The 60,948-nt window shown below is 54.9% G+C and overlaps 3 protein-coding genes across 3 annotated transcripts; all 3 read left to right on the forward strand.

Moving 5' to 3' along the window:
• Positions 1–5,776: 5,776 nt before the first annotated feature.
• On the forward strand, positions 5,777–27,615 carry LOC131588707 (ubiquitin carboxyl-terminal hydrolase 42-like). Its single transcript, XM_058857632.1, has 14 exons — positions 5,777–5,919; positions 5,972–6,110; positions 9,580–9,661; positions 9,854–9,949; positions 23,845–23,997; positions 24,413–24,484; positions 24,579–24,702; positions 24,849–24,916; positions 25,075–25,145; positions 25,704–25,786; positions 26,035–26,146; positions 26,644–26,784; positions 27,005–27,105; positions 27,495–27,615. Exons 1-14 carry the CDS (start codon positions 5,777–5,779, stop codon positions 27,613–27,615), a joined length of 1,506 nt encoding a protein of 501 aa, XP_058713615.1.
• Positions 27,616–39,182: 11,567 nt separating this feature from the next.
• On the forward strand, positions 39,183–44,109 carry LOC131588708 (ubiquitin carboxyl-terminal hydrolase 17-like protein 6). Its single transcript, XM_058857633.1, has 12 exons — positions 39,183–39,207; positions 39,783–39,983; positions 40,408–40,479; positions 40,574–40,697; positions 40,844–40,911; positions 41,070–41,140; positions 41,699–41,781; positions 42,030–42,141; positions 42,520–42,660; positions 42,881–42,981; positions 43,363–43,501; positions 43,807–44,109. The coding sequence occupies exons 1-12, from the start codon at positions 39,183–39,185 to the stop codon at positions 44,107–44,109; spliced, it is 1,440 nt and encodes a 479-aa protein (XP_058713616.1).
• Positions 44,110–49,720: 5,611 nt separating this feature from the next.
• LOC131588709 (ubiquitin carboxyl-terminal hydrolase 42-like) lies at positions 49,721–54,647 on the forward strand. Its single transcript, XM_058857634.1, has 12 exons — positions 49,721–49,745; positions 50,321–50,521; positions 50,946–51,017; positions 51,112–51,235; positions 51,382–51,449; positions 51,608–51,678; positions 52,237–52,319; positions 52,568–52,679; positions 53,058–53,198; positions 53,419–53,519; positions 53,901–54,039; positions 54,345–54,647. The coding sequence occupies exons 1-12, from the start codon at positions 49,721–49,723 to the stop codon at positions 54,645–54,647; spliced, it is 1,440 nt and encodes a 479-aa protein (XP_058713617.1).
• The last annotated feature ends 6,301 nt before the right edge of the window (positions 54,648–60,948 follow it).

Here is a 60,948-nt window from a genome sequence, read left to right on the forward strand (position 1 = left end):
TCCCGTCAGGGGGCAGAGGGGCCCCTGGTTCCAGCTTGGGCAGGTTCCCCTCAGGGGACAGATGGAGCCCCTGGTTTCAGCCTGGGCATGTCGCTCTGAGGGGGCCAAAGGGCTTTGTGTCCAGCCTGGGTGGGTTCCCTTGATCGGGCAGAATGGCCGCCATGACAGCCTGGCCATGTGACCAAACCCCTGTTGATGGTGCAGTTCCAGGGCCCTTGAGCACCACCCTGAAGCAGGTTCCCATGCTTTGGGCTGGTCAAGAGCAACCCAAACCGAGGTGGAGAGAGCAGAGAAGATCTCCAGAGTAAAGCTGTGACCTCCATGGCCGCTCTGTGCAGTGTAGGTTCTCGTCAGGGGGCAGAGGGGCCCCATTGCCAGCCTGGGCAGGTTCCCCTCAGGGGGCAGAGGGCCCCCAGTTCCAGTCTGGGCAGGTTCCCCTCAGGGGGCAGAGGGGCCCCGGTGGCAGTCTGGGCAGGTTCCCCTGAGGTGGCCGAAAGGCTCTGGTGCCAGCCTGGGCAGGTTCCCCTGAGGGGGCATAAGGGGCCCCTTGTTTCAGCCAGGGCATGTCGCTCTGAGAGGGCCGAAGGTCTTTGTGTCCAGCCTGGGTGGGTTCCCTTTATCAGGCAGAGGGGGCCCCAGTGCCAGCCTGGGCAGGTTCCCCTGAGGGGGCAGATGGGCCCCTGGTTCCAGCTTGGTCAGGTTCCCCTCAGGGAGCAAGAGGGGCCTCTGGTTCCAGCCTGGGCAGGTTCCCTTCAGGGGGCAGAAGGAGCCCCTGGTTTCAGCCTGGGCATGTCGCTCTGAGGGGGCCGAAGGTCTTTGTGTCCAGCCGGGGTGGGTTCCCTTGATCGGGCAGAATGGCCCCCATGCCAGCCTGGCCATGTCCCGCTGAGGGGGCAGAGGGGCCCTGGTGCCAGTCTGAGCAGGTTCCCCTGAGGGGGCTGAAGAACACGGGTACCAGCGTGGGCAGGTTCCCCTCAGGGGACAGAGGGGCCCCGGTGTCAGCCTGGGCAGGTTCCCTTCGGGGGGCAGAAGGAGCCCCTGGTTTCAGCCTGGGCATGTCGCTCTGAGGGGGCCGAAGGTCTTTGTGTCCAGCTTGGTTGGGTTCCCTTGATCGGGCAGAATGGCCGCCATGACAACCTGGCCATGTGACCAAACCCCTGTTGATGGTGCAGTTCCAGGGCCCTCGAGCACCAGCCTGAAGCAGGTTCCCATGCTTTGGGCTGGTCAAGAGCAACCCGAACCGAGGTGGAGAGAGCAGAGAAGATCTCCAGAGTAAAGCTGTGACCTCCATGGCCGCTCTGTGCAGTGTAGGTTCCCCTCAGGGGGAAGGGGGGCCCCAGTGTCAGCCTGGGCAGGCTCCCCTCAGGGGGCAGAGGGGCCCCCAGTTCCAGCCTGGGCAGGTTCCCCTCAGGGGGCAGAGGGGCCCCAGTGCCAGCCTGGGCAGGTTCCCCTGAGGGGGCATAAGGGGCCCCTTGTTTCAGCCTGGGTTTGTCGCTCGGAGGAGGCAGAAGGGTGTGGAAGATCCTGGTCAGGAGCAGGCCCGGAGCGGATCCCCCTGTGGGGCAGGGAAGGCTGCAGCTGCTTTTATGGACACCACAGACTGTGATGATGCCACAGGGAGGAACACGGGCCCTCCAAGTTGTGGCCATGATCAGCATGTGGATGATGCACCTTCAGGGCCTTGCAACAGGAGCTTGGAGTCGGCCTGTGGACCTGGGGATGCTTGGCAGGAAACCCTGCTGAGGCCGCGAGAGATGAGCAGATCCGTGTGGAGCGGCTACAACCTCCACAGCCGCTTTGTGCAGCACACAGGCTACAACTCTTCAACAAGGAAGAGAAGGAGGCAGAAAACAAATTCTCCCTGTTGTGACCACAACTCCTGTTGATGGTGCAGTTCCAGGGCCCTCCAGCACCAGCCTGAAGCAGGTTCCCAGGCTTTGGGCTGGTCAAGATCAAACCCAACCATGGTGGAACGAGCAGAGAAGATCCCCAGAGCAGGGCTGTGACCTCCATGGCCGCTCTGTGCAGTGCACAGACAGGCAGCCCTCTCTGGGCAACAGGAGGAGAACAAATCCTCCAGGATGTGACAAAGCCCCAGTGGAAAATGCAGCTTCAGGGCCCTGAAAGCAGGTGTAGCTGCGTTTCCCGAGAGGGCTGAAGGGCCCCAGTGCCAGCCTGGGCACGTTCCCCTCAGGGGGCAGAGGGGCCCCTGGTTCCAGCCTGGGCAGGTTCCCCTGAGGGGGCAGAAGGGGCCCCTGGTTTCAGCCTGGGCATGTCGCTCTGAGGGGGCCGAAGGCCTTTGTGTCCAGCCTGGGTGGGCTCCCTTGATCAGGTAGAGGGGGCCCGGTGCCAGCCTGGGCAGGTTCCCCTCGGAGGAAGAGCGGCCCTGGTGCCAGTCTGGGCAGGTTCCCGTCAGGGGGCTGAAGGACACTGGTACCAGCATGGGCAGGTTCCCCTCAGGGGACAGAGGGGCCCCGGTGTCAGCCTGGGCAGGTTCCCCTGAGGGGGCTGAGGGACCCCTGGTTCCAGCTTGGGCAGGTTCCCCTCAGGGGGAAAGAAGGGGCCCCTGGTTTCAGCCTGGGCATGTCGCTCTGAGGGGGCCAAAGGGCTTTGTGTCCAGCCTGGGTGGGTTCCCTTGATCGGGCAGAATGGCCGCCGTGCTAACCTGGCCATGTGACCAAACCCCTGTTGATGGTGCAGTTCCAGGGCCCTCGAGCACCAGCCTGAAGCAGGTTCCCATGCTTTGGGCTGGTCAAGAGCAACCCGAACCGAGGTGGAGAGAGCAGAGAAGATCTCCAGAGTAAGGCTGTGACCTCCATGGCCGCTCTGTGCAGTGTAGGTTCTCGTCAGGGGGCAGAGGGGCCCCATTGCCAGCCTGGGCAGGTTCCCCTCAGGGGGCAGAGGGGCCCCGGTGGCAGTCTGGGCAGGTTCCCCTCAGGGGGCAGAGGGCCCCCAGTTCCAGCCTGGGCAGGTTCCCCTCAGGGGGCAGAGGGGCCCCGGTGGCAGTCTGGGCAGGTTCCCCTGAGGTGGCCGAAAGGCTCTGGTGCCAGCCTGGGCAGGTTCCCCTGAGGGGGCATAAGGGGCCCCTTGTTTCAGCCAGGGCATGTCGCTCTGAGAGGGCCGAAGGTCTTTGCGTCCAGCCTGGGTGGGTTCCCTTTATCAGGCAGAGGGGGCCCCAGTGCCAGCCTGGGCAGGTTCCCCTGAGGGGGCAGATGGGCCCCTGGTTCCAGCTTGGTCAGGTTCCCCTCAGGGAGCAAGAGGGGCCTCTGGTTCCAGCCTGGGCAGGTTCCCTTCAGGGGGCAGAAGGAGCCCCTGGTTTCAGCCTGGGCATGTCGCTCTGAGGGGGCCGAAGGTCTTTGTGTCCAGCCGGGGTGGGTTCCCTCGATCGGGCAGAATGGCCCCCATGCCAGCCTGGCCATGTCCCGCTGAGGGGGCAGAGGGGCCCTGGTGCCAGTCTGAGCAGGTTCCCCTGAGGGGGCTGAAGAACACGGGTACCAGCGTGGGCAGGTTCCCCTGAGGGGACAGAGGGGCCCCAGTGCCAGCCTGGGCAGGTTCTCCTTAGGGGGTAGATGGGCCCCTGGTTCCAGCTTGGCCAGGTTCCCCTCAGGGAGCAAGAGGGGCCTCTGGTTCCAGCCTGGGCAGGTTCCCCTCAGGGGACGGAGGGGCCCCGGTGTCAGCCTGGGCAGGTTCCCTTCGGGGGGCAGAAGGAGCCCCTGGTTTCAGCCTGGGCATGTCGCTCTGAGGGGGCCGAAGGTCTTTGTGTCCAGCTTGGTTGGGTTCCCTTGATCGGGCAGAATGGCCGCCATGACAACCTGGCCATGTGACCAAACCCCTGTTGATGGTGCAGTTCCAGGGCCCGCGAGCACCAGCCTGAAGCAGGTTCCCATGCTTTGGGCTGGTCAAGAGCAACCCAAACCGAGGTGGAGAGAGCAGAGAAGATCTCCAGAGTAAAGCTGTGACCTCCATGGCCGCTCTGTGCAGTGTAGGTTCCCCTCAGGGGGAAGGGGGGCCCCAGTGTCAGCCTGGGCAGGCTCCCCTCAGGGGGCAGAGGGGCCCCCAGTTCCAGCCTGGGCAGGTTCCCCTCAGGGGGCAGAGGGGCCCCAGTGCCAGCCTGGGCAGGTTCCCCTGAGGGGGCATAAGGGGCCCCTTGTTTCAGTCTGGGTTTGTCGCTCGGAGGAGGCAGAAGGGTGTGGAAGATCCTGGTCAGGAGCAGGCCCGGAGCGGATCCCCCTGTGGGGCAGGGAAGGCTGCAGCTGCTTTTATGGACACCACAGACTGTGATGATGCCACAGGGAGGAACACGGGCCCTCCAAGTTGTGGCCATGATCAGCATGTGGATGATGCACCTTCAGGGCCTTGCAACAGGAGCTTGGAGTCGGCCTGTGGACCTGGGGATGCTTGGCAGGAAACCCTGCTGAGGCCGCGAGAGATGAGCAGATCCGTGTGGAGCGGCTACAACCTCCACAGCCGCTTTGTGCAGCACACAGGCTACAACTCTTCAACAAGGAAGAGAAGGAGGCAGAAAACAAATTCTCCCTGTTGTGACCACAACTCCTGTTGATGGTGCAGTTCCAGGGCCCTCCAGCACCAGCCTGAAGCAGGTTCCCAGGCTTTGGGCTGGTCAAGATCAAACCCAACCATGGTGGAACGAGCAGAGAAGATCCCCAGAGCAGGGCTGTGACCTCCATGGCCGCTCTGTGCAGTGCACAGACAGGCAGCCCTCTCTGGGCAACAGGAGGAGAACAAATCCTCCAGGATGTGACAAAGCCCCAGTGGAAAATGCAGCTTCAGGGCCCTGAAAGCAGGTGTAGCTGCGTTTCCCGAGAGGGCTGAAGGGCCCCAGTGCCAGCCTGGGCACGTTCCCCTCAGGGGGCAGAGGGGCCCCTGGTTCCAGCCTGGGCAGGTTCCCCTGAAGGGGCAGAAGGGGCCCCTGGTTTCAGCCTGGGCATGTCGCTCTGAGGGGGCCGAAGGCCTTTGTGTCCAGCCTGGGTGGGCTCCCTTGATCAGGTAGAGGGGGCCCGGTGCCAGCCTGGGCAGGTTCCCCTCGGGGGAAGAGGGGCCCTGGTGCCAGTCTGGGCAGGTTCCCGTCAGGGGGCTGAAGGACACTGGTACCAGCATGGGCAGGTTCCCCTCAGGGGACAGAGGGGCCCCGGTGTCAGCCTGGGCAGGTTCCCCTGAGGGGGCAGAAGGGGCCCCTGGTTTCAGCCTGGGCATGTCGCTCTGAGGGGGCCGAAGGTCTCTGTGTCCAGCTTGGTTGGGTTCCCATGATCGGGCAGAATGGCCGCCGTGCTAACCTGGCCATGTGACCAAACCCCTGTTGATGGTGCAGTTCCAGGGCCCTCGAGTGTGGGTACGGAGGAGCCCGCTGGGCCCGAGATACTGGCCCTCCCCTGGAGAGGAGATACTTCTCTGTAAGAGCGACACAATGTTGCTCCCAGGGGTCTTTGAGTTAGTTATGTTAAACTGTTGTGTTTCATTGTTGTTCCCCCTGCTGTCCCATCCTGATACAGGTATCTTGGGCTTCCCCCCGCCCCTCTCCTTCCCCATAAATATCCCGGGTTTTCCTCTGTTCGGGAGACTCGCTGTTACCGGCACCCTTCGCCGAAGCTTTGCCTGAATAAAGGCTTGTGCCTCGGTGGAACGCTGGACCAGCTATCTCGTCCCTGCTTCCTGTGTTGCCTGCCGCCGCCGCTGCTGAGCTGAGCTGAGCTGAGCTGGAATCACTATACTATTACTGAGCTGAGCTGGAATCACTCGACTGCTCGAAGCTGCTCGCATGCGCTTCAGGCCAGCCTTTTTCAAGGCTGCTTCTGGAGAAGTCGCGGTGCTCCGGGCTTTCCGCCGCCGTGGCAAGTGGCGACCAACGTGGGGCTTTGAAGAAGCCCTGAAGAAGCGTCCGCCTGCACCTTCAGCTGTGAGGCGAGCCGCCGTTGGAGCCGCCACCCCTCGAGGAAGCTTGCTTGCGTTCTAGCAAGAAGCGATCCAAGAGGCTGCGACCGGGACCCTCGCTGACCATCTGGGGCAAGGGAAAGCCCCTGAGGACCGGTCGTCAGGTGACCACCCACCCAGCAGCTTTGTTTTCGCCCGCCGGCATCTGCCGAAGAGAAATTGTAAGTGTATCCCTTGAAAGGTTTTTTCTTCGGGCTTTTTTTCTTTTTTTTTTTTTTGCTGTTTTACTGCTGGGTGGGGAGTGAAAAAGGATGGGGAATGAGTCCTCTGTATTGAGGCTGACCCCACCTGAGAGGGACTTTTATATCCAAGTTGTGACTACCTTAAAAGCGGGAAATTTTAAGTTTTCTAAAGGGGATTTAAAAAGATTTATTCATTGGGTTTTTAAGCATTTTAAGATTAATTCAGACTCTGCTAAATCAGGAATTTTTTGGGATAATGTGGGGAGAAAGTTATATACAGTTCAAGCTAAAGGGGATTTTTCTGTTGCAAAGTTTTTTCCTGTGTTTCAAAATATTATTTTCTCATTGGAAAAAGAGGGAAAAAAAGAAGAGGGAGTTTTGGGTCCCCAGTTAAACACCCCAACCCCGTCAGCCCCTCCAGGTGTCCCTGAACCCCTTTCCCTGCCTGAGAGCCAGTCGGCGGATGGACATTGCCCCCGGGCACAGGGCTGCTGCCGTCTCCCTGACACCCTCCTACCGTCTCTCTACCCGCACCAGGGTGGCAGTGGCCATGCCGCTCTGGGTCTTTCCTCTACCCTCTCTCCTATGCCCTCACACCCGGTTGTGTCCCCCCCAGTTCCTAGCGTTAGCACAGATGGCGCCGGCAGCGTGGCCAGCCCCGCCATTTTGTCCCACTCCCACCCCGGTTTTCCCGCCCTCGATGCCCAAAATGGCCACTTTCCCGCCTTCACCCCTTCTCTTCCTGCCGCGTCCTGTTCTTCCTCCCCCCCCACTGCGTCGTTGGGTGTAACCGCGTCGGGCCCTCCCCCATCCATCGGGAAACCCCTCCCCGTCGCGGGCCCCGCTCCTGTCCCTTTGTGCCGGGGCCCCGTCCCCAGCGGCGCGCCTGCTCCAGGGTCCCAGTGCCCCGGAGGTCGGGACGGCTCCGGCCGGAGCGGGGCCACCCCCGCTTCCCCACGCAGCCACAAAAGGGCCAGCTCTAGACACCTGAGCCGGCCCCGCGCTGCCACCAAGCACCCCCCATCTCCACTAGGAGATGAGAGCAGTGAATCTTCTTATTCAGATTCTGAGTATGAAGATCACTGGGCTGAGGTGCAGAGGGAAGCCACACGGGCGGGGAACTCAGCTCTGTCCCAGAAAATACTTGCCTTTCCCGTAATAATGAGGAGAGACAGGACAGGGGCACAGGTTGCTGCATGGGAATCCCTTCACTATAGGGAACTGCAGGAACTTTGCAAAGCTGCCGAGGAACATGGCAGGAGTTCACATTTTTTTAAACACTTGTTGGAAGCCTCCTTCTCTGCCCACGTCATGGTTCCACATGACATCAAAAATATTATGAACTGCCTCCTCTCTCCAGCAGAATACATGTTGTGGGAGAGGCAGTGGAAAAAACATTTAAAGCAATTGGCAGATGTTTATGCAAGAGATGCTAACAGACCCAATTTTACTTTAGAGCAATTAGCAGGAGAAGGAGATTTCCAAAAGCCCCGAGATCAGGCCAGGGATCTGCCTGAAGCAGCCTTACAGGATATAGCTAATGCTGCCAAGATATCTCTTTTTACTACCCCTGATGATAAAGTGCCAACACAGTGCTTCACCAATATTAAGCAGGGGGCAACTGAGTCTTTTATTAAGTATATTGATAAGTTAAAAATAGCCATTGAAAAGCAGATAGAGAGCCCTCAGGCACAAAAGGAATTATTAGTAAAAATAGCAATGGCCAATGCTAATCAAGAGTGCAAAGCAGTTTTGCGAGCCCTCCCTCTGGACCCTGAACCAACCATAGATCAGATGGTTGAAGCCTGCACCAAACACTCCTCTGCCTCAAGTGAGAATACAGTGGCACTTGCAGTGGCTAAAGGAGTGGCAGAGGCGATATCTGGAGCTTATGCTGCAAACCCCAATGGAAATTGTTGTTTTAATTGTGGTGAGCCTGGACACTTTTTCAAAGACTGTCCGGAGAGACATTCTATACAACCGCCAGCCCACCAACGATTCCCCAGACAGAACTGGCATTCGGGAAACTTCAAGCAGAGCGCGGGACGGCCCCGCGCTTCGACATCAAATCAAATGCCGCACCGCTCCACCCCTCCTGCCAAACCCACCATCCTGCCTCCACGGGGGCCCCGATATTAAGCCCAGCAGGTGGAGCGCTTCAGATGGGAACCCGGCGTCAACTGGTAACTAGACTCTCTTTATATATGAAAGGTGACTGTGTTTACAAAGTCCCCACAGGGAAACATGGACCACCAGGCGGTCCCTCTAACATCTTAATACTTGGGGATCCAACTAAGTGTCCAGGACAAATTCAGACTGTTCCTGAAGTCCAGACTATATACCCTGGAGATGAAATTTCCATCTCTTTGGCCCGCATAGACCCTCCTTATTATTTAAAGGAACAGACTCCTGTGGCACAGGCCTTTTTACTTCCTAGTGACTACCCAGATCATGTTCCCCTCAACCCCAGTGCTATGTGGACACAGGTTGTGGGCTCCTGCAAACCCATTGTGGACTGTAGCCTGTTTTGTTATGGGGAAAGGATTCAGCGCCCAGGAATGATAGACACTGGAGCAGATGTTACCATCATCGCCCGCTCCGAGTGGCCAGACAATTGGGAATTACAACCTGTAGCAGGCATGATTTCAGGAATTGGAGGGATGACAGCCTCCATGAGGAGCAAACGGAATATTGTCATCGAAGGACCTGAGGGTCAAATGGCAACCATCAGGCCATTTGTGGTGAGAGCACCAATCACCCTCTGGGGACGGGATCTCCTGTCCCAATGGGGAGCTTCTCTGAGGATTCCCAGCAGGGATTTTTAGTGGGGGTCACTGAGAAGCGCGCCATGCCTACCACCCCCCAACTCACCTGGAAACAGCACCATCCAGTGTGGGTTGATCAGTGGCCCCTATCTGAGACCAAACTGTGCGCACTGGAAGCTCTCGTAAAAGAGCAGCTTGCCAAGGGCCACATTACAGAAACCAATAGCCCTTGGAACTCCCCTGTCTTTGTTCTGCGTAAACCAGGCAAAGACAGGTGGAGACTCCTTCAGGACCTCAGGAAAATCAATTATGTTATTGAAGACATGGGCCCCCTCCAGCCTGGCATGCCCTCCCCTTCAATGCTCCCCCGAGATTGGAAGCTGGCTGTCATTGACATAAAGGACTGTTTTTTCAACATACCCCTCCATCCTCAGGACGCCCCCAGATTTGCATTCTCGGTTCCCTCTCCAAACAGACAAGCACCTTTAAAAAGATACCATTGGCTAGTCCTTCCTCAGGGGATGAAAAATTCTCCTACCATCTGCCAATGGTACGTGGCCCGCATCCTGTCACCCGTGAGGACCCTGTTCCCAGATGCCATCATCCTCCACTACATGGATGACATCCTGGTTTGTGCTGCTGACGATGACTATCTGCACCGGACTTTACAAAAAACTATCCAGACAATCGAAGGCGCTGGATTTGAGATCCGTGAGGACAAGATCCAGCACACCTGCCCGTGGACCTACCTAGGACTCCAGATCCGTGAGCGGACCATCGTGCCCCAGCAGCTGAGCATCAAAGATGACCCCAAGACCCTGCGAGACTTGCATCAGCTCTGTGGGTCCATCAACTGGATACGCCCTCTGCTTGGAGTAACAACAGAAGTCCTTGCACCCCTCTTCAACCTGCTCCGTGGCAGTGAAGCCCTCGACTCACCACGCTCCCTCACGCCAGAGGCTCGAGAATCCATCACCAAGGTCCAGGAGGCCCTGTCTTCACGGCAAGCCCACCGGTATGAACCCAGCCTGCCCTTCCAGCTTGTTGTCCTGGGTAAGGCCCCGCGCTTACACGCGCTCATCTTTCAATGGGACACTGCATTGAAGGATCCTCTCCTTATCATTGAGTGGATCTTTACACATAACCAGCCCACTAAGACTATCACCACTCCACAGGAAATCATGGCTGAGCTCATTAAAAGAGCTAGAGTCCGTCTCCGCACTCTTGCAGCCTGTGAGTTCACCTGCATCTTCCTCCCATTGGCAACTGGAAGTTTGGAGCCTTTGCTCCAAACCAATGAGAGCCTTCAGTTTGCTCTCGATAGCTATTCAGGCCAAATTTCTATACACCCACCTGGCCACAGACTTTTCAAAACCACATTTAATTTGGTCCCCAAATCATTACAGAGCAAAACACCGCTCCAGGCCCTGACGGTTTTCACAGATGGATCAGGGAAATCCCACAAGTCAGTCATGACTTGGAAGGACCCCAGAACACAGAAATGGGAGTCTGATGTCCAAGTGATCGAGGGATCACCACAAATTGCTGAATTAGCAGCTGTTGTCAGAGCTTTTGAGAAATTCCAAGAACCTTTCAACCTGGTGACTGATTCGGCTTATGTGGCTGGAATAGCTATGAGAGCAGAACATGCATTTCTGAAAGAAGTCTCTAACCCAAATTTATACAAATTGCTTTCTGAATTAGTATATCTTATCTCTCACAGGAAGCAACCTTACTATGTCATGCATGTGAGGGCGCACACCGACCTCCCAGGTGCCATTGCCGAAAGAAACAGGAGGGCAGATGCCTTAGCCATGCCTGCTGGGGCAGCCAATGCCCCTGACATTTTCGCACAAGCGAAATTGTCCCACCAGTTCTTCCACCAAAATGTGCCTGCACTGATGAGAATGTTCAGACTACCCAGAGACCAGGCTAGGGCAATAGTTGCCACCTGTCCTAATTGCCAATCGTTCCAAATACCGGTTGTTAACTCCGGGGTTAACCCCCGAGGACTTAACAGCTGCCAGATATGGCAAACCGATGTCACTCACGTCCCATCCTTCGGGAGAGTCAAATACGTACATGTCTCCGTACATGCACCTTCTCTGGTGCAGTGTTTGCCTCAGCCCATGCAGGAGAAAATGCCAAGCACACCATCCGACATTTTCTCCTTGCTTTTGCTACCCTGGGAGTCCCAGAACAAATTAAAACAGACAATGGACCTGCTTACACCTCTCACAAATTAAGAGACTTTTTCAATGAGTGGGGGGTGAAACACACCACGGGCATTCCTCATTCCCCTACAAGGCAATCAATAGTAGAGAGAACCCACCAAAACCTAAAAAGAGTCCTTGATCACCAGCGGGGAGGAACAGAGATCATTCCTCCCATTGAGAGGCTCTGTAAGGCTCTATATGTCATGAACTTTCTAAATTGCTCACCTAAAGAGCCTGACCCCCCTGTAATACGGCACTTCTCTAACTCAACTCATGCCAAACTCACAGAGAAGCCACCAGTGCTGATCAAAGACCCTGAATCACAACGGACATCAGGACCCTTCCCGTTGATTACCTGGGGGAGAGGGTATGCGTGTGTGTCCACACCATCAGGACCTAAGTGGCTCCCAGGGAAAAATGTAAAACCTTACTTAGGCCCTACAAACCCTGCACCAGATTCAGAACTTTCGAAGTCTCCTGAGACCCACACAGGTCCAGAAAAACAGCAGCCCACTGCAGCCTGGAAACGGAGACGTCGTCGGAGTCCACAGAACCGACCTGCCACCAGACCAACAACCAGACAGAGGCCAAACCATCCTACCAGAGCTGCAACGAGACGACTGCCAACGTCACGCCTGACACCGTGACAGTACACAAGTCTTCTTAACTCCCTCCCCCTTCCCCTTCTTGCCCTCATTGCCTAGCCCAAATTGCCAGCTTACACCCAAGTGCACCTCTGCTGCTGCTGGTGTCGAGTCTTGTGTCCCCAATACACAGAACAACCTTGCTTATAATTGTTTAGTTTTTTGTTTTTGTTTTTTTTTAAAGAGGGGGGAGACGGGAGAGGAAAGGGAGAAAGAAAATAGCTCCCCCCCCTCCAAAAATGAGAGCTAATCTTCTATGTCCTGTTGTAGAAAATGGAGAGCAAAACCATCCTTGAGTTCCTGATGTCCCTGATTATCTGGATGCTCCTGAAAACATCAGCTGTGGATGCCTGGCTAGTAGCACAGCCCCAGGAGAACGTGTGGATCACCCTCGCAAAGACACTCCAACAAGACCACATGTGCTTGTCCATGGGCAGTGCCACCAACCCTCTAAACCCTTTGCTCCTGGCCCATGGACACGGCTGCGAGGAGTTTGACGGACTGTGCTGCTTTGACCTCTCCAGCCCCAGTGAAGGCATCCACGCCTGCATCCAGAGACTCCAACACACGGTCCAGGAACTCCAAACTGAAAAGGAGCCCCAGTGGCTTGAGGACCTTTTTGGGAACTAAGGGCTCAAAGGATGGGTTGCCTCCCTCCTCAAAAATTTTTTTCTTGAGTTTTCCTAGTTATTATCTTCCTAAGTATGTTTTCATGTTTTAAGAAGCTATCAGCTAACTCTCTAGGGGATGCCTTTTTAATAAATAAAGAAGTGGGAGTTGTGGGTACGGAGGAGCCCGCTGGGCCCGAGATACTGGCCCTCCCCTGGAGAGGAGATACTTCTCTGTAAGAGCGACACAATGTTGCTCCCAGGGGTCTTTGAGTTAGTTATGTTAAACTGTTGTGTTTCATTGGTGTTCCCCCTGCTGTCCCACCCCGATACAGGTATCTTGGGCTTCCCCCCGCCCCTCTCCTTCCCCATAAATATCCCGGGTTTTCCTCTGTTCGGGAGATTCGCTGTTACCGGCACCCTTCGCTGAAGCTTTGCCTGAATAAAGGCTTGTGCCTCGGTGGAACGCTGGACCAGCTATCTCGTCCCTGCTTCCTGTGTTGCCTGCCGCCGCCGCTGCTGAGCTGAGCTGAGCTGAGCTGGAATCACTATACTATTACTGAGCTGAGCCGGAATCACTCGACTGCTCGAAGCTGCTCGCATGCGCTTCGGGCCAGCCTTTTTCAAGGCTGCTTCTGGAGAAGTCGCGGTGCTCCGGGCTTTCCGCCGCCGCGGCACTCGAGCACCAGCCTGAAGCAGGTTCCCATGCTTTGGGCTGGTCAAGAGCAACCCAAACCGAGGTGGAGAGAGCAGAGAAGATCTCCAGAGTAAGGCTGTGACCTCCATGGCCGCTCTGTGCAGTGTAGGTTCCCCTCAGGGGGAAGAGGTGCCCCAGTGTCAGCCTGGGCAGGTTCGCCTGAGGGGGCAGAGGGGCCCCTGGTTCCAGCTTGGGCAGGTTCCCCTCAGGGGGAAAGAAGGGGCCCCTGGTTTCAGCCTGGGCATGTCGCTCTGAGGGGGCCGAAGGTCTTTGTGTCCAGCCTGGGTGGGTTCCCTTGATCGGGCAGAATGGCCGCCATGCCAACCTGGCCATGTGACCAAACCCCTGTTGATGGTGCAGTTCCAGGGCCCTTGAGCACCACCCTGAAGCAGGTTCCCATGCTTTGGGCTGGTCAAGAGCAACCCGAACCGAGGTGGAGAGAGCAGAGAAGATCTCCAGAGTAAGGCTGTGACCTCCATGGCCGCTCTGTGCAGTGTAGGTTCTCGTCAGGGGGCAGAGGGGCCCCATTGCCAGCCTGGGCAGGTTCCCCTCAGGGGGCAGAGGGCCCCCAGTTCCAGCCTGGGCAGGTTCCCCTCAGGGGGCAGAGGGGCCCGGTGCCAGCCTGGGCAGGTTCCCCTGAGGGGGCATAAGGGGCCCCTTGTTTCAGCCAGGGCATGTCGCTCTGAGAGGGCCGAAGGTCTTTGTGTCCAGCCTGGGTGGGTTCCCTTTATCAGGCAGAGGGGGCCCCAGTGCCAGCCTGGGCAGGTTCCCCTGAGGGGGCAGATGGGCCCCTGGTTCCAGCTTGGTCAGGTTCCCCTCAGGGAGCAAGAGGGGCCTCTGGTTCCAGCCTGGGCAGGTTCCCTTCAGGGGGCAGAAGGAGCCCCTGGTTTCAGCCTGGCTCTGAGGGGGCCGAAGGTCTTTGTGTCCAGCCGGGGTGGGTTCCCTCGATCGGGCAGAATGGCCCCCATGCCAGCCTGGCCATGTCCCGCTGAGGGGGCAGAGGGGCCCTGGTGCCAGTCTGAGCAGGTTCCCCTGAGGGGGCTGAAGAACACGGGTACCAGCGTGGGCAGGTTCCCCTGAGGGGACAGAGGGGCCCCGGTGTCAGCCTGGGCAGGTTCCCTTCGGGGGGCAGAAGGAGCCCCTGGTTTCAGCCTGGGCATGTCGCTCTGAGGGGGCCGAAGGTCTTTGTGTCCAGCTTGGTTGGGTTCCCTTGATCGGGCAGAATGGCCGCCATGACAACCTGGCCATGTGACCAAACCCCTGTTGATGGTGCAGTTCCAGGGCCCGCGAGCACCAGCCTGAAGCAGGTTCCCATGCTTTGGGCTGGTCAAGAGCAACCCAAACCGAGGTGGAGAGAGCAGAGAAGATCTCCAGAGTAAAGCTGTGACCTCCATGGCCGCTCTGTGCAGTGTAGGTTCCCCTCAGGGGGAAGGGGGGCCCCAGTGTCAGCCTGGGCAGGCTCCCCTCAGGGGGCAGAGGGGCCCCCAGTTCCAGCCTGGGCAGGTTCCCCTCAGGGGGAAGAGGGGCCCCAGTGCCAGCCTGGGCAGGTTCCCCTGAGGGGGCATAAGGGGCCCCTTGTTTCAGCCTGGGTTTGTCGCTCGGAGGAGGCAGAAGGGTGTGGAAGATCCTGGTCAGGAGCAGGCCCGGAGCGGATCCCCCTGTGGGGCAGGGAAGGCTGCAGCTGCTTTTATGGACACCACAGACTGTGATGATGCCACAGGGAGGAACACGGGCCCTCCAAGTTGTGGCCATGATCAGCATGTGGATGATGCACCTTCAGGGCCTTGCAACAGGAGCTTGGAGTCGGCCTGTGGACCTGGGGATGCTTGGCAGGAAACCCTGCTGAGGCCGCGAGAGATGAGCAGATCCGTGTGGAGCGGCTACAACCTCCACAGCCGCTTTGTGCAGCACACAGGCTACAACTCTTCAACAAGGAAGAGAAGGAGGCAGAAAACAAATTCTCCCTGTTGTGACCACAACTCCTGTTGATGGTGCAGTTCCAGGGCCCTCCAGCACCAGCCTGAAGCAGGTTCCCAGGCTTTGGGCTGGTCAAGATCAAACCCAACCATGGTGGAACGAGCAGAGAAGATCCCCAGAGCAGGGCTGTGACCTCCATGGCCGCTCTGTGCAGTGCACAGACAGGCAGCCGTCTCTGGGCAACAGGAGGAGAACAAATCCTCCAGGATGTGACAAAGCCCCAGTGGAAAATGCAGCTTCAGGGCCCTGAAAGCAGGTGTAGCTGCGTTTCCCGAGAGGGCTGAAGGGCCCCAGTGCCAGCCTGGGCACGTTCCCCTCAGGGGGCAGAGGGGCCCCTGGTTCCAGCCTGGGCAGGTTCCCCTGAGGGGGCAGAAGGGGCCCCTGGTTTCAGCCTGGGCATGTCGCTCTGAGGGGGCCGAAGGCCTTTGTGTCCAGCCTGGGTGGGCTCCCTTGATCAGGTAGAGGGGGCCCGGTGCCAGCCTGGGCAGGTTCCCCTCGGGGGAAGAGGGGCCCTGGTGCCAGTCTGGGCAGGTTCCCGTCAGGGGGCTGAAGGACACTGGTACCAGCATGGGCAGGTTCCCCTCAGGGGACAGAGGGGCCCCGGTGTCAGCCTGGGCAGGTTCCCCTGAGGGGGCAGAAGGGGCCCCTGGTTTCAGCCTGGGCATGTCGCTCTGAGGGGGCCGAAGGTCTCTGTGTCCAGCTTGGTTGGGTTCCCATGATCGGGCAGAATGGCCGCCGTGCTAACCTGGCCATGTGACCAAACCCCTGTTGATGGTGCAGTTCCAGGGCCCTCGAGCACCAGCCTGAAGCAGGTTCCCATGCTTTGGGCTGGTCAAGAGCAACCCGAACCGAGGTGGAGAGAGCAGAGAAGATCTCCAGAGTAAGGCTGTGACCTCCATGGCCGCTCTGTGCAGTGTAGGTTCCCCTCAGGGGGAAGAGGTGCCCCAGTGTCAGCCTGGGCAGGTCCGCCTGAGGGGGCAGAGGGGCCCCTGGTTCCAGCTTGGGCAGGTTCCCCTCAGGGGTAAAGAAGGGGCCCCTGGTTTCAGCCTGGGCATGTCGCTCTGAGGGGGCCAAAGGGCTTTGTGTCCAGCCTGGGTGGGTTCCCTTGATCAGGCAGAGGGGCCCTGGTGCCAGTCGGGGCAGGTTCCCCTGAGGGGGCAGAGGGGATCCAGTGTCAGCCTGGGCAGGTTCCCCTCAGGGGGCAGATGGGCTCCTGGTTCCAGATAGGGCAGGTTCCCCTCAGGGAGCAAGAGGGGCCTCTGGTTCCAGCCAGGGCAGGTTCCCCTCAGGGGGCAGAAGGAGCCCATGGTTTCAGCCTGGGCATGTCGCTCTGAGGGGTCCAAAGGTCTTTGTGTCCAGCTTGGGTGGGTTCCCTCGATCGGGCAGAATGTCCCCCATGCCAGCCTGGCCATGTCCCGCTGAGGGGGCAGAGGGGCCCTGGTGCCAGTCTGGGCAGGTTCCCATCCGGGGGCTGAAGGACACTGGTACCAGTGTGGGCAGGTTCCCCTCAGGGGGCAGAGGGGCCCCGGTGTCAGCCTGGGCAGGTTCCCCTGAGGGGGCAGAGGGGCCCCTGGTTTCAGCCTGGGCATGTCGCTCTGAGGGGGCCGAAGGTCTCTGTGTCCAGCTTGGTTGGGTTCCCTTGATCGGGTAGAATGGCCGCCGTGCTAACCTGGCCATGTGACCAAACCCCTGTTGATGGTGCAGTTCCAGGGCCCTCGAGCACCAGCCTGAAGCAGGTTCCCATGCTTTGGGCTGGTCAAGAGCAACCCGAACCGAGGTGGAGAGAGCAGAGAAGATCTCCAGAGTAAAGCTGTGACCTCCATGGCCGCTCTGTGCAGTGTAGGTTCCTTTCAGGGGGCAGAGGGGCCCCAGTGTCAGCCTGGGCAGGCTCCCCTCAGGGGGCAGAGGGGCCCCAGTTCCAGCCTGGGCAGGTTCCCCTGAGGGGGCAGAGGGGCCCCTGGTTTCAGACTGGGTATGTTGCTCTGAGGGGGCAGAGGGGCTCCTGGTTCCAGCTTGGGCAGGTTCCGTTCAGGGGGAAAGAAGGGGCCCCTGGTTTCAGCCTGGGCATGTCGCTCTGAGAGGGCCGAAGGCCTTTGTGTCCAGCCTGGGTGGGTTCCCTTTATCAGGCAGAGGGGCCCTGGTGCCAGCCTGGGCAGGTTCCCCTCAGGGGGAAGAGGGGCCTCAGTTCCAGCCTGGGCAGGTTCCCCTCAGGGGGCAGAGGGGCTCTGGTGCCAGCCTGGGCAGGTTCCCCTGAGGGGGCAGAAGGGGCCCCTTGTTTCAGCCTGGGTTTGTCGCTCGGAGGAGGCAGAAGGGTGTGGAAGATCCTGGTCAGGAGCAGGCCCGAAGCGGATCCCCCTGTGGGGCAGGGAAGGCTGCAGCTGCTTTTATGGACACCACAGACTGTGATGATGCCACAGGGAGGAACACGGGCCCTCCAAGTTGTGGCCATGATCAGCATGTGGATGATGCACCTTCAGGGCCTTCCAACAGGAGCTTGGAGTCGGCGTGTGGACCTGGGGATGCTTGGGAGGAAACCCTGCTGAGGCAGAAAGAGACAAGCAGTTCCGTGTGGAGCGGCTACGACCTCCACAGCAGAAAACAAATTCTCCTTGTTGTGACCACACCTCCTGTTGACAGTGCAGTTCGAGGGCCCTCCTGCAGCAGCTTGAAGCAGGCTCTCATGCTTAAGGCTGGTCAAGAGGAAATCTAATCACGGTGGAGAGCAGAGAAGATCCCCAGAGCAGGGCTGTGACCTCCATGGCTGGTCTGTGCAGTGCACAGACCATCCTCGCTCTCTGAGCAAGAGGAGGAGACCAAATCCTCCCGGATGTGACAAAGCCCCAGTGGACCGTGCAGCTTTAGGGTTGTAGTTCATTTATTTAGTTTGGTTAAGGATTTGTTGAAGCTTGTTAGGACATTCTTCTTCCCCCCTGTTGATTGTATTGGTTAGGCCCCAGTTGTCAGTTATGTAAACCCCTCCTATTTTACCTGAATGTTCCCTGTCAATCACCTTAGCCCTGCCCCTACCCCCTATCCATCATTGAAAACCCCACCCCTTCTTCCAGAGCCTTCTGTATCAATCAATTATACCTCCATGCCCCACTGGTTACTGTATCTTGCTCCCTCCCTCTGTGAATCCCTATTAGTCCGGAAGGTGTGATCCTTTCCCCTTACTCCTCCTCTCAAGATTCTCCATTGGTCTACAGTTTGTACCCTCCCCTGGAGGTCGGTCCATACTTAACTCCTTGCACAGCAATGCTCAGGGCTCTCTTGGACCTGGATCCCTTGGAGTGTGGACACCTCGTTTCCCCGACCTAATAAAACCATTGCTGGGAACTACAATCCAAGAGAGACTCCTCTGCTTTCTTGTCTGCACACCTGACGCCATGCACCACAGAGCTTGGAGTAGCCCAAGACTCTGGAGGGGTCACTGAGGGAAAAGCCTACTCCCCAGTGATTCCCCACTCCTGGCGTTCATCTGAGCCGGAGTGCAAAGACCACCGTAGAGCCAGCCGGAGCTCCGGTGCAGTACAGCGTCACTTCAGGGCCCTCCAACACCAGCTTCAAACAGGCTCGTGTGTTCAGGGCTGCTCGGGAGCAATTCTGACTGAGGCTGAGGGAGCAGAGAAGCTGCCCACAGCTGGGCTATGATTTCTGCTGCCGGTTTGTGTGTTTCACCACCGTTCAGTGAGGAAAAGGAGGGTTTGTGTGCCCCAGAGACGCACGTCAGGGAAGCACTCGGGACACTCTAGGAGTGCTGGTGGCAGATTGTGGTGCTGGCTGAAGCAGAATGGAAAATTAGCACTGCGTTTTTTAGCAAAGGTGTCCTTGTTTTCTACACCCCTTCCCAAAAATGAGGGAACAATTTATTCTAATGGATGCTAATACTACTGACTAGACCAAAAGGCTTTAATTAGGCTAGACTAGAAGGCTGAATAATTCTTTCTTCCTCCATTATTATTTATTCTTTAATCCACAGTGTAGGTAATTATTGCTACTTATACAGCCCAGTATTTGGAAGCCATATTGAAATAATTATATTAAAGCTAGGAAAATAAATCTTGAGACTGATACTGCTCGTCCTTGCCCAGGACGCTGAATAAGTCTCTTTTTCTCAGTCTCAAGGTGGAACCTCGCTGGGTGTCCCCAGTGAAGGGAGGAATCTCCCACCACACTCTGAGAAGGGGAATGTTAGAAGTGTGTCCTGTTAAAGAGCAGGACAGGGCTTTTACAGTCTGAAGCCATGGGCTGTGAGTCAGGGGGTGCTCAGGGAGCTGTGCCAGCTGGAGCAGAACACTGTGCCTGGGCAGGGATTGAGCTGCTGCAGCCGTGTCCTGTTTACTCCTCACCAGGAATGGCTTGAGCAAGGAGGGTCTCCTGTTTTTAGTATTAAAGAAAGTACACTAAATGCAGAGGTGGCTTTCTCCGTGCTGCTTGGGAAGCGGCATGTGAACCACAAGGGAACCAAGGAGAGATTCTCAATTCCAGAAGCACTGCTGAGCACAGCCTCTCCTGACTCCAGCTGGGCTCCAGCCCCTGAGGTGACCTGAGCTTCCAAGCAGAGGGGCCAGAGCCTCTGACCTGCATTGAGCAGGCCTGCCACAGCTCCATGTCACACTGAGCACTGCAGTGTCCAGCCTTCCCCTGCTGCAGCCAGTCCCTTCCCAGGCTGTTCCAATCTCCACCTCCACCTTCCAGTGGCATGGAACGCTGCTGAGCACATCCAGTGCTCCCTCTGACCTGCAGGGAGAGGAAGACTCCCTCATTTGCTGTTGTGGCCAGTGGCTCCTGTCTGTGACGGATTCTGTGTCCTGCTCCGTGCCCCCCTGCACCGGCCAGGCTGGCTCCGTGCTGCTGGGCCTCTCACACCTGGTGTCAGCCTGGCCATGTCTCCCTGAGGGGACAGAAGGAGTCCCTGGTGCCAGCCTGGGCAGGTTCCCCTCAGGGGGCTGAAGGGCCGCGGTGCCAGCCCTCGCAGGTTCCCCTCAGGGGGCTGAAGGGCCGCGGTGCCAGCCTGGGCGGGTTCCCCTCAGGGGGCAGGCGGGCCTCTTGAGGGGCCCTGTACGCTGTTGTGTAGAGGTTTGTAAATCTCGGACTTGTTCCCTGTGGCGAGAGGTGTTCCGGGCAAGAGGGCTCGGGGCCATGCAGGAGCTGGAGCAGTTCCCACAGGAGCCCCACCTTGCAGCGCCGGCGGGCACAGTTTTGTCACAGCTGAAGTTACATTCCCCACACAGGCTCCGTGCTGCTGGGCCTCTCACAGTGCCTCTGAGCAAGGCTCCAGCTGAGCTCTCAAAAGAGCACCAAAAAGAGCCCCAGTTCCCCAAAAGAGCCCCGAAAAGAGCCCCAGTTCCCCAAAAGAGCCCGGTGCTTCTGCGGTTCCCCTGAAAGGGCTGAAGGGCCTCGGTGTCATCCTGGCCATGTCTCCCTGAGGGGGCAGAAGGGACCCCTGGTGCCAGCCTGGGCAGGTTCCCCTCAGGGGGCTGAAGGGCCGCGGTGCCAGCCTGGGCGGGTTCCCCTCAGGGGGCAGGCGGGCCTCTTGAGGGGCCCTGTACGCTGTTGTGTAGAGGTTTGTAAATCTCGGACTTGTTCCCTGTGGCGAGAGGTGTTCCGGGCAAGAGGGCTCGGGGCCATGCAGGAGCTGGAGCTGTTCCCACAGGAGCCCCACCTTGCAGCGCCGGCGGGCACAGCTGTGTCACAGCTGAAGTGACATTGCCCACACAGGTTTTTGGATCCTCATCTGAGGCTGCCGTAGGACTTGCAGGGAAAAAGGGCAACTGTTGCCTAGTTGGAAGTGAGGCTGAAAGCATAATTCCTAAATTAACATCAATGCAAATTAAATAAATTATTCCAGTGCTGCCTTGGTGGTTCTGGTCCCTCCTGCCTGTGCCTCAGGCTCTCCCCAGCAGGGGAGAGTGTTTGGTGGGCCCTGATCTCCAAAAATCCATCTTTGCTGTTGCAGTGTGTCACTGCCTTGTGATAGAACTTGGTGAAACTTGCTGGCCCAGGCTGGGCAGGGGCCAAAGCAGGCAGTTCAAATAGGGGTGATGCCTTTTGGGACTATGTGAAAACAGAGGCCAGACAAAATCAAGGGAATACAAAGCAGTTCTGTTTATTGAAGGGCCTTCAGGTACATTTCAGGCAGACAAAGCCCCCACAGGGGCTACACCCAAAACTGGTTAATCTTCCATTTACAGCTTAAGGAAATGAAGTAATTTTTCCCCAGTTTGTTCTCCCCAACTCACTTTAGTTTCCCTCTCTCAGGGCCTGAGGCAGTGAGGTTTCCTTGATTCGCAGGCCTAGAGAGGAATTGTTTTGTCTGACCAAAATGGGAAAGCATCAGCTGACATTGTATATGGAGTTTAGAGTTATACACTGAAGAATCGCAGGATTACAAATACACAAAAAATAGAGAAGCTAAAATCCTAAGGCATCAGGGGTGAATAGCAACCAGCTGCAACCTTGGAGCACGAGGAGCACCAAGTGCCTGACTGCTCAGAGGCTGCTCAGAACTGCAGGCGTCCAGAGCATGGCCCCAAACCACGTGGGTCAGGTGCAGCAGGAACAAAACTGCCTCCAGCAATCTTGAGTGGCAATCTGGCTAAAGCTTTGTCTGCTCAAACCTAGCCTAAGCCAGGCTGGAGGAAGAAGTAAATGTGAAGCTGCTAAAAAGTTGCCCAGGAGAGGCAGCAGCTGTGTGGGGGCCTGGCAGCCGAGGTTCACCCAGCGCAGCCTTTAGAGGGTCTCTCTGGTGGTAGCAGTCCAGGGTCAGCCTGTGGGTGTATGTTGAGGGCAGATAAAATTCACTGGAAATGACCCTGTGAGAGCTTGTGTGCTTTGCCACATGAGTCTCAGAGGCACAGGACTGTGCCTGGGAGGAGTGCAACAGAATTCCTCAGCAGCCTGTGTGGCAGACAGAAGTGTGAGCAGGCTTGTGACAGCTGTGGGCAGGCCTGTACTCACTGGGCTCTGTGCTTTGGGGAAGGAGTGGCAGCTCTGCAGGCAGTGAACCCCTCATCATCAGCAGCACAGGGGGAGTTCCAGCGACTTCCACCTGTGCGAGGAGCCATGTGGGTTCCTGTGGCCAGGAGCCATGTGGTTCTGTGATGTCAAGGGGACACATCCCTGTGTGGCCCCCATGTCACAGAGGGGCAGAGCATGTGGCACCTCTCCAGTGACAGTGAACTCACCTACCCAATGCTCGGTGGGCTGAGCGCAGGAGAGTGAAGGAGCTGGTCTTCAGGATCAGTCAGCTGCTTCCTTTGCTGCTCTTTTGTGCTTGTCTTTTAGACAAGTATTTAGACAAGTATTTAGACAAGTAGTTAGGCAAGTAGTTAGACAAGTAGTTAGACAGGTAGTTAGACAAGTAGTTAGACAGTGTTGTATAGTGTCCTCTTCAGCTTTCATCCTCTCAGAGGTAAGGATGATTTGATGCTTGGGATAGCTCCTAGAGGAAGGAGGTGTGGGATAAAGTCTAGGCTGGTTTAGGCCTTCCTAATTGAAGGCTGAGCTCTTACACGGTTGTAGGCTGCCCAGATACAGGCTAGGCCAGAGTTCTTACTGGCTGATTCCCTTTCCTTTACTATAGCCTGGGATACCTAAGTAGTCTGTAGTAAGTGTGTAGTAAGTAGGTAAGTAGTGACTGTAGTCTGAGGGGCTGGGCTCGGCCCAGAGTGGCAAAAAGCCCACGCTGGCTGCCACAGGAGGGGAAGTGAGACGGAAAAAGGAGAGCAACAAAGGCAATAGTTAAGTTAGCGGCTGAAAGCTGGTCACTCCTGTGGAAGAGGTGGGAAAGCCAGAGAGCTCTGCTGCTGATGCAGTGACAGCAGCAGCAGCAGCAGGAGCAGCAGGGCCTCTTCAGAGAAGGTACCATGCACTGGAGCACTTCAGAAGGACCTTTGACACTCCTGTGAACTGGGGCTCTGTCACTGGTCACAAAGATGGGAGCCTGCAGTTCAGCAGCTGGTACAAGCAGCACTGAAACTGTTGATGGCAAATGCTGTTCTCTAGGTTTGATTTATTTGGAGTTTTTATACTTTTGGTGAGCTAGGGTAATTTCTTTGCAATCATGTGATGGGATTGACACTGGTCTCTTTCTGGAGAATGTCCTGATATGTCCTTGGTCTTCCAGAGCTTTGCCCTCTGTTCCTGAGAGACGCAATGGCCACAAGAGGGAACGATTTCTGTGAGTAACAGCTTCACGGTCAGGTTTGGACCTTGTGAATCCCCAGACAAGTGACATGACTGGTGGTCAGATCCCAGAATGATGTGCTCAGAACCCAGAGTGAACTCTGGGATGTTTCCTGAGAGCAGGCAGACTGACCCAGGTGTTTATGTTTAGTGACAGGAAAGCACCTTTTGTCTCTCCTTTCTCAGTGTGCACAAGACTTTGAAACAGGATTGTTTATAGAGAGGGCTGACATCCTTGAGTTACCCTTTTTTTTTCAGTACTTGCCTTTTTTCAACAAGTTACAATTAGTTACGACCAGGGAAAACTTAACTTGGTAAATCCAGTCTCCAGCTCTGGTGAGAAAGGAAGATACCTGGAGGCCCAGAAATCAGAGCTGGGGTCTGTTAGACTCTTGGCAAAGCAAGCAGGGGAAGATACTTTTCCGACCCAGTAAATTTCAATGGCAGCTCTAGGCTTCCCCTGACACGGAGTTGAAGGTTTGAGCTGGTTATCCTGGCTGCTTGTGTAGAAAACTCCAAGTTTAAATCTGCTTCTCTACCTCGTCTCTTTTCAAATGGAATTTCTCTGCAGTCATTGCTGAGGGAATAGCTCCCCCAGAAAGGATCCTGTTTCCACCAGAGAAGATTTACATGGTCTGGCAGCAGCAGCAGAGTGCTGGAGCGGGGCTGTTCAATGTGGGCAACACGTGCTTCCTCAACGCTGTCCTGCAGTGTTTGACCTACACCCCGCCACTGGCCAACTACCTGCTGTCCCGAGAGCACAGCAAGGCCTGTGAGTGCTTTTGGGAACCTCTCCTGAATATGTGTTCATCAAATACCAAAGATTCCCAGAACCTGGAGTTAGATTTAGGAGAACAGCAGCCCTTTGTCAGCCCCATGAGTTGATGTTCTTTGAACACTCAAGCCTCTATAGAAGCCACTTGCCCTTGCCAGCTGTCTTACCCTTCATGAAGACACCTCTTTCTAGCTGCAAGTCTTTATTCCGGCAAGTTAAAGCCTCCTGGCTTATTGCACAGAAAACTGTTGGTCCAGCATCCCTCTTAAGAACATTTTCCACACACTAAAATGTCCTGGGATCGTTGGGTTGTTGGGAGGAGTGGAGTATTGTGCTGGAGTGAAAGAGGAGGAGGATCCCACTGCTGTGGATATTTGGCTAACCTAAAGACTTTCCCTGTGTCTCTGTTCAGGTCAGCAGCAAGGTTTCTGCATGATGTGCACCATGGAAGCACACGTTAACAAGGTCTTGCGTTCCCCTGTCCGTGCCATCGTGCCTTGGGCTGTCCTCAAGGTTTTTGGACGTAAGTCATGGCAGGTGCTTTTGACAGGTTTTCTTCCCTTTGTGTATGAGAAAAGGACAAACTTCTTCTTTCTTAGGCATAGGAGAACATTTTCAGCTGGGTATGCAGGAAGATGCCCATGACTTCTTGTGCTGTACAGTCAATGCCATGCAGAGAGCTTGTCTGAGCGCAAGCAGCGAGTAAGCACAAGGCAATCACCCTCACAAAGCTCGGAGCCCTTTGGACTGCTTGATGTGCTACCATCAAGGGAAACCTAAACCCTGGGCTTTCAGGCCAAGCAAAACACTTGGAGGAGATAACCCTGTGTCTTATCACTTGTTTCCAGCTTGGACCTCTCTTCTGAATCCACTACCATCATCCATCAAATATTTGGGGGCTTTCTGAGATCCAGAGGTACGTTTCCACAGCTGTTACTCTCCTTGACATTGCCCGTGCCCTTCTGTCTGCCTGTGCCCAACACTTGGTCCTGGGACTGGTGGGACAGGTGCAATGTGTAAATGGGCAATGCCAGTCAGCTTGCCATTGCTGAGCATTTGGATTTTCCCTTCCAGTCACCTGCTTCAGCTGCAAAGCCGTTTCTGACTCCTACGAGGCCTTCCTGGATGTTCCTTTGGATATCAATGTAAGAGGCTTTGCGGTTGTGCTTCAAGACATCCCAAGGCCGTGCAGCAGCTTCCCAGAGTCAACACATTTGTCTTAAAAATATAGCCTGTGAACACAAGAGGTCTTGGTGGTGGGTGGGAAGGGCACTGGATAGTGTCCCCCTGCAGAGGCTGTGGCACTGGGCTCTCTGCAGGTGCTGTTTTTAAGCTGGACAAACAGCAATTATCCTCTTTGCACCCTTGATACATCGTTATCCTTCTTCTCTTTGCCTGCCCTCCTGTAAGACCTGCCTGGCTCCCAGGCTGACGGGTTGAATTGTTGTTTGCACCACTGATGCCCCTGCACACTGTCATTAGTTGAACTGAGCGGGGGCACAGGGACGGAGCTCTTGACAGCTCCAGGAGCTGCTGGGAGACGGGGAGGTGTTCAGCGTCGCACTCTCTTTCTGCCTCCTTCTGGATAGGTTCATGGTGGGTCTGTTCAGCATCAGCTACAGGGCTTTTCTGGTCAGCTTCTGGGAAATGCTTTGGTGAGGGCATTTCCTGCAGCTCAGCGTGCACATTTCTCACTCTTACAGGCAGCCTCGTCCCTCACTGCAGCTCTGGAAGAGTTTGTGACACCTGAGCAGCTGGATGGTGAAAACTGCTTTAAATGCAGCAAGTGAGATGATTACTAAGAACATGCAGAGTAAGACGGGATCCTGTTGGAGGGGGCTGCATGTCATTGAAGAGAAGTCATCTTCTTGTGCAGGTTTACTGCACACAGATGAGATGCAGCTTTTTTGCAAATATGGCAGTGAAGAGCCTTAGAATAACAAAAGCTGTGTGAGACAGGAGAGGTTGCCTGGCCAGCTTGGGCAAAGATTGGGTGCATTTCAGCACTGGGCTGTGTCTGTGCTTGCTTTCAAGGTGTAAAGAGAAGGTTGCTGCCTCCAAGAGGTTCACAATCCACTGTGCACCCAAGGTTCTGACGGTGTGTCTGAAACGGTTTGACTGTTTGACCGGCGGGAAGATGAACAAGGTGTGTACACAACTGGTGTGCAGCTTTCTTTTCCTAGAGTAGATTTCCTAGCGTTTGTCACAAGCCACTCGTTAGTGATGTTAGTTGTTGGGTAGTAGTTGTCTGTAGGTACAGGTAGTGGTATGTAGTTTGTCGCCCTGAAACCTCAGCTTCTGAGCTTGCTAACATAGTTTTCTAGTTTGCTCTTCCCTTCACCACACCTCGACCTGTGTCCGTGTGATCTGTTCATCTTCAGCGGCAACAGTAGTTGGGTTCGTTGTGTTCTCTCCTTGGGAGAAATGAATTCCCTTGGGAAGACAGGCCAGCGCTCTTCTCCCACAGCGCTGCTTTGGCCAAGAGCAGTTTCCTGCCACCCAAGGCATTACACCTTGCTTTACGAAAAAGCAGCTGCTCATGAGCCCCAAAGATGTATTTCCACACCTCTGGCCCCTGGATGTGGCAGGCTATTCTCTGTCCCAGGTCAGGGTCACCTCTGAGCCCTCCTGGTGTCTCTGTAGGCTGTGGAGTACCCCGAGTACCTGGATCTCCGCCCGTACATGTCCGAGGCCGATGGAGAGCCCCTCTATTACTCCCTGTATGCTGTCCTGGTGCACAGTGGCGACAGCTGCCATGAAGGACACTATTTCTGCTACACCAAGGTAAACAGCAACTTCCTTCCCTCCTTCCTTCCCAACGAGGAGAAGGCGTGCTGGGGAAGAGGAACTTTCCTGTGGGTATTACCGACAGCCAGGGTTTTGGGCCAGAAGGTCTCCTTAGGGGCTGCACTGGATTTCTTTTGGCACACTCTTTGTTAGGTAGTTTTCTGCCCGTGTTTTTGGTGAGAAGCCATGCAGAGATCCTTGCCTTTATTTTTCACAGGCCAGCAACGGGCTGTGGTACCAGATGGATGATGAGTCTGTGGAGCTTCGTAGCATTGACACAGCTCTCGGGCAGCAAGCCTACCTGCTGTTTTATGCCAGGTGAGACAATGGAACAGGCTGCCCAAAGAAGCTGTGGGTGCCCCATCTCTGGAAGAGTTCAAGGCCAGGTTGGATGGGGCTTGGAGGATCCTGGTCTATTGTAAGGTATTCCTGGCCATGAGCGGGAGTGGAACAAAAGGAGCTTTAAGGTCCCTTCCAAGGCAAACAAGTGTGTGAATTTATGGAATGGAGGCTGTAGAAGGTAGAAGGATGAGATTTTGCTGGGACAGGAGCAGGCCGGGTGGGAATACTCTGGTTGACCGTTTCATTTGTGACCTTGGCTAAGTCTCTCTGTCATAGAAACCTCTCCAAGAAAATGACTGAAGCCCAGAGGAGGCTGCAACAACAGCCCTGAAGTGAGATCACTCTTTTTTTCTCCAGATGCTCAGATCTGAGGCTTGGACAAAAGGCTTCTTCCTCGCTAGTACCATCATATGCACCATCCGTTCTCAGTCAGTGGGCAGCCAGCAGCAAGCAGGTGGCTTCTATTGTCCCACAGGTTTTGCCTGACAGGACAAAGGTAACTGGGGAGGAGGGTCAGGGCACCACAGGAGCTGTGGATTTCTTTGTAGGATCTAAGCATTTCTCCCTTTTCCCCTGGCACCCTGCAGCATTCTTCACAGCCACAATGCTGCTTCCTCTCAAAGCATGCCACCTGCATCCATGCCATTTGTGTGCCTTTGGCCCTTTGGCCTTGGCAGCCCTCCAGAAGGGCCTTTGGGAGGCTGTGAAATGTGCCCTCCCAGAGCTTCAGTGGCTTCCCCTTCACTGACTCTGGCCCTTTCAGGAGAGAAGGGCAGGAACTGTGCACAGCTCTCTTTCCAGGACATGGTGCTGAGTGTGGAAGATCCTGGCCAGGAGGAGGCGCAGAGCGGATCCCCACTGTGGGGCAAGGAAGCCTGCAGCTATGTTATGGACACCACAGGCTGTGATGACGCCACAGGGCCTCCTCCAAGTTGTGGACACAATCCCATAGATGATACACCTTCAGGGCCTACCAACAGGAGCTTGGAGTCGGCGTGTGGACCTGGGGATGCTTGTCAGGAAACCCTGCTGATGCAGCAAGAGACAAGCAGTTCCGTGTGGAGCGGCTACGACCTCCGCAGCCGCTTTGTGCAGCACTCAGGCTTCAACTCTTCATCAAGGAAGAGGAAGAGGGAGACAACGAATTCTCCCTGTTGTGACCAAACTCCTGTTGATGGTGAAGTTCTAGGGCCCTCCAGCACCAGCCTGAAGCAGGTTCCCAGGCTTTGGGCTGGTCAAGAGCAAACCCAACCTTGGTGGAGCGAGCAGAGAAGATCCCCAGAGCAAGGCTGTGACCTCCATGGCCACTCTGTGCAGTGCACAGACCAGCAGCCCTCTCTGAGCAAGAGGAGGAGAACAAATCCTCCAGGATGTGACAAAGCCCTGCTGGATAATGCAGCTTCTGGGCCCTCCAACACCAGCTTCCAGCAGGCTTGTGTGCTCAGGGCAGCTCGGGAGCAATTCCAACTGAGGCTGAGGGAGCAGAGAAGCTGCCCACAGCTGGGCTATGATGTCGGCCGCCGGTTCGTGCGTTTCTCAGCCCACCACCGTTCACTGAGGAAGAGGAGGGTTTGTGTGCTCCAGAGACGCACGTCAGGGAAGCACTCGAGGCACTCTAGGATTGCTGCGGGCAGATTGTGGCGCTGGCTGAAGCAGAATGGGAAATTAGCGCTGCATTTTTTAGTAGAGCTGTCCATGTTTTCTACACCCATTCCCAAAGATGAGGGAACAATTTAGTGTAATGCCTGATGATGCCAACGACTAGTCTAGAAAGTTTTAATTAGTCTAGTCTAAAAGGCTTACTAATTCCCAAGAGGAAGTAAGCACAGAGAAAGGAGACCAGCAAAGGCAGAAGTTAAGTTAGTGGCTGAACGCTGGTCATTCCTGTAGAAGAGGTGGGAAAGCCAGAGAGCTCTGCTGCTGATGCTGTGACAGCAGCAGCAGCAGGTACAGCAGGGCCTGTTCAGAGAAGGTACCATGCACTGGGGCACTTCAGAAGGACCTTTGAAGCTCTTGTGAACTGGGGCTCTGTGACTGATCACAAAGATGGGAACCTGCAGTTCAGCAGCTGGTACAAGCAGTACCTCGTCTCTTTTCGAATGGAATTTCTCTGCAGTCATTGCTGAGGGAATAGCTCCCCCAGAAAGGATCCTGTTTCCACCAGAGAAGATTTACATGGTCTGGCAGCAGCAGCAGAGTGCTGGAGCAGGGCTGTTCAATGTGGGCAACACATTCTTCCTCAACCTTCCTCAACTGTCCTGCAGTGTTTGACCTACACCCCGCCACTGGCCAACTACCTGCTGTCCCGAGAGCACAGCAAGGCCTGTGAGTGCTTTTGGGAACCCCTCCTGAATATGTGTTCATCAAATACCAAAGATTCCCAGAACCTGGAGTTAGGCTTAGGAGAACAGCAGCCCTTTGTCAGCCCCATGAGTTGATGTTCTTTGAACACTCAAGCCTCTATAGAAGCCACTTGCCCTTGCCAGCTGTCTTACCCTTCATGAAGACACCTCTTTCTAGCTGCAAGTCTTTATTCCGGCAAGTTAAAGCCTCCTGGCTTATTGCACAGAAATCTCTTGGTCCAGCATCCCTCTTAAGAATATTTTCCGCACACTAAAATGTCCTGGGATCGTTGGGTCATTGGGAGGAGTGGAGTATTGTGCTGGAGTGAAAGAGGAGGAGGATCCCACTGCTGTGGATATTTGGCTAACCTAAAGACTTTCCCTGTGTCTCTGTTCAGGTCAGCAGCAAGGTTTCTGCATGATGTGCACCATGGAAGCACACGTTAACAAGGTCTTGCGTTCCCCTGTCCGTGCCATCGTGCCTTGGGCTGTCCTCAAGGTTTTTGGACGTAAGTCATGGCAGGTGCTTTTGACAGGTTTTCTTCCCTTTGTGTATGGGACAAGGACAAACTTCTTCTTTCTTAGGCATAGGAGAACATTTTCAGCTGGGTATGCAGGAAGATGCCCATGACTTCTTGTGCTGTACAGTCAATGCCATGCAGAGAGCTTGTCTGAGCGCAAGCAGCGAGTAAGCACAAGGCAATCACCCTCACAAAGCTCGGAGCCCTTTGGACTGCTTGATGTGCCACCATCAAGGGAAACCTAAACCCTGGGCTTTCAGGCTAAGCAAATCACTTGGAGGAGATAACCCTGTGTCTTATCACTTGTTTCCAGCTTGGACCTCTCTTCTGAATCCACTACCATCATCCATCAAATATTTGGGGGCTTTCTGAGATCCAGAGGCACGTTTCCACAGCTGTTACTCTCCTTGACATTGCCCGTGCCCTTCTGTCTGCCTGTGCTCGACACTTGGTCCTGGGACTGGTGGGACAGGTGCAATGTGTAAATGGGCAATGCCAGTCAGCTTGCCATTGCTGAGCATTTGGATTTTCCCTTCCAGTCACCTGCTTCAGCTGCAAAGCCGTTTCTGACTCCTACGAGGCCTTCTTGGATGTTCCTTTGGATATCAATGTAAGAGGCTTTGCGGTTGTGCTTCAAGACATCCCAAGGCCGTGCAGCAGCTTCCCAGAGTCAACACATTTGTCTTAAAAATATAGCCTGTGAACACAAGAGGTCTTGGTGGTGGGTGGGAAGGGCACTGGATAGTGTCCTCCTGCAGAGGCTGTGGCACTGGGCTCTCTGCAGGTGCTGTTTTTAAGCTGGACAAACAGCAATTATCCTCTCTGCACCCTTGATACATCGTCATCCTTCTTCTCTTTGCCTGCCCTCCTGTAAGACCTGCCTGGCTCCCAGGCTGATGGGTTGAATTGTTGTTTGCACCACTGATGCCCCTGCACACTGTCATTAGTTGAACTGAGCGGGGGCACAGGGACGGAGCTCTTGACAGCTCCAGGAGCTGCTGGGAGACGGGGAGGTGTTCAGCGTCGCACTCTCTTTCTGCCTCCTTCTGGATAGGTTCATGGTGGGTCTCTTCAGCATCAGCTACAGGGCTTTTCTGGTCAGCTTCTGGGAAATGCTTTGGTGAGGGCATTTCCTGCAGCTCAGCGTGCACATTTCTCACTCTTACAGGCAGCCTTGTCCCTCACTGCAGCTCTGGAAGAGTTTGTGACACCTGAGCAGCTGGATGGTGAAAACTGCTTTAAATGCAACAAGTGAGATGATTACTAAGAACATGCAGAGTAAGACGGGATCCTGTTGGAGGGGGCTGCATGTCATTGAAGAGAAGTCATCTTCTTGTGCAGGTTTACTGCACACAGATGAGATGCAGCTTTTTTGCAAATATGGCAGTGAAGAGCCTTAGAATAACAAAAGCTGTGTGAGACAGGAGAGGTTGCCTGGCCAGCTTGGGCAAAGATTGGGTGCATTTCAGCACTGGGCTGTGTCTGTGCTTGCTTTCAAGGTGTAAGGAGAAGGTTGCTGCCTCCAAGAGGTTCACAATCCACTGTGCACCCAAGGTTCTGACGGTGTGTCTGAAACGGTTTGACTGTTTGACCGGCGGGAAGATGAACAAGGTGTGTACACAACTGGTGTGCAGCTTTCTTTTCCTAGAGTAGATTTCCTAGAGCTTGTCACAAGCCACTCGTTAGTGATGTTAGTTGTTGGGTAGTAGTTGTCTGTAGGTACAGGTAGTGGTATGTAGTTGGGTTCGTTGTGTTCTCTCCTTGGGAGAAATGAATTCCCTTGGGAAGACAGGCCAGCGCTCTTCTCCCACAGCGCTGCTTTGGCCAAGAGCAGTTTCCTGCCACCCAAGGCATTACACCTTGCTTTACGAGAAAGCAGCTGCTCATGAGCCCCAAAGATGTATTTCCACACCTCTGGCCCCTGGATGTGGCAGGCTATTCTCTGTCCCAGGTCAGGGTCACCTCTGAGCCCTCCTGGTGTCTCTGTAGGCTGTGGAGTACCCCGAGTACCTGGATCTCCGCCCGTACATGTCCGAGGCCGATGGAGAGCCCCTCTATTACTCCCTGTATGCTGTCCTGGTGCACAGTGGCGACAGCTGCCATGAAGGACACTATTTCTGCTACACCAAGGTAAACAGCAACTTCCTTCCCTCCTTCCTTCCCAACGAGGAGAAGGCGTGCTGGGGAAGAGGAACTTTCCTGTGGGTATTACTGACAGCCAAGGTTTTGGGCCAGAAGGTCTCCTTAGGGGCTGCACTGGATTTCTTTTGGCACACTCTTTGTTAGGTAGTTTTCTGCCCGTGTTTTTGGTGAGAAGCCATGCAGAGATCCTTGCCTTTATTTTTCACAGGCCAGCAACGGGCTGTGGTACCAGATGGATGATGAGTGTGTGGAGCTTCGTAGCATTGACACAGCTCTCGGGCAGCAAGCCTACCTGCTGTTTTATGCCAGGTGAGACAATGGAACAGGCTGCCCAAAGAAGCTGTGGGTGCCCCATCCCTGGAAGAGTTCAAGGCCAGGTTGGATGGGGCTTGGAGGATCCTGGTCTATTGTAAGGTATTCCTGGCCATGAGAGGGAGTGGAACAAAAGGCGCTTTAAGGTCCCTTCCAAGGCAAACAAGTGTGTGAATTTATGGAATGGAGGCTGTAGAAGGTAGAAGGATGAGATTTTGCTGGGACAGGAGCAGGCCGGGTGGGAATACTCTGGTTGACCTTTTCATTTGTGACCTTGGCTAAGTCTCTCTGTCATAGAAACCTCTCCAAGAAAATGACTGAAGCCCAGAGGAGGCTGCAACAACAGCCCTAAAGTGAGATCACTCTTTTTTTCTCCAGATGCTCTGATCTGAGGCTTGGACAAAAGGCTTCTTCCTCGCTGGCACCATCATATGCCCCATCCATCCTCAGTCAGTGGGCAGCCAGCAGCAAGCCGGTGGCTTCTGTAGTCCCACAGGTTTTGCCTGACAGGACAAAGGTAACTGGGGAGGAGGGTCAGGGCACCACAGGAGCTGTGGATTTCTTTGTAGGATGTAAGCATTTCTCCCTTTTCCCCTGGCACCCTGCAGCATTCTTCACAGCCACAATGCTGCTTCCTCTCAAAGCATGCCACCTGCATCCATGCCATTTGTGTGCCTTTGGCCCTTTGGCCTTGGCAGCCCTCCAGAAGGGCCTTTGGGAGGCTGTGAAATGTGCCCTCCCAGAGCTTCAGTGGCTTCCTCTTCACTGACTCTGGCCCTTTCAGGAGAGAAGGGCAGGAACTGTGCACAGCTCTCTTTCCAGGACATGGTGCTGAGTGTGGAAGATCCTGGCCAGGAGGAGGCGCAGAGCGGATCCCCACTGTGGGGCAAGGAAGCCTGCAGCTATGTTATGGACACCACAGGCTGTGATGACGCCACAGGGAGGAACACGGGCCCTCCATGTTTTGGCCATGATCAGCATGTGGATGATGCACCTTCAGGGCCTTCCAACAGGAGCTTGGAGTCGGCGTGTGGACCTGGGGATGCTTGGGAGGAAACCCTGCTGAGGCAGAAAGAGACAAGCAGTTCCGTGTGGAGCGGCTACGACCTCCACAGCAGAAAATAAATTCTCCCTGTTGTGACCACACCTCCTGTTGACAGTGCAGTTCGAGGGCCCTCCTGCAGCAGCTTGAAGCAGGCTCTCATGCTTAAGGCTGGTCAAGAGGAAATCCAACCACGGTGGAGAGCAGAGAAGATCCCCAGAGCAGGGCTGTGACCTCCATGGCTGGTCTGTGCAGTGCACAGACCATCCTCGCTCTCTGAGCAAGAGGAGGAGACCAAATCCTCCCGGATGTGACAAAGCCCCAGTGGACCGTGCAGCTTTAGGGTTGTAGTTCATTTATTTAGTTTGGTTAAGGATTTGTTGAAGCTTGTTAGGACGTTCTTCTTCCCCCCTCTTGATTGTATTGGTTAGGCCCCAGTTGTCAGTTATGTAAACCCCTCCTATTTTACCTGAATGTTCCCTGTCAATCACCTTAGCCCTGCCCCTACCCCCTATCCATCATTGTAAACCCCACCCCTTCTTCCAGAGCCTTCTGTATCAATCAATTATACCTCCAGGCCCCACTGGTTACTGTATCTTGCTCCCTCCCTCTGTGAATCCCTATTAGTATGGAAGGTGTGATCCTTTCCCCTTACTCCTCCTCTCAAGATTCCCCATTGGTCTACAGTTGGTACCCTCCCCTGGAGGTCGGTCCATACTTAACTCCTTGCACAGCAATGCTCAGGGCTCTCTTGGACCTGGATCCCTTGGAGTGTGGACGCCTCGTTTCCCCGACCTAATAAAACCATTGCTGGGAACTACAATCCAAGAGAGACTCCTCTGCTTTCTTGTCTGCACACCTGACGCCGTGCACCACAGAGCCTGGAGTAGCCCAAGACTCTGGAGGGGTCACTGAGGGAAAAGCCTACTCCCCAGTGATTCCCCACTCCTGGCGTTCATCTGAGCCGGAGTGCAAAGACCACCGTAGAGCCAGCCGGAGCTCCGGTGCAGTACAGCGTCACTTCAGGGCCCTCCAACACCAGCTTCAAACAGGCTCGTGTGTTCAGGGCTGCTCGGGAGCAATTCTGACTGAGGCTGAGGGAGCAGAGAAGCTGCCCACAGCTGGGCTATGATTTCTACTGCCGGTTTGTGTGTTTCACCACCGTTCAGTGAGGAAAAGGAGGGTTTGTGTGCCCCAGAGACGCACGTCAGGGAAGCACTCGGAGCACTCTAGGAGTGCTGGTGGCAGATTGTGGCGCTGGCTGAAGCAGAATGGAAAATTAGCACTGCGTTTTTTAGCAAAGGTGTCCTTGTTTTCTACACCCCTTCCCAAAAATGAGGGAACAATTTATTCTAATGGATGCTAATACTACTGACTAGACCAAAAGGCTTTAATTAGGCTAGACTGGAAGGCTGAATAATTCTTTCTTCCTCCATTATTATTTATTCTTTAATCCACAGTGTAGGTAATTATTGCTACTTATACAGCCCAGTATTTGGAAGCCATATTGAAATAATTATATTAAAGCTAGGAAAATAAATCTGGAGACTGATACTGCTCGTCCTTGCCCAGGACCCTGAATAAGTCTCTTTTTCTCAGTCTCAAGGTGGAACCTCGCTGGGTGTCCCCAGTGAAGGGAGGAATCTCCCACCACACTCTGAGAAGGGGAATGTTAGAAGTGTGTCCTGTTAAAGAGCAGGACAGGGCTTTTACAGTCTGAAGCCATGGGCTGTGAGTCAGGGGGTGCTCAGGGAGCTGTGCCAGCTGGAGCAGAACACTGTGCCTGGGCAGGGATTGAGCTGCTGCAGCCGTGTCCTGTTTACTCCTCACCAGGAATGGCTTGAGCAAGGAGGGTCTCCTGTTTTTAGTATTAAAGAAAGTACACTAAATGCAGAGGTGGCTTTCTCCGTGCTGCTTGGGAAGCGGCATGTGAACCACAAGGGAACCAAGGAGAGATTCTCAATTCCAGAAGCACTGCTGAGCACAGCCTCTCCTGACTCCAGCTGGGCTCCAGCCCCTGAGGTGACCTGAGCTTCCAAGCAGAGGGGCCAGAGCCTCTGACCTGCATTGAGCAGGCCTGCCACAGCTCCATGTCACACTGAGCACTGCAGTGTCCAGCCTTCCCCTGCTGCAGCCAGTCCCTTCCCAGGCTGTTCCAATCTCCACCTCCACCTTCCAGTGGCATGGAACGCTGCTGATCACATCCAGTGCTCCCTCTGACCTGCAGGGAGAGGAAGACTCCCTCATTTGCTGTTGTGGCCAGTGGCTCCTGTCTGTGACAGATTCTGTGTCCTGCTCCGTGCCCCCCTGCACCGGCCAGGCTGGCTCCGTGCTGCTGGGCCTCTCACACCTGGTGTCAGCCTGGCCATGTCTCCCTGAGGGGACAGAAGGAGTCCCTGGTGCCAGCCCTCGCAGGTTCCCCTCAGGGGGCTGAAGGGCCGCGGTGCCAGCCTGGGCGGGTTCCCCTCAGGGGGCTGAAGGGCCGCGGTGCCAGCCCTCGCAGGTTCCCCTCAGGGGGCTGAAGGGCCGTGGTGCCAGCCTGGGCAGGTTCCCCTCAGGGGGCAGGCGGGCCTCTTGAGGGGCCCTGTACGCTGTTGTGTAGAGGTTTGTAAATCTCAGACTTGTTCCCTGTGGCGAGAGGTGTTCCGGGCAAGAGGGCTCGGGGCCATGCAGGAGCTGGAGCAGTTCCCACAGGAGCCCCACCTTGCAGCGCCGGCGGGCACAGCTTTGTCACAGCTGAAGTTACATTCCCCACACAGGCTCCGTGCTGCTGGGCCTCTCACAGTGCCTCTGAGCAAGGCTCCAGCTGAGCTCTCAAAAGAGCCCCAAAAAGAGCCCCAGTTCCCCAAAAGAGCCCCGAAAAGAGCCCCAGTTCCCCAAAAGAGCCCGGTGCTTCTGCGGTTCCCCTGAAAGGGCTGAAGGGCCTCGGTGTCATCCTGGCCATGTCTCCCTGAGGGGGCAGAAGGGACCCCTGGTGCCAGCCTGGGCGGGTTCCCCTCAGGGGGCTGAAGGGCCGCGGTGCCAGCCTGGGCGGGTTCCCCTCAGGGGGCAGGCGGGCCTCTTGAGGGGCCCTGTACGCTGTTGTGTAGAGGTTTGTAAATCTCGGACTTGTTCCCTGTGGCGAGAGGTGTTCCGGGCAAGAGGGCTCGGGGCCATGCAGGAGCTGGAGCTGTTCCCACAGGAGCCCCACCTTGCAGCGCCGGCGGGCACAGCTGTGTCACAGCTGAAGTGACATTGCCCACACAGGTTTTTGGATCCTCATCTGAGGCTGCCGTAGGACTTGCAGGGAAAAAGGGCAACTGTTGCCTAGTTGGAAGTGAGGCTGAAAGCATAATTCCTAAATTAACATCAATGCAAATGAAATAAATTATTCCAGTGCTGCCTTGGTGGTTCTGGTCCCTCCTGCCTGTGCCTCAGGCTCTCCCCAGCAGGGGAGAGTGTTTGGTGGGCCCTGATCTCCAAAAATCCATCTTTGCTGTTGCAGTGTGTCACTGCCTTGTGATAGAACTTGGTGAAACTTGCTGGCCCAGGCTGGGCAGGGGCCAAAGCAGGCAGTTCAAATAGGGGTGATGCCTTTTGGGACTATGTGAAAACAGAGGCCAGACAAAATCAAGGGAATACAAAGCAGTTCTGTTTATTGAAGGGCCTTCAGGTACATTTCAGGCAGACAAAGCCCCCACAGGGGCTACACCCAAAACTGGTTAATCTTCCATTTACAGCTTCAGGTAATGAAGTAATTTTTCTCCAGTTTGTTCTCCCCAACTCACTTTAGTTTCCCTCTCTCAGGGCCTGAGGCAGTGAGGTTTCCTTGATTCGCAGGCCTAGAGAGGAATTGTTTTGTCTGACCAAAATGGGAAAGCATCAGCTGACATTGTATATGGAGTTTAGAGTTATACACTGAAGAATCGCAGGATTACAAATACACAAAAAATAGAGAAGCTAAAATCCTAAGGCATCAGGGGTGAATAGCAACCAGCTGCAACCTTGGAGCATGAGGAGCATCAAGTGCCTGACTGCTCAGAGGCTGCTCAGAACTGCAGGCTTCCAGAGCATGGCCCCAAACCACGTGGGTCAGGTGCAGCAGGAACAAAACTGCCTCCAGCAATCTTGAGTGGCAATCTGGCTAAAGCTTTGTCTGCTCAAACCTAGCCTAAGCCAGGCTGGAGGAAGAAGTAAATGTGAAGCTGCTAAAAAGTTGCCCAAGAGAGGCAGCAGCTGTGTGGGGGCCTGGCAGCCGAGGTTCACCCAGCGCAGCCTTTAGAGGGTCTCTCTGGTGGTACCAGTCCAGGGTCAGCCTGTGGGTGTATGTTGAGGGCAGATAAAATTCACTGGAAATGACCCTGTGAGAGCTTGTGTGCTTTGCCACATGAGTCTCAGAGGCACAGGACTGTGCCTGGGAGGAGTGCAACAGAATTCCTCAGCAGCCTGTGTGGCAGACAGAAGTGTGAGCAGGCTTGTGACAGCTGTGGGCAGGCCTGTACTCACTGGGCTCTGTGCTTTGGGGAAGGAGTGGCAGCTCTGCAGGCAGTGAACCCCTCATCATCAGCAGCACAGGGGGAGTTCCAGCGACTTCCACCTGTGCGAGGAGCCATGTGGGTTCCTGTGGCCAGGAGCCATGTGGTTCTGTGACGTCAAGGGGACACATCCCTGTGTGGCCCCCATGTCACAGAGGGGCAGAGCATGTGGCACCTCTCCAGTGACAGTGAACTCACCTACCCAATGCTCGGTGGGCTGAGCGCAGGAGAGTGAAGGAGCTGGTCTTCAGGATCAGTCAGCTGCTTCCTTTGCTGCTCTTTTGTGCTTGTCTTTTAGACAAGTATTTAGACAAGTATTTAGACAAGTAGTTAGGCAAGTAGTTAGGCAAGTAGTTAGACAAGTAGTTAGACAGGTAGTTAGACAAGTAGTTAGACAGTGTTGTATAGTGTCCTCTTCAGCTTTCATCCTCTCAGAGGTAAGGATGATTTGATGCTTGGGATAGCTCCTAGAGGAAGGAGGTGTGGGATAAAGTCTAGGCTGGTTTAGGCCTTCCTAATTGAAGGCTGAGCTCTTACACGGTTGTAGGCTGCCCAGATACAGGCTAGGCCAGAATTCTTACTGGCTGATTCCCTTTCCTTTACTATAGCCTGGGATACCTAAGTAGTCTGTAGTAAGTGTGTAATAAGTAGGTAAGTAGTGACTGTAGTCTGAGGGGCTGGGCTCAGCCCAGAGTGGCAGAAAGCCCACGCTGGCTGCCACAGGAGGGGAAGTGAGACGGAAAAAGGAGAGCAACAAAGGCAGTAGTTAAGTTAGCGGCTGAAAGCCGGTCACTCCTGTGGAAGAGGTGGGAAAGCCAGAGAGCTCTGCTGCTGATGCAGTGACAGCAGCAGCAGCAGCAGGAGCAGCAGGGCCTCTTCAGAGAAGGTACCATGCACTGGAGCACTTCAGAAGGACCTTTGACACTCCTGTGAACTGGGGCTCTGTCACTGGTCACAAAGATGGGAGCCTGCAGTTCAGCAGCTGGTACAAGCAGCACTGAAACTGTTGATGGCAAATGCTGTTCTCTAGGTTTGATTTATTTGGAGTTTTTATACTTTTGGTGAGCTAGGGTAATTTCTTTGCAATCATGTGATGGGATTGACACTGGTCTCTTTCTGGAGAATGTCCTGATATGTCCTTGGTCTTCCAGAGCTTTGCCCTCTGTTCCTGAGAGACGCAATGGCCACAAGAGGGAACGATTTCTGTGAGTAACAGCTTCACGGTCAGGTTTGGACCTTGTGAATCCCCAGACAAGTGACATGACTGGTGGTCAGATCCCAGAATGATGTGCTCAGAACCCAGAGTGAACTCTGGGATGTTTCCTGAGAGCAGGCAGACTGACCCAGGTGTTTATGTTTAGTGACAGGAAAGCACCTTTTGTCTCTCCTTTCTCAGTGTGCACAAGACTTTGAAACAGGATTGTTTATAGAGAGGGCTGACATCCTTGAGTTACCCTTTTTTTTCAGTACTTGCCTTTTTTCAACAAGTTACAATTAGTTACGACCAGGGAAAACTTGACTTGGTAAATGCAGTCTCCAGCTCTGGTGAGAAAGGAAGATACCTGGAGGCCCAGAAATCAGAGCTGGGGTCTGTTAGACTCTTGGCAAAGCAAGCAGGGGAAGAGACTTTTCCAACCCAGTAAATTTCAATGGCAGCTCTAGGCTTCCCCTGACACGGAGTTGAAGGTTTGAGCTGGTTATCCTGGCTGCTTGTGTAGAAAACTCCAAGTTTAAATCTGCTTCTCTACCTCGTCTCTTTTCAAATGGAATTTCTCTGCAGTCATTGCTGAGGGAATAGCTCCCCCAGAAAGGATCCTGTTTCCACCGGAGAAGATTTACATGGTCTGGCAGCAGCAGCAGAGTGCTGGAGCGGGGCTGTTCAATGTGGGCAACACGTGCTTCCTCAACGCTGTCCTGCAGTGTTTGACCTACACCCCGCCACTGGCCAACTACCTGCTGTCCCGAGAGCACAGCAAGGCCTGTGAGTGCTTTTGGGAACCTCTCCTGAATATGTGTTCATCAAATACCAAAGATTCCCAGAACTTGGAATTAGATTTAGGAGAACAGCAGCCCTTTGTCAGCCCCATGAGTTGATGTTCTTTGAACACTCAAGCCTCTATAGAAGCCACTTGCCCTTGCCAGCTGTCTTACCCTTCATGAAGGCACCTTTTTCTAGATGCAAGTCTTTATTGCGGCAAGTTAAAGCCTCCTGGCTTATTGCACAGAAATCTGTTGGTCCAGCATCCCTCTTAAGAACATTTTCCGCACACTAAAATGTCCTGGGATCGTTGGGTCATTGGGAGGAGTGGAGTATTGTGCTGGAGTGAAAGAGGAGGAGGAGGAGGAGGATCCCACTGCTGTGGATATTTGGCTAACCTAAAGACTTTCCCTGTGTCTCTGTTCAGGTCAGCAGCAAGGTTTCTGCATGATGTGCACCATGGAAGCACACGTTAACAAGGTCTTGCATTCCCCTGTCCGTGCCATCGTGCCTTGGGCTGTCCTCAAGGTTTTTGGACGTAAGTCATGGCAGGTGCTTTTGACAGGTTTTCTTCCCTTTGTGTATGGGACAAGGACAAACTTCTTCTTTCTTAGGCATAGGAGAACATTTTCAGCTGGGTATGCAGGAAGATGCCCATGACTTCTTGTGCTGTACAGTCAATGCCATGCAGAGAGCTTGTCTGAGCGCAAGCAGCGAGTAAGCACAAGGCAATCACCCTCACAAAGCTCGGAGCCCTTTGGACTGCTTGATGTGCCACCATCAAGGGAAACCTAAACCCTGGGCTTTCAGGCCAAGCAAAACACTTGGAGGAGATAACCCTGTGTCTTATCACTTGTTTCCAGCTTGGACCTCTCTTCTGAATCCACTACCATCATCCATCAAATATTTGGGGGCTTTCTGAGATCCAGAGGTACGTTTCCACAGCTGTTACTCTCCTTGACATTGCCCGTGCCCTTCTGTCTGCCTGAGCTCGACACTTGGTCCTGGGACTGGTGGGACAGGTGCAATGTGTAAATGGGCAATGCCAGTCAGCTTGCCATTGCTGAGCATTTGGATTTTCCCTTCCAGTCACCTGCTTCAGCTGCAAAGCCGTTTCTGACTCCTACGAGGCCTTCCTGGATGTTCCTTTGGATATCAATGTAAGAGGCTTTGCGGTTGTGCTTCAAGACATCCCAAGGCCCTGTAGCAGCTTCCCAGAGTCAACACATTTGTCTTAAAAATATAGCCTGTGAACCCAAGAGGTCTTGGTGGTGGGTGGGAAGGGCACTGGATAGTGTCCCCCTGCAGAGGCTGTGGCACTGGGCTCTCTGCAGGTGCTGTTTTTAAGCTGGACAAACAGCAGTTATCCTCTCTGCACCCTTGATACATCGTCATCCTTCTTCTCTTTGCCTGTCCTCCTGTAACACCTGTCTGGCTCCCAGGCTGATGGGTTGAATTGTTGTTTGCACCACTGATGCCCCTGCACACTGTCATTAGTTGAACTGAGCGGGGGCACAGGGACGGAGCTCTTGACAGCTCCAGGAGCTGCTGGGAGACGGGGAGGTGTTCAGCGTCGCACTCTCTTTCTGCCTCCTTCTGGATAGGTTCATGGTGGGTCTGTTCAGCATCAGCTACAGGGCTTTTCTGGTCAGCTTCTGGGAAATGCTTTGGTGAGGGCATTTCCTGCAGCTCAGCGTGCACATTTCTCACTCTTACAGGCAGCCTCGTCCCTCACTGCAGCTCTGGAAGAGTTTGTGACACCTGAGCAGCTGGATGGTGAAAACTGCTTTAAATGCAACAAGTGAGATGATTACTAAGAACATGCAGAGTAAGACGGGATCCTGTTGGAGGGGGCTGCATGTCATTGAAGAGAAGTCATCTTCTTGTGCAGGTTTACTGCACACAGATGAGATGCAGCTTTTTTGCAAATATGGCAGTGAAGAGCCTTAGAATAACAAAAGCTGTGTGAGACAGGAGAGGTTGCCTGGCCAGCTTGGGCAAAGATTGGGTGCATTTCAGCACTGGGCTGTGTCTGTGCTTGCTTTCAAGGTGTAAGGAGAAGGTTGCTGCCTCCAAGAGGTTCACAATCCACTGTGCACCCAAGGTTCTGACGGTGTGTCTGAAACGGTTTGACTGTTTGACCGGCGGGAAGATGAACAAGGTGTGTACACAACTGGTGTGCAGCTTTCTTTTCCTAGAGTAGATTTCCTAGAGCTTGTCACAAGCCACTCGTTAGTGATGTTAGTTGTTGGGTAGTAGTTGTCTGTAGGTACAGGTAGTGGTATGTAGTTGGGTTCGTTGTGTTCTCTCCATGGGAGAAATGAATTCCCTTGGGAAGACAGGCCAGCGCTCTTCTCCCACAGCGCTGCTTTGGCCAAGAGCAGTTTCCTGCCACCCAAGGCATTACACCTTGCTTTACGAGAAAGCAGCTGCTCATGAGCCCCAAAGATGTATTTCCACACCTCTGGCCCCTGGATGTGGCAGGCTATTCTCTGTCCCAGGTCAGGGTCACCTCTGAGCCCTCCTGGTGTCTCTGTAGGCTGTGGAGTACCCCGAGTACCTGGATCTCCGCCCGTACATGTCCGAGGCCGATGGAGAGCCCCTCTATTACTCCCTGTATGCTGTCCTGGTGCACAGTGGCGACAGCTGCCATGAAGGACACTATTTCTGCTACACCAAGGTAAACAGCAACTTCCTTCCCTCCTTCCTTCCCAACGAGGAGAAGGCGTGCTGGGGAAGAGGAACTTTCCTGTGGGTATTACTGACAGCCAAGGTTTTGGGCCAGAAGGTCTCCTTAGGGGCTGCACTGGATTTCTTTTGGCACACTCTTTGTTAGGTAGTTTTCTGCCCGTGTTTTTGGTGAGAAGCCATGCAGAGATCCTTGCCTTTATTTTTCACAGGCCAGCAACGGGCTGTGGTACCAGATGGATGATGAGTGTGTGGAGCTTCGTAGCATTGACACAGCTCTCGGGCAGCAAGCCTACCTGCTGTTTTATGCCAGGTGAGACAATGGAACAGGCTGCCCAAAGAAGCTGTGGGTGCCCCATCCCTGGAAGAGTTCAAGGCCAGGTTGGATGGGGCTTGGAGGATCCTGGTCTATTGTAAGGTATTCCTGGCCATGAGAGGGAGTGGAACAAAAGGCGCTTTAAGGTCCCTTCCAAGGCAAACAAGTGTGTGAATTTATGGAATGGAGGCTGTAGAAGGTAGAAGGATGAGATTTTGCTGGGACAGGAGCAGGCCGGGTGGGAATACTCTGGTTGACCTTTTCATTTGTGACCTTGGCTAAGTCTCTCTGTCATAGAAACCTCTCCAAGAAAATGACTGAAGCCCAGAGGAGGCTGCAACAACAGCCCTAAAGTGAGATCACTCTTTTTTTCTCCAGATGCTCTGATCTGAGGCTTGGACAAAAGGCTTCTTCCTCGCTGGCACCATCATATGCCCCATCCATCCTCAGTCAGTGGGCAGCCAGCAGCAAGCCGGTGGCTTCTGTAGTCCCACAGGTTTTGCCTGACAGGACAAAGGTAACTGGGGAGGAGGGTCAGGGCACCACAGGAGCTGTGGATTTCTTTGTAGGATCTAAGCATTTCTCCCTTTTCCCCTGGCACCCTGCAGCATTCTTCACAGCCACAATGCTGCTTCCTCTCAAAGCATGCCACCTGCATCCATGCCATTTGTGTGCCTTTGGCCCTTTGGCCTTGGCAGCCCTCCAGAAGGGCCTTTGGGAGGCTGTGAAATGTGCCCTCCCAGAGCTTCAGTGGCTTCCTCTTCACTGACTCTGGCCCTTTCAGGAGAGAAGGGCAGGAACTGTGCACAGCTCTCTTTCCAGGACATGGTGCTGAGTGTGGAAGATCCTGGCCAGGAGGAGGCGCAGAGCGGATCCCCACTGTGGGGCAAGGAAGCCTGCAGCTATGTTATGGACACCACAGGCTGTGATGACGCCACAGGGAGGAACACGGGCCCTCCATGTTTTGGCCATGATCAGCATGTGGATGATGCACCTTCAGGGCCTTCCAACAGGAGCTTGGAGTCGGCGTGTGGACCTGGGGATGCTTGGGAGGAAACCCTGCTGAGGCAGAAAGAGACAAGCAGTTCCGTGTGGAGCGGCTACGACCTCCACAGCAGAAAATAAATTCTCCCTGTTGTGACCACACCTCCTGTTGACAGTGCAGTTCGAGGGCCCTCCTGCAGCAGCTTGAAGCAGGCTCTCATGCTTAAGGCTGGTCAAGAGGAAATCCAACCACGGTGGAGAGCAGAGAAGATCCCCAGAGCAGGGCTGTGACCTCCATGGCTGGTCTGTGCAGTGCACAGACCATCCTCGCTCTCTGAGCAAGAGGAGGAGACCAAATCCTCCCGGATGTGACAAAGCCCCAGTGGACCGTGCAGCTTTAGGGTTGTAGTTCATTTATTTAGTTTGGTTAAGGATTTGTTGAAGCTTGTTAGGACGTTCTTCTTCCCCCCTGTTGATTGTATTGGTTAGGCCCCAGTTGTCAGTTATGTAAACCCCTCCTATTTTACCTGAATGTTCCCTGTCAATCACCTTAGCCCTGCCCCTACCCCCTATCCATCATTGTAAACCCCACCCCTTCTTCCAGAGCCTTCTGTATCAATCAATTATACCTCCAGGCCCCACTGGTTACTGTATCTTGCTCCCTCCCTCTGTGAATCCCTATTAGTATGGAAGGTGTGATCCTTTCCCCTTACTCCTCCTCTCAAGATTCCCCATTGGTCTACAGTTGGTACCCTCCCCTGGAGGTCGGTCCATACTTAACTCCTTGCACAGCAATGCTCAGGGCTCTCTTGGACCTGGATCCCTTGGAGTGTGGACGCCTCGTTTCCCCGACCTAATAAAACCATTGCTGGGAACTACAATCCAAGAGAGACTCCTCTGCTTTCTTGTCTGCACACCTGACGCCGTGCACCACAGAGCCTGGAGTAGCCCAAGACTCTGGAGGGGTCACTGAGGGAAAAGCCTACTCCCCAGTGATTCCCCACTCCTGGCGTTCATCTGAGCCGGAGTGCAAAGACCACCGTAGAGCCAGCCGGAGCTCCGGTGCAGTACAGCGTCACTTCAGGGCCCTCCAACACCAGCTTCAAACAGGCTCGTGTGTTCAGGGCTGCTCGGGAGCAATTCTGACTGAGGCTGAGGGAGCAGAGAAGCTGCCCACAGCTGGGCTATGATTTCTACTGCCGGTTTGTGTGTTTCACCACCGTTCAGTGAGGAAAAGGAGGGTTTGTGTGCCCCAGAGACGCACGTCAGGGAAGCACTCGGAGCACTCTAGGAGTGCTGGTGGCAGATTGTGGCGCTGGCTGAAGCAGAATGGAAAATTAGCACTGCGTTTTTTAGCAAAGGTGTCCTTGTTTTCTACACCCCTTCCCAAAAATGAGGGAACAATTTATTCTAATGGATGCTAATACTACTGACTAGACCAAAAGGCTTTAATTAGGCTAGACTGGAAGGCTGAATAATTCTTTCTTCCTCCATTATTATTTATTCTTTAATCCACAGTGTAGGTAATTATTGCTACTTATACAGCCCAGTATTTGGAAGCCATATTGAAATAATTATATTAAAGCTAGGAAAATAAATCTGGAGACTGATACTGCTCGTCCTTGCCCAGGACCCTGAATAAGTCTCTTTTTCTCAGTCTCAAGGTGGAACCTCGCTGGGTGTCCCCAGTGAAGGGAGGAATCTCCCACCACACTCTGAGAAGGGGAATGTTAGAAGTGTGTCCTGTTAAAGAGCAGGACAGGGCTTTTACAGTCTGAAGCCATGGGCTGTGAGTCAGGGGGTGCTCAGGGAGCTGTGCCAGCTGGAGCAGAACACTGTGCCTGGGCAGGGATTGAGCTGCTGCAGCCGTGTCCTGTTTACTCCTCACCAGGAATGGCTTGAGCAAGGAGGGTCTCCTGTTTTTAGTATTAAAGAAAGTACACTAAATGCAGAGGTGGCTTTCTCCGTGCTGCTTGGGAAGCGGCATGTGAACCACAAGGGAACCAAGGAGAGATTCTCAATTCCAGAAGCACTGCTGAGCACAGCCTCTCCTGACTCCAGCTGGGCTCCAGCCCCTGAGGTGACCTGAGCTTCCAAGCAGAGGGGCCAGAGCCTCTGACCTGCATTGAGCAGGCCTGCCACAGCTCCATGTCACACTGAGCACTGCAGTGTCCAGCCTTCCCCTGCTGCAGCCAGTCCCTTCCCAGGCTGTTCCAATCTCCACCTCCACCTTCCAGTGGCATGGAACGCTGCTGAGCACATCCAGTGCTCCCTCTGACCTGCAGGGAGAGGAAGACTCCCTCATTTGCTGTTGTGGCCAGTGGCTCCTGTCTGTGACAGATTCTGTGTCCTGCTCCGTGCCCCCCTGCACCGGCCAGGCTGGCTCCGTGCTGCTGGGCCTCTCACACCTGGTGTCAGCCTGGCCATGTCTCCCTGAGGGGACAGAAGGAGTCCCTGGTGCCAGCCCTCGCAGGTTCCCCTCAGGGGGCTGAAGGGCCGCGGTGCCAGCCTGGGCGGGTTCCCCTCAGGGGGCTGAAGGGCCGCGGTGCCAGCCCTCGCAGGTTCCCCTCAGGGGGCTGAAGGGCCGTGGTGCCAGCCTGGGCAGGTTCCCCTCAGGGGGCAGGCGGGCCTCTTGAGGGGCCCTGTACGCTGTTGTGTAGAGGTTTGTAAATCTCAGACTTGTTCCCTGTGGCGAGAGGTGTTCCGGGCAAGAGGGCTCGGGGCCATGCAGGAGCTGGAGCAGTTCCCACAGGAGCCCCACCTTGCAGCGCCGGCGGGCACAGCTTTGTCACAGCTGAAGTTACATTCCCCACACAGGCTCCGTGCTGCTGGGCCTCTCACAGTGCCTCTGAGCAAGGCTCCAGCTGAGCTCTCAAAAGAGCCCCAAAAAGAGCCCCAGTTCCCCAAAAGAGCCCCGAAAAGAGCCCCAGTTCCCCAAAAGAGCCCGGTGCTTCTGCGGTTCCCCTGAAAGGGCTGAAGGGCCTCGGTGTCATCCTGGCCATGTCTCCCTGAGGGGGCAGAAGGGACCCCTGGTGCCAGCCTGGGCGGGTTCCCCTCAGGGGGCTGAAGGGCCGCGGTGCCAGCCTGGGCGGGTTCCCCTCAGGGGGCAGGCGGGCCTCTTGAGGGGCCCTGTACGCTGTTGTGTAGAGGTTTGTAAATCTCGGACTTGTTCCCTGTGGCGAGAGGTGTTCCGGGCAAGAGGGCTCGGGGCCATGCAGGAGCTGGAGCTGTTCCCACAGGAGCCCCACCTTGCAGCGCCGGCGGGCACAGCTGTGTCACAGCTGAAGTGACATTGCCCACACAGGTTTTTGGATCCTCATCTGAGGCTGCCGTAGGACTTGCAGGGAAAAAGGGCAACTGTTGCCTAGTTGGAAGTGAGGCTGAAAGCATAATTCCTAAATTAACATCAATGCAAATGAAATAAATTATTCCAGTGCTGCCTTGGTGGTTCTGGTCCCTCCTGCCTGTGCCTCAGGCTCTCCCCAGCAGGGGAGAGTGTTTGGTGGGCCCTGATCTCCAAAAATCCATCTTTGCTGTTGCAGTGTGTCACTGCCTTGTGATAGAACTTGGTGAAACTTGCTGGCCCAGGCTGGGCAGGGGCCAAAGCAGGCAGTTCAAATAGGGGTGATGCCTTTTGGGACTATGTGAAAACAGAGGCCAGACAAAATCAAGGGAATACAAAGCAGTTCTGTTTATTGAAGGGCCTTCAGGTACATTTCAGGCAGACAAAGCCCCCACAGGGGCTACACCCAAAACTGGTTAATCTTCCATTTACAGCTTCAGGTAATGAAGTAATTTTTCTCCAGTTTGTTCTCCCCAACTCACTTTAGTTTCCCTCTCTCAGGGCCTGAGGCAGTGAGGTTTCCTTGATTCGCAGGCCTAGAGAGGAATTGTTTTGTCTGACCAAAATGGGAAAGCATCAGCTGACATTGTATATGGAGTTTAGAGTTATACACTGAAGAATCGCAGGATTACAAATACACAAAAAATAGAGAAGCTAAAATCCTAAGGCATCAGGGGTGAATAGCAACCAGCTGCAACCTTGGAGCATGAGGAGCATCAAGTGCCTGACTGCTCAGAGGCTGCTCAGAACTGCAGGCTTCCAGAGCATGGCCCCAAACCACGTGGGTCAGGTGCAGCAGGAACAAAACTGCCTCCAGCAATCTTGAGTGGCAATCTGGCTAAAGCTTTGTCTGCTCAAACCTAGCCTAAGCCAGGCTGGAGGAAGAAGTAAATGTGAAGCTGCTAAAAAGTTGCCCAAGAGAGGCAGCAGCTGTGTGGGGGCCTGGCAGCCGAGGTTCACCCAGCGCAGCCTTTAGAGGGTCTCTCTGGTGGTACCAGTCCAGGGTCAGCCTGTGGGTGTATGTTGAGGGCAGATAAAATTCACTGGAAATGACCCTGTGAGAGCTTGTGTGCTTTGCCACATGAGTCTCAGAGGCACAGGACTGTGCCTGGGAGGAGTGCAACAGAATTCCTCAGCAGCCTGTGTGGCAGACAGAAGTGTGAGCAGGCTTGTGACAGCTGTGGGCAGGCCTGTACTCACTGGGCTCTGTGCTTTGGGGAAGGAGTGGCAGCTCTGCAGGCAGTGAACCCCTCATCATCAGCAGCACAGGGGGAGTTCCAGCGACTTCCACCTGTGCGAGGAGCCATGTGGGTTCCTGTGGCCAGGAGCCATGTGGTTCTGTGACGTCAAGGGGACACATCCCTGTGTGGCCCCCATGTCACAGAGGGGCAGAGCATGTGGCACCTCTCCAGTGACAGTGAACTCACCTACCCAATGCTCGGTGGGCTGAGCGCAGGAGAGTGAAGGAGCTGGTCTTCAGGATCAGTCAGCTGCTTCCTTTGCTGCTCTTTTGTGCTTGTCTTTTAGACAAGTATTTAGACAAGTATTTAGACAAGTAGTTAGGCAAGTAGTTAGGCAAGTAGTTAGACAAGTAGTTAGACAGGTAGTTAGACAAGTAGTTAGACAGTGTTGTATAGTGTCCTCTTCAGCTTTCATCCTCTCAGAGGTAAGGATGATTTGATGCTTGGGATAGCTCCTAGAGGAAGGAGGTGTGGGATAAAGTCTAGGCTGGTTTAGGCCTTCCTAATTGAAGGCTGAGCTCTTACACGGTTGTAGGCTGCCCAGATACAGGCTAGGCCAGAATTCTTACTGGCTGATTCCCTTTCCTTTACTATAGCCTGGGATACCTAAGTAGTCTGTAGTAAGTGTGTAATAAGTAGGTAAGTAGTGACTGTAGTCTGAGGGGCTGGGCTCAGCCCAGAGTGGCAGAAAGCCCACGCTGGCTGCCACAGGAGGGGAAGTGAGACGGAAAAAGGAGAGCAACAAAGGCAGTAGTTAAGTTAGCGGCTGAAAGCCGGTCACTCCTGTGGAAGAGGTGGGAAAGCCAGAGAGCTCTGCTGCTGATGCAGTGACAGCAGCAGCAGCAGCAGGAGCAGCAGGGCCTCTTCAGAGAAGGTACCATGCACTGGAGCACTTCAGAAGGACCTTTGACACTCCTGTGAACTGGGGCTCTGTCACTGGTCACAAAGATGGGAGCCTGCAGTTCAGCAGCTGGTACAAGCAGCACTGAAACTGTTGATGGCAAATGCTGTTCTCTAGGTTTGATTTATTTGGAGTTTTTATACTTTTGGTGAGCTAGGGTAATTTCTTTGCAATCATGTGATGGGATTGACACTGGTCTCTTTCTGGAGAATGTCCTGATATGTCCTTGGTCTTCCAGAGCTTTGCCCTCTGTTCCTGAGAGACGCAATGGCCACAAGAGGGAACGATTTCTGTGAGTAACAGCTTCACGGTCAGGTTTGGACCTTGTGAATCCCCAGACAAGTGACATGACTGGTGGTCAGATCCCAGAATGATGTGCTCAGAACCCAGAGTGAACTCTGGGATGTTTCCTGAGAGCAGGCAGACTGACCCAGGTGTTTATGTTTAGTGACAGGAAAGCACCTTTTGTCTCTCCTTTCTCAGTGTGCACAAGACTTTGAAACAGGATTGTTTATAGAGAGGGCTGACATCCTTGAGTTACCCTTTTTTTTCAGTACTTGCCTTTTTTCAACAAGTTACAATTAGTTACGACCAGGGAAAACTTGACTTGGTAAATGCAGTCTCCAGCTCTGGTGAGAAAGGAAGATACCTGGAGGCCCAGAAATCAGAGCTGGGGTCTGTTAGACTCTTGGCAAAGCAAGCAGGGGAAGAGACTTTTCCAACCCAGTAAATTTCAATGGCAGCTCTAGGCTTCCCCTGACACGGAGTTGAAGGTTTGAGCTGGTTATCCTGGCTGCTTGTGTAGAAAACTCCAAGTTTAAATCTGCTTCTCTACCTCGTCTCTTTTCAAATGGAATTTCTCTGCAGTCATTGCTGAGGGAATAGCTCCCCCAGAAAGGATCCTGTTTCCACCGGAGAAGATTTACATGGTCTGGCAGCAGCAGCAGAGTGCTGGAGCGGGGCTGTTCAATGTGGGCAACACGTGCTTCCTCAACGCTGTCCTGCAGTGTTTGACCTACACCCCGCCACTGGCCAACTACCTGCTGTCCCGAGAGCACAGCAAGGCCTGTGAGTGCTTTTGGGAACCTCTCCTGAATATGTGTTCATCAAATACCAAAGATTCCCAGAACTTGGAATTAGATTTAGGAGAACAGCAGCCCTTTGTCAGCCCCATGAGTTGATGTTCTTTGAACACTCAAGCCTCTATAGAAGCCACTTGCCCTTGCCAGCTGTCTTACCCTTCATGAAGGCACCTTTTTCTAGATGCAAGTCTTTATTGCGGCAAGTTAAAGCCTCCTGGCTTATTGCACAGAAATCTGTTGGTCCAGCATCCCTCTTAAGAACATTTTCCGCACACTAAAATGTCCTGGGATCGTTGGGTTGTTGGGAGGAGTGGAGTATTGTGCTGGAGTGAAAGAGGAGGAGGAGGAGGAGGATCCCACTGCTGTGGATATTTGGCTAACCTAAAGACTTTCCCTGTGTCTCTGTTCAGGTCAGCAGCAAGGTTTCTGCATGATGTGCACCATGGAAGCACACGTTAACAAGGTCTTGCATTCCCCTGTCCGTGCCATCGTGCCTTGGGCTGTCCTCAAGGTTTTTGGACGTAAGTCATGGCAGGTGCTTTTGACAGGTTTTCTTCCCTTTGTGTATGGGACAAGGACAAACTTCTTCTTTCTTAGGCATAGGAGAACATTTTCAGCTGGGTATGCAGGAAGATGCCCATGACTTCTTGTGCTGTACAGTCAATGCCATGCAGAGAGCTTGTCTGAGCGCAAGCAGCGAGTAAGCACAAGGCAATCACCCTCACAAAGCTCGGAGCCCTTTGGACTGCTTGATGTGCCACCATCAAGGGAAACCTAAACCCTGGGCTTTCAGGCCAAGCAAAACACTTGGAGGAGATAACCCTGTGTCTTATCACTTGTTTCCAGCTTGGACCTCTCTTCTGAATCCACTACCATCATCCATCAAATATTTGGGGGCTTTCTGAGATCCAGAGGTACGTTTCCACAGCTGTTACTCTCCTTGACATTGCCCGTGCCCTTCTGTCTGCCTGAGCTCGACACTTGGTCCTGGGACTGGTGGGACAGGTGCAATGTGTAAATGGGCAATGCCAGTCAGCTTGCCATTGCTGAGCATTTGGATTTTCCCTTCCAGTCACCTGCTTCAGCTGCAAAGCCGTTTCTGACTCCTACGAGGCCTTCCTGGATGTTCCTTTGGATATCAATGTAAGAGGCTTTGCGGTTGTGCTTCAAGACATCCCAAGGCCCTGCAGCAGCTTCCCAGAGTCAACACATTTGTCTTAAAAATATAGCCTGTGAACACAAGAGGTCTTGGTGGTGGGTGGGAAGGGCACTGGATAGTGTCCCCCTGCAGAGGCTGTGGCACTGGGCTCTCTGCAGGTGCTGTTTTTAAGCTGGACAAACAGCAATTATCCTCTCTGCACCCTTGATACATCGTTATCCTTCTTCTCTTTGCCTGTCCTCCTGTAACACCTGTCTGGCTCCCAGGCTGATGGGTTGAATTGTTGTTTGCACCACTGATGCCCCTGCACACTGTCATTAGTTGAACTGAGCGGGGGCACAGGGACGGAGCTCTTGACAGCTCCAGGAGCTGCTGGGAGACGGGGAGGTGTTCAGCGTCGCACTCTCTTTCTGCCTCCTTCTGGATAGGTTCATGGTGGGTCTGTTCAGCATCAGCTACAGGGCTTTTCTGGTCAGCTTCTGGGAAATGCTTTGGTGAGGGCATTTCCTGCAGCTCAGCGTGCACATTTCTCACTCCTCCAGGCAGCCTCGTCCCTCACTGCAGCTCTGGAAGAGTTTGTGACACCTGAGCAGCTGGATGGTGAAAACTGCTTTAAATGCAACAAGTGAGATGATTACTAAGAACATGCAGAGTAAGACGGGATCCTGTTGGAGGGGGCTGCATGTCATTGAAGAGAAGTCATCTTCTTGTGCAGGTTTACTGCACACAGATGAGATGCAGCTTTTTTGCAAATATGGCAGTGAAGAGCCTTAGAATAACAAAAGCTGTGTGAGACAGGAGAGGTTGCCTGGCCAGCTTGGGCAAAGATTGGGTGCATTTCAGCACTGGGCTGTGTCTGTGCTTGCTTTCAAGGTGTAAGGAGAAGGTTGCTGCCTCCAAGAGGTTCACAATCCACTGTGCACCCAAGGTTCTGACGGTGTGTCTGAAACGGTTTGACTGTTTGACCGGCGGGAAGATGAACAAGGTGTGTACACAACTGGTGTGCAGCTTTCTTTTCCTAGAGTAGATTTCCTAGAGCTTGTCACAAGCCACTCGTTAGTGATGTTAGTTGTTGGGTAGTAGTTGTCTGTAGGTACAGGTAGTGGTATGTAGTTGGGTTCGTTGTGTTCTCTCCTTGGGAGAAATGAATTCCCTTGGGAAGACAGGCCAGCGCTCTTCTCCCACAGCGCTGCTTTGGCCAAGAGCAGTTTCCTGCCACCCAAGGCATTACACCTTGCTTTACGAGAAAGCAGCTGCTCATGAGCCCCAAAGATGTATTTCCACACCTCTGGCCCCTGGATGTGGCAGGCTATTCTCTGTCCCAGGTCAGGGTCACCTCTGAGCCCTCCTGGTGTCTCTGTAGGCTGTGGAGTACCCCGAGTACCTGGATCTCCGCCCGTACATGTCCGAGGCCGATGGAGAGCCCCTCTATTACTCCCTGTATGCTGTCCTGGTGCACAGTGGCGACAGCTGCCATGAAGGACACTATTTCTGCTACACCAAGGTAAACAGCAACTTCCTTCCCTCCTTCCTTCCCAACGAGGAGAAGGCGTGCTGGGGAAGAGGAACTTTCCTGTGGGTATTACCGACAGCCAAGGTTTTGGGCCAGAAGGTCTCCTTAGGGGCTGCACTGGATTTCTTTTGGCACACTCTTTGTTAGGTAGTTTTCTGCCCGTGTTTTTGGTGAGAAGCCATGCAGAGATCCTTGCCTTTATTTTTCACAGGCCAGCAACGGGCTGTGGTACCAGATGGATGATGAGTGTGTGGAGCTTCGTAGCATTGACACAGCTCTCGGGCAGCAAGCCTACCTGCTGTTTTATGCCAGGTGAGACAATGGAACAGGCTGCCCAAAGAAGCTGTGGGTGCCCCATCCCTGGAAGAGTTCAAGGCCAGGTTGGATGGGGCTTGGAGGATCCTGGTCTATTGTAAGGTATTCCTGGCCATGAGCGGGAGTGGAACAAAAGGAGCTTTAAGGTCCCTTCCAAGGCAAACAAGTGTGTGAATTTATGGAATGGAGGCTGTAGAAGGTAGAAGGATGAGATTTTGCTGGGACAGGAGCAGGCCGGGTGGGAATACTCTGGTTGACCGTTTCATTTGTGACCTTGGCTAAGTCTCTCTGTCATAGAAACCTCTCCAAGAAAATGACTGAAGCCCAGAGGAGGCTGCAACAACAGCCCTAAAGTGAGATCACTCTTTTTTTCTCCAGATGCTCAGATCTGAGGCTTGGACAAAAGGCTTCTTCCTCGCTGGCACCATCATATGCACCATCCATCCTCAGTCAGTGGGCAGCCAGCCGCAAGCAGGTGGCTTCTGTAGTCCCACAGGTTTTGCCTGACAGGACAAAGGTAACTGGGGAGGAGGGTCAGGGCACCACAGGAGCTGTGGATTTCTTTGTAGGATCTAAGCATTTCTCCCTTTTCCCCTGGCACCCTGCAGCATTCTTCACAGCCACAATGCTGCTTCCTCTCAAAGCATGCCACCTGCATCCATGCCATTTGTGTGCCTTTGGCCCTTTGGCCTTGGCAGCCCTCCAGAAGGGCCTTTGGGAGGCTGTGAAATGTGCCCTCCCAGAGCTTCAGTGGCTTCCCCTTCACTGACTCTGGCCCTTTCAGGAGAGAAGGGCAGGAACTGTGCACAGCTCTCTTTCCAGGACATGGTACTGAGTGTGGAAGATCCTGGCCAGGAGGAGGCGCAGAGCGGATCCCCACTGTGGGGCAAGGAAGGTTACAACTGTTTTTTGGACACCACAGACTGTGATGACGCCACAGGGAGGAACACGGGCCCTCCAAGTTGTGGCCATGATCAGCATGTGGATGATGCACCTTCAGGGCCTTGCAACAGGAGCTTGGAGTCGGCGTGTGGACCTGGGGATGCTTGGGAGGAAACCCTGCTGAGGCAGAAAGAGACAAGCAGTTCCGTGTGGAGCGGCTACGACCTCCACAGCAGAAAATAAATTCTCCCTGTTGTGACCACACCTCCTGTTGACAGTGCAGTTCGAGGGCCCTCCTGCAGCAGCTTGAAGCAGGCTCTCATGCTTAAGGCTGGTCAAGAGGAAATCTAATCACGGTGGAGAGCAGAGAAGATCCCCAGAGCAGGGCTGTGATCTCCATGGCTGGTCTGTGCAGTGCACAGACCATCCTCGCTCTCTGAGCAAGAGGAGGAGACCAAATCCTCCTGGATGTGACAAAGCCCCAGTGGACCGTGCAGCTTTAGGGCTGTAGTTCATTTATTTAGTTTGGTTAAGGATTTGTTGAAGCTTGTTAGGACGTTCTTCTTCCCCCCTGTTGATTGTATTGGTTAGGCCCCAGTTGTCAGTTATGTAAACCCCTCCTATTTTACCTGAATGTTCCCTGTCAATCACCTTAGCCCTGCCCCTACCCCCTATCCATCATTGTAAACCCCACCCCTTCTTCCAGAGCCTTCTGTATCAATCAATTATACCTCCAGGCCCCACTGGTTACTGTATCTTGCTCCCTCCCTCTGTGAATCCCTATTAGTCCGGAAGGTGTGATCCTTTCCCCTTACTCCTCCTCTCAAGATTCCCCATTGGTCTACAGTTGGTACCCTCCCCTGGAGGTCGGTCCATACTTAACTCTTTGCACAGCAATGCTCAGGGCTCTCTTGGACCTGGATCCCTTGGAGTGTGGACGCCTCGTTTCCCCGACCTAATAAAACCATTGCTGGGAACTACAATCCAAGAGAGACTCCTCTGCTTTCTTGTCTGCACACCTGACGCCGTGCACCACAGAGCTTGGAGTAGCCCAAGACTCTGGAGGGGTCACTGAGGGAAAAGCCTACTCCCCAGTGATTCCCCACTCCTGGCGTTCATCTGAGCCGGAGTGCAAAGACCACCGTAGAGCCAGCCGGAGCTCCGGTGCAGTACAGCGTCACTTCAGGGCCCTCCAACACCAGCTTCAAACAGGCTCATGTGTTCAGGGCTGCTCGGGAGCAATTCTGACTGAGGCTGAGGGAGCAGAGAAGCTGCCCACAGCTGGGCTATGATTTCTGCTGCCGGTTTGTGTGTTTCACCACCGTTCAGTGAGGAAGAGGAGGGTTTGTGTGCCCCAGAGACGCACGTCAGGGAAGCACTCGGGGCACTCTAGGAGTGCTGGTGGGAGATTGTGGCGCTGGCTGAAGCAGAATGGAAAATTAGCACTGCGTTTTTTAGCAAAGGTGTCCTTGTTTTCTACACCCCTTCCCAAAAATGAGGGAACAATTTATTCTAATGGATGCTAATACTACTGACTAGACCAAAAGGCTTTAATTAGGCTAGACTGGAAGGCTGAATAATTCTTTCTTCCTCCATTATTATTTATTCTTTAATCCACAGTGTAGGTAATTATTGCTACTTATACAGCCCAGTATTTGGAAGCCATATTGAAATAATTATATTAAAGCTAGGAAAATAAATCTTGAGACTGATACTGCTCGTCCTTGCCCAGGACCCTGAATAAGTCTCTTTTTCTCAGTCTCAAGGTGGAACCTCGCTGGGTGTCCCCAGTGAAGGGAGGAATCTCCCACCACACTCTGAGAAGGGGAATGTTAGAAGTGTGTCCTGTTAAAGAGCAGGACAGGACTTTTACAGTCTGAAGCCATGGGCTGTGAGTCAGGTGGTGCTCAGGGAGCTGTGCCAGCTGGAGCAGAACACTGTGCCTGGGCAGGGATTGAGCTGCTCCAGCCGTGTCCTGTTTTACTCCTCACCAGGAATGGCTTGAGCAAGGAGGGTCTCCTGTTTTTAGTGTTAAAGAAAGTACACTAAAGGCAGAGGTGGGTTTCTCTGTGCTCTTTGGGAATTGGCATGTGAACCAAAGAGAGATTCTCAATTCCAGAAGCACTGCTGAGCACAGCCTCTCCTGACTCCAGCTGGGCTCCAGCCCCTGAGGTGACCTGAGCTTCCAAGCAGAGGGGCCAGAGCCTCTGACCTGCATTGAGCAGGCCTGCCACAGCTCCATGTCACACTGAGCACTGCAGTGTCCAGCCTTCCCCTGCTGCAGCCAGTCCCTTCCCAGGCTGTCCCAATCTCCACCTCCACCTTCCAGTGGCATGGAACGCTGCTGATCACATCCAGTGCTCCCTCTGACCTGCAGGGAGAGGAAGATTCCCTCATTTGCCGTTGTGGCCAGTGGCTCCTGTCTGTGACAGATTCTGTGTCCTGCTCCGTGCCACCCTGTACCAGCCAGGCTGGCTCCGTGCTCCTGGGCCTTTCGCAGTGCCTCTGAGCAAGGCTCCGGCTGAGCTTTAAAAAGCACCCCAATTTCCCAAAAGAGACTGATGCTTCTGCGTTTCCCCCGAGAGGGCTGAAGGGCCCCGGTGCCAGCCTGCACATATTCCCCAGGGGGGGCAGAAGGGCTTCGGTGCCAAAGTGGGCAGATTCCCCTTAGGGGGTAGATGGGCCCCTGGTTCCAGCTTCGCCAGGTTCCCCTCAGGGAGCAAGAGGGGCCTCTGGTTCCAGCCTGGGCAGGTTCCCCTCAGGGGACAGAGGGGCCCCGGTGTCAGCCTGGGCAGGTTCCCCTGAGGGGGCAGAAGGAGCCCCTGGTTTCAGGCTGGGCATGTCGCTCTGAGGGGGCCGAAGGTCTTTGTGTCCAGCTTGGTTGGGTTCCCTTGATCGGGCAGAATGGCCGCCGTGCTAACCTGGCCATGTGACCAAACCCCTGTTGATGGTGCAGTTCCAGGGCCCGCGAGCACCAGCCTGAAGCAGGTTCCCATGCTTTGGGCTGGTCAAGAGCAATCCGAACCGAGGTGGAGAGAGCAGAGAAGATCTCCAGAGTAAAGCTGTGACCTCCATGGCCGCTCTGTGCAGTGTAGGTTCCCCTCAGGGGGAAGAGGTGCCCCAGTGTCAGCCTGGGCAGGTTCGCCTGAGGGGGCAGAGGGGCCCCTGGTTCCAGCTTGGGCAGGTTCCCCTCAGGGGGAAAGAAGGGGCCCCTGGTTTCAGCCTGGGCATGTCGCTCTGAGGGGGCCAAAGGGCTTTGTGTCCAGCCTGGGTGGGTTCCCTTGATCGGGCAGAATGGCCGCCATGACAACCTGGCCATGTGACCAAACCCCTGTTGATGGTGCAATTCCAGGGCCTTCGAGCACCAGCCTGAAGCAGGTTCCCATGCTTTGGGCTGGTCAAGAGCAACCTGAACCGAGGTGGAGAGAGCAGAGAAGATCTCCAGAGTAAGGCTGTGACCTCCATGGCCGCTCTGTGCAGTGTAGGTTCTCGTCAGGGGGCAGAGGGTCCCCATTGCCAGCCTGGGCAGGTTCCCCTCAGGGGGCAGAGGGCCCCCAGTTCCAGCCTGGGCAGGTTCCCCTCAGGGGGCAGAGGGGCCCCGGTGGCAGTCCTGGCAGGTTCCCCTGAGGTGGCCGAAAGGCTCTGGTGCCAGCCTGGGCAGGTTCCCCTGAGGGGGCATAAGGGGCCCCTTGTTTCAGCCAGGGCATGTCGCTCTGAGAGGGCCGAAGGTCTTTGTGTCCAGCCTGGGTGGGTTCCCTTTATCAGGCAGAGGGGGCCCCAGTGCCAGCCTGGGCAGGTTCCCCTGAGGGGGCAGATGGGCCCCTGGTTCCAGCTTGGTCAGGTTCCCCTCAGGGAGCAAGAGGGGCCTCTGGTTTCAGCCTGGGCAGGTTCCCCTGAGGGGGGCAGAAGGAGCCCCTGGTTTCAGCCTGGCTCTGAGGGGGCCAAAGGTCTTTGTGTCCAGCCGGGGTGGGTTCCCTTGATCGGGCAGAATGGCCCCCATGCCAGCCTGGCCATGTCCCGCTGAGGGGGCAGAGGGGCCCTGGTGCCAGTCTGAGCAGGTTCCCCTGAGGGGGCTGAAGAACACGGGTACCAGCGTGGGCCGGTTCCCCTGAGGGGGCAGACGGGTCCCAGTGCCAGCCTGGGCAGGTTCCCCTTAGGGGGTAGATGGGCCTCTGGTTCCAGCCTGGGCAGGTTCCCCTCAGGGGACAGAGGGGCCCCGGTGTCAGCCTGGGCAGGTTCCCCTCAGGGGACAGAGGGGCCCCGGTGTCAGCCTGGGCAGGTTCCCTTCGGGGGGCAGAAGGAGCCCCTGGTTTCAGCCTGGGCATGTCGCTCTGAGGGGGCCGAAGGTCTTTGTGTCCAGCTTGGTTGGGTTCCCTTGATCGGGCAGAATGGCCGCCATGACAACCTGGCCATGTGACCAAACCCCTGTTGATGGTGCAGTTCCAGGGCCTGCGAGCACCAGCCTGAAGCAGGTTCCCATGCTTTGGGCTGGTCAAGAGCAACCCGAACCGACGTGGAGAGAGCAGAGAAGATCTCCAGAGTAAAGCTGTGACCTCCATGGCCGCTCTGTGCAGTGTAGGTTCCCCTCAGGGGGAAGGGGGGCCCCAGTGTCAGCCTGGGCAGGCTCCCCTCAGGGGTAGAGGGGCCCCCAGTTCCAGCCTGGGCAGGTTCCCCTCAGGGGGCAGAGGGGCCCCAGTGCCAGCCTGGGCAGGTTCCCCTGAGGGGGCATAAGGGGCCCCTTGTTTCAGCCTGGGTTTGTCGCTCGGAGGAGGCAGAAGGGTGTGGAAGATCCTGGTCAGGAGCAGGCCTGTGGGGCAGGGAAGGCTGCAGCTGCTTTTATGGACACCACAGACTGTGATGATGCCACAGGGAGGAACACGGGCCCTCCAAGTTGTGGCCATGATCAGCATGTGGATGATGCACCTTCAGGGCCTTGCAACAGGAGCTTGGAGTCGGCGTGTGGACCTGGGGATGCTTGGCAGGAAACCCTGCTGAGGCCGCGAGAGATGAGCAGATCCGTGTGGAGCGGCTACAACCTCCACAGCCGCTTTGTGCAGCACACAGGCTACAACTCTTCAACAAGGAAGAGAAGGAGGCAGAAAACAAATTCTCCCTGTTGTGACCACAACTCCTGTTGATGGTGCAGTTCCAGGGCCCTCCAGCACCAGCCTGAAGCAGGTTCCCGTGCTTTGGGCTGGTCAAGATCAAACCCAACCATGGTGGAACGAGCAGAGAAGATCCCCAGAGCAGGGCTGTGACCTCCATGGCCGCTCTGTGCAGTGCACAGACAGGCAGCCCTCTCTGGGCAACAGGAGGAGAACAAATCCTCCAGGATGTGACAAAGCCCCAGTGGAAAATGCAGCTTCAGGGCCCTGAAAGCAGGTGTAGCTGCATTTCCCGAGAGGGCTGAAGGGCCCCAGTGCCAGCCTGGGCACGTTCCCCTCAGGGGGCAGAGGGGCCCCTGGTTCCAGCCTGGGCAGGTTCCCCTGAGGGGGCAGAAGGGGGCCCCTGGTTTCAGCCTGGGCATGTCGCTCTGAGGGGGCCGAAGGCCTTTGTGTCCAGCCTGGGTGGGCTCCCTTGATCAGGTAGAGGGGGCCCGGTGCCAGCCTGGGCAGGTTCCCCTCGGGGGAAGAGGGGCCCTGGTGCCAGTCTGGGCAGGTTCCCGTCAGGGGGCTGAAGGACACTGGTACCAGCATGGGCAGGTTCCCCTCAGGGGACAGAGGGGCCCCGATGTCAGCCTGGGCAGGTTCCGCTGAGGGGGCAGAAGGGGCCCCTGGTTTCAGCCTGGGCATGTCGCTCTGAGGGGGCCGAAGGTCTCTGTGTCCAGCTTGGTTGGGTTCCCATGATCGGGCAGAATGGCCGCCGTGCTAACCTGGCCATGTGACCAAACCCCTGTTGATGGTGCAGTTCCAGGGCCCTCGAGCACCAGCCTGAAGCAGGTTCCCATGCTTTGGGCTGGTCAAGAGCAACCCGAACCGAGGTGGAGAGAGCAGAGAAGATCTCCAGAGTAAGGCTGTGACCTCCATGGCCGCTCTGTGCAGTGTAGGTTCCCCTCAGGGGGAAGAGGTGCCCCAGTGTCAGCCTGGGCAGGTTCCCCTGAGGGGGCAGAGGGGCCCCTGGTTCCAGCTTGGGCAGGTTCCCCTCAGGGGGAAAGAAGGGGCCCCTGGTTTCAGCCTGGGCATGTCGCTCTGAGGGGGCCAAAGGGCTTTGTGTCCAGCCTGGGTGGGTTCCCTTGATCGGGCAGAATGGCCGCCATGCCAACCTGGCCATGTGACCAAACCCCTGTTGATGGTGCAGTTCCAGGGCCCTCGAGCACCAGCCTGAAGCAGGTTCCCATGCTTTGGGCTGGTCAAGAGCAACCCGAACTGAGGTGGAGAGAGCAGAGAAGATCTCCAGAGTAAGGCTGTGACCTCCATGGCCGCTCTGTGCAGTGTAGGTTCTCGTCAGGGGGCAGAGGGGCCCCATTGCCAGCCTGGGCAGGTTCCCCTCAGGGGGCAGAGGGCCCCCAGGTCCAGCCTGGGCAGGTTCCCCTGAGGGGGCATAA

Source organism: Poecile atricapillus, chromosome 27 (genome assembly GCF_030490865.1).
Source record: "Poecile atricapillus isolate bPoeAtr1 chromosome 27, bPoeAtr1.hap1, whole genome shotgun sequence".
In the NCBI taxonomy this organism is placed as follows: domain Eukaryota; kingdom Metazoa; phylum Chordata; class Aves; order Passeriformes; family Paridae; genus Poecile; species Poecile atricapillus.

Bases quoted from the DNA above. Each gene is read 5' to 3' on its own strand.
- LOC131588707 (XM_058857632.1), top strand. From the start codon at position 5,777: ATGCGCTTCAGGCCAGCCTTTTTCAAGGCTGCTTCTGGAGAAGTCGCG. The intron at 24,917-25,074 runs GTACGTTTCCAC...TTTCCCTTCCAG, and splicing joins GGGCTTTCTGAGATCCAGAG to TCACCTGCTTCAGCTGCAAA. The intron at 25,146-25,703 runs GTAAGAGGCTTT...TCACTCTTACAG, and splicing joins ATGTTCCTTTGGATATCAAT to GCAGCCTCGTCCCTCACTGC.
- LOC131588708 (XM_058857633.1), top strand. From the start codon at position 39,183: ATGGCCACAAGAGGGAACGATTTCT. The intron at 40,480-40,573 runs GTGCCATCGTGC...GTATGGGACAAG, and splicing joins GGTCTTGCATTCCCCTGTCC to GACAAACTTCTTCTTTCTTA. The intron at 42,982-43,362 runs GTGAGACAATGG...TTTTTTCTCCAG, and splicing joins TACCTGCTGTTTTATGCCAG to ATGCTCTGATCTGAGGCTTG.
- LOC131588709 (XM_058857634.1), top strand. From the start codon at position 49,721: ATGGCCACAAGAGGGAACGATTTCT. The intron at 51,236-51,381 runs GTAAGCACAAGG...ACTTGTTTCCAG, and splicing joins TGTCTGAGCGCAAGCAGCGA to CTTGGACCTCTCTTCTGAAT. The intron at 51,679-52,236 runs GTAAGAGGCTTT...TCACTCCTCCAG, and splicing joins ATGTTCCTTTGGATATCAAT to GCAGCCTCGTCCCTCACTGC.